Source organism: Cryptomeria japonica, chromosome 10, assembly GCF_030272615.1.
Source record: "Cryptomeria japonica chromosome 10, Sugi_1.0, whole genome shotgun sequence".
NCBI lineage: Eukaryota > Viridiplantae > Streptophyta > Pinopsida > Cupressales > Cupressaceae > Cryptomeria > Cryptomeria japonica.
In genome coordinates this window covers 722,853,612-722,925,700 of record NC_081414.1, presented here as the reverse complement: position 1 = coordinate 722,925,700, position 72,089 = coordinate 722,853,612, and the positions used below count along the sequence as shown (strand labels likewise).

The following is a 72,089-nucleotide window of genomic DNA, read 5'->3' as shown; positions in this document are numbered from 1 at the left end:
TTCCCATTTTATTAGGACAATCATTGGAGGTGTGCCCATCCCTGCAAGAGGCAAAGAAGGTGGATGAAGATTTGAAGTCTGTCCTTCTAATCCCATACTTTTCCACAGATAGTTTTGATCCCTCTAGCAGCATCAAAGATCTAGTGGAAGAAGACACAAGAACAAGTTACAATTGGAAGACCATTTCATGAATGCTCAAGATAATCTAGACATAAGGAAAATAATGTGTTCAAGGCTACTGATTGACATTGTCAGAGAAAGCAAGGTATTCACCATTCCCGATCAAGCACAAGACAATGGAAGACACATCCTACCAATATATGAGCAAGAGAAAGACAAAGAAGTGAAAGTCAATTGGATTGAGATGGAGATCACCAACTTGAAGGATCTAATGAAGCTAGGTTTATCATATACAAGACGATGGGCAAATGTGCAAATCCATAAACTGAAGAGTCAAGGCACCCAAATAACATTCAAATTGATGGGAGTGGTAGAGTCTTCTGATGATGATACTGAAAATGAAAGCTCGAGTGGAAGTGCTACCCAGTTGGCTCATTCCAAAGGATCTAAGAGGAAAGAATTCAACAAAGAAGAGCCTCCCAAGAAAACCATAAGTCAAGTTCCGACCGCCCTTCTACCACTGCCTCTTCCGTGCATGAGATAGAGATGAATCAAGCAGCTGCTTGATATGATCGCCTGCCTAGAGAGAGCATTGATCATGGAGTGAATGAGTCCCCAGAGTCTACAATTTAGAACATTAGGTGTGAAAGGATAGACAAGGGAAAGCAACCATTGGGCCAAGACAAGATAATACCACCTAAGCTAGTCCATGATAAGGCAAGAAATGGTGCATATGTGAGTATTGAGGATGAAGACTAGGAAGTTACATTTCCACCCCAAGAAGATAAGCAATCCCTGCATGGCTTAGGGAGAGATTAGAAAAAGAAGTGAGGGTAGAAGAGGAAGATCCTATTGATTTGGACAACTTCATAGATAGAACTCAAGACACTAAAAAGAACAAAGTAGTGAAGATGTCAAAGATGACAAGAGACAATGAAGAATCTCGAATCATACAGATTGCCACTCCAAGAGTAGATAAGCCTGAGGATGAGATCACAACAGAAGAGTATGACTTGGAGACTATTGATTTAGGTCCTCCCACCACTGATCAAGCATTGGAAGACATGAATGACACAATGAAGACAATCCATGACATGCTAAAGTTGGAAGTAGAGAAGAATAAGAAGTTGGAGAAAGAAAACAATGTACTAAGAAGTCACCTCTAGCAATTCAAGTAACCGTTGAGGCAACATGATCCTTTAGCTCCACCACCACCATTGCTTCCTCCAAACTCAGTTGATAATTTTGAATAGATGAAAGCCTCGACACAACTAATGGATACTTGGACAAGTAGGACTTTCAAAAGGGCGAATGCATTCATAAGGGAGTTAGTGAGGATATCTGAGAGCTATAAGAATTATTGAAAGAACTCAGGCTCTCATGACAACATATGATACTTTCGTCTACACCAAAGACTTTACCATACCGATATTGCAAGTACTAAGGAAGATGGCAAAGTAGACTTCGGTGAACGAAGGAGTATTGAGAGATGGGCAATCGCCTGATTTTCAGTAGTGGTGTAATTTGCTTCGCATGAGAAAAGTCATATTTGAAGATATCAGTGGTGGATGCACCCAAGTTGATCAAGCAATTAGCTTGATACATGACAAGATCTTGGAAGTAGCCGAGATCATTCTTATGAATGAAAAGAATGAAGGAATTGATATTGATGTCGATCAGCTAGCTGAGTGAGTGAGGATCATATTCTTTGGAATAGACGGATCACCTTCTGAGTGATAGTTGGATGATATTCACTCATTCATAGTACTTGCTAGTAAGACGAGAGATTTTGGGCCAAGATGGGAACCAACTTTTTCCTCAAGCTTCGATGAAGTCTTCTACTTGGAAGAACAGTTGAAGAACCTACCTGTAGTTCCAATAACTAAGATTGAATTCATGATGTCCAAATTCATTGAATTTGCAAAAAGAGAAAAGGATAAAGGAAACAAGGTTATAGAAGATAGTTTGTTAGGATCCCATGTGGCATCATTTTTCCTATTGAAGGATTTTCCCTTATATTTTGTGCCAAATGGATATCATATTCGCATTGGCTGATATTTAATAATTTGTAATAATTAGGTATTTTGGTTGTAACAAACCCTAATTAGGGTTTAAGTGGCAAGATCTTGGCCCTTGATTTTGATTTAATCTTGGCCATTCATTGTAATTGAGAGCTCTATATAAGCTCAACTCATTTTGTTTGTAAAGGATCAATTAGATGAGTTTTGAAGAATTGTTGCTTAGATGCTATAGAAATTAATAAAATCATTAAAGTGTTGGTGACTTATTGAGTTTTAAAGCATTTGCTTGTTTCTTCATTCCTTTTATGAGAGAAGTTAAAATTGAAAAGAAAAAAATTAGAGTAGAATTTGCTTAAAGTGTTGTAGACGAATGAAAGATGCACGTGTATGATTGATAGTGAAGCTCATTGTTCATACTACTAGTAATCCATCGATGGTGAAGTATCCCACGTAGTCAACTGAATTTATCTTAACCAAAGCTTAACTTCAATTGCTATTCTATCATTGATATGCTTCAACTTGAAGGTGTCTATGTTTGTGGTAGTGATTTGAAAATCATCAAGCTATCCTTAAAAGACTGCACTAGCATTGTGGAGATGTTCATAGCATGTCAAAGCAAAGCTTAGTGGAGCTCACTTGAAGTTGTCCATTGTCTTGCATTCCTAGTAGTAGCATAGCATCCCTAAACCTTGCTCCTTTTCATTTTTTTTATCAAAGATTATTAGTAGTAGGAAAGAGCGATATTGCAACATCATTCAAAGAACATCATTCCATTGAGCTTGAATCGATCAAAGAATAACTATGTAACTCCCCTCGCAGGTACAACAAATACATCATACCATTTGTTGTCCTCATTTTTGAATTTTCAAAAATGAGACAACCCTTACAAAATTTTGGTTTATGTTGTTTTTATCTCCAAGGCATGTTTTACAAGGTATGAAACACATTTGTTAAAATGTCAAATCATTGGGGGGTGTATTTTCCATCATTGTCCAAGTTTTGGTGAGTTTTGGTCTTCTTTTTCCTAGCTTTTTGTGCAATTTCGGGTTTTAGAGTAGTCACTGCAGGTTGAAGATTTTTCTCTTAAGGCACACTTCCAAAGGTAAATGTTTTGCTTCTTGTTGACCTAGACTAATCTTTGGTCCATCCTCAGTCCACGTTTCAAATTCTATTGCGTTCCAAGTTCGTTTGATGTCTTTCCTTCAATTTCGAGTTTTTTTCTTTCTGACTATAGGTGGGAAATCTTCCCTTTATTGGAGGTTAGGAGTTTTCTTCTATTTTTGTGTTGTAGGGAAATTTTAAAACAATTACAAGTGCACTTTATTGTAAACTTGTAACTTGTAACTTACTTTTTATTTCCCCCTTGCTTTTCATTTCTTTTAAATTGTTGTAGGAACTTTTTGGACAAATTGCAAGTGAATTTAAAATTACAAGTTTAATGAGAACTTGTAAGTTCTCATAAAAGTTCCTACTTTGTGCTTTTAAGTTGTAATAGGGGTTTATTTCCCTACTACAAGTCTTTTTGAGTTTTTAAAGTCTTTTAAGTTGTAAATGGGAATTTTATTTCCCTATTACAAGTTTTTAAGTTTTTATTTCTTTAGTTGTTGTAGGGGTTTTATTTCCCCATTGCAAGTCAAAATGCTCTTTATTTTTATGCTCTTCTCCCTTAAAAACCCGAATTTGCCTAATTAAGAGAAAAGTGAATTTTTTAAAACTTGTAAAGGGGTTTCTAAAACCCGATTACATCTTTTTTTGCAAGCATTCACTACTTGTATTGGCAAGTGAAGAACCCACCTTGCACATTTGTTCTCACAAATCTGTTTTTGGTGGTATTTCTTCCCCAAAATCCATCCAACGTGCATGCAAAATCATTGGAAATCAATGATTCTTGCCACATTTTTCACTTAAATCGGATTGGGCAAACATGTTTTGCATTTTTGAAGGCATTTTTATAGACGTTTTTGAAACACGTCTTTGCTGGTTGTTACCACGTCTTGGATCTTGAAGTTCACTTTCTTTTCACATTGCCAAACATGTTTGTGTGTCCTCCATTAATGAATGTTTGAAGACAAGTATAGCTCTCTTTGTAAGCCGTTTTTGGTGGAAGGGTTTAAAGATAAAACCAATTTGTTTTGTTGGTTGCAATCATAGCGTGGGAGTTTCCTTTCCTATTTAAAGAGCATTTTGGTTTCTTGCAAGTTCATTTGTTTTGGTTTAGGACATTATTCAAGCAAGGTTCATTGAATGCAAGTTGTAAATGTGGAAGATTTTCCCCTCTTTCATTTTTCCTATTTACTTGTATTCGGGTTTTCAAAACCCGATTACAAGTAACTGTGGTAATGTTGACCCTCTCCCTTTGGTAAAAAGAGTTAATCTTCTTTTTACAAAATTTACAAATGTTGAAGAATTTCCATGAGATTCATTCATTTGATTTCGGGTTTTACAAACCTGATTGCAAACAAGAGTTTTTCCCATTTTCCAAGTTTGCCATTACCGGTTGGTATCATTCTTTCCATTTTCTCCTCATGTCAAAACCCCATTTCATCCATTCATTTCACTTTCATCCATTTTTCCTATTTAAAGTCTACTTGTAGTCAGAATTTTAAAACCCAATTGCAGTTGTGTCTTCACTTGCAGTAAGCCTTCTAGAACCCGAAATTGGTCTAAAATGCACTAAAAAACCACCCGAAAATGAGTTTTAAAGGTCCAACTACAAGTGCAAACTTGTAGTTACCCATTACACATATGAAGTTGCATGTTTGTTCTCCACAATTGCAACTTAATGCTCTTGTTTATCCACACATTTAATGCAATTTTCAGAACCCGAAATTCACTTGTGAGCCCATTTTTGCATCAATTTGTCCCTTCCCTTGTCAATCTTGTTTGCACACACAACCTACCAAATCAATAAATTAAGGCATGGGCCTTATTTTGCAAACAAATTCCAAGATTGGAGGATGATATAAGGAGAAACAACAACAACATGACGGAGCCACACAAGAAGATGGATACGTGATATGAATGATTGAGAGCATAGAATGCTTTCAAAACAGAGATAGGCTTCTTAATTCAACCTTGCAAAGAACTTCTCTCTTGAAAAGTCAGTGTATATGGTGAAAATGGATAGCAATAAACAACAATATTGAAAGACTAAAATGGATTCAACCACCAAACCCTAGCCTAACAATGAACAAAGATCCACCATAACATATGAAGATAACCTAAGACAATGCAAAATAACTCAAAAAATCACAAAGATTATACCATCACATGTCCACTAGGGTTTTTGATCTCCATTCTTCCTATCTCCATTGATCTTGTTTGATATGCTTGCTCTCAGATTTTTGTATGCACAAGAGCTCAACAAAGAACGGAATGTGGTTGCAAGTAGGATCGTAGTGTAGCCAAGTCCTCCAAAATTAGTCATTAGGGTTCTGGTAATGAAGAAAGCATCTCCTTAAATAGAAGACACAATAGAAAATGGAGGGTTAAGATTGAGAGGTGTAAAAAGAGAGGTCGGCTAGGATTAGAGGGTAGGTATAAGAAATACCAAAATAATGAAAGGGGTAGGTAGTGTAGGAAATAAGAGATGAATGACATGTGTCATGTGTAGAAAAGGTTAATGAATTAATTAAATAAATAAAGATTTATTTAATTAATAGAAGAAGTAGGGCAATTAAATAAATAAAATATTTATTTAATTTAGGAAAGGGATAATTTAAATAAATAACTGTATTTATTTAAATGAGAAATAAGGCTAGAAGAGGATAAATGAATTAATTAAATAAATAAAGATTTATTTAATTAATAGAAGAATTAAGCTAAAGTAATTAAATAAATAAAATATTTATTTAATTAGACATGACAATTTTAGGTGTCTACAGTCAGTACTACCCCAAGCATGTGAAAGGTTAGAGTTTGTTGGTTAAAGACACAAAGACTATCAAAGGTGCAAGTTCTTGTTCCAGTTCAAGATATCATTTACCTCAACCACAGAGTGTCTTGTAGCAACATGAAGATTTTCAAAATAGAGGATGATATAATTAGAGTCGTGTCTTCAAACACATAAAATAGTTTCAGAATTGTAGTTTTCCTTTCGATAAAGTTTACTTGTAAAAAAAACAATTTTTAAATTGCAAGTTGATCACTTGCACTTCTGTAAATACAAGTAAGCTAATTACAAGTCAATTTAGAATAGGACTTGTAATCTTGAATAAGTCATGGTGGTTGAAAGAATTTCTCAAGTTAGTTGGGATCCTCCCACCATTTTCTCAAGGCCCCTCTCCTATAAATACTTGAGGAAAATCTATTGTAATTTTTATATTTTGGCAATGCAACAAAATTCTACCAGTTTGAATATGCACTCTAAGACTTTGAGCTTAGATGTAAATCGAATTGCTTTCAATAAAAGAGGCAAGTTGTGTTGAGACTTTGTGCCAATTCAAGTTGTTATGTGATGACATTTTCTAGAGTTGATTGTGAGTTTTATTCTATTGTTCAAGAGGGATTTAAATTCAATCTTGTAGACTTTGAGTTGCTAATTGTATTTAGAGTTATATATTCGGTTTTCAGATTTGCTCTTGCAGAATTTGAGCTCCTTATCATATTTGAAGCTAGTGTGGAAAGCTCAAGTGGGAAGATAGCTTGTAGACTTTGTGTTGCTTCTATTTTTAAGACATGTGCATATAAGGTGAAGTGCATCATGTAGTTAGACTTTGAGCCGCTACATATTGTGCTTACTTAGCAGGAAATCATCTAAAAAGGTTGATAGGAGAATATATATTTGAAGACTTTGAACTTTCTTTCTGTTTCCCATCCCAAGGAAGTGACATAGGTCTTTGTGCTTTCATGGAAACTTTGCTTCCCTTTATGTTCCAAAAATCCTACAAAAAAGTCTCATTCCTGTATTTACTATTATTTATTTCTAATTGCTATTACTTTTCTGTGAAGAAAAAAGAGTATAGTTTTTCTTGAAAGAAGAAGAAAGACTGATGTCCTACCCATATTAGATTAGTTTAGTTTGTAGATAGGGGGAGCCTTCCCTAAATTAGGAGAGTACCATACTCATACACTGTGGCTGAAACCACAATTTTTCACATCCCCCAGGTGTACAAAATTTTCAACCAACACTATTGAAGCTATCCAACATGTCAAGACTTGAAATCAAGAATCTTCGAGTCATCTCAAGTGATCTTTTTTGCTAATCTTCAACATTTGAGAAGTCTTTGTTCAAGAGAGGATAGAGTATTCAATACTTTATCCTGTGTTCAATTGTGCATAAAAACACCATCAACACCATCCAATGCTTGAAAACTCCACGATTTTTTTTTTAAGCTTCAAGTTTAAACTTTATACATGTTGTGACCTAATTCACACATCGCCCCATCATAGATGGAGACCCCTTGTTTTTGCGTTTTAGGGTCTTGTCTTAGCTTTGTATTTTCATAAATCTTCATTTTGAGAGTTAAGTTTTTGAAGTCATCCCGAGCCAAGTTGAGAATTCTTGCTCAGAATTGCATTTGAATATTGCCAAAGTGCTCATGAAGTCCAAAGGACGAGGATCACAATTGCTTTGGGTAATTTTTGACAACCTGCTATTTATAGAAATTTTTGTTTTTTCTGCTTTTTTGAAAGTGGCACATGGGTTTTGTTCCTCAAGTCATTTCAGTACTACCCATTTTGTCGTAATTTGAAAATCTTGTCTCTAGGTATAAAAAGTAGGGCTTCAAAATTTTTGCTTTTTTTGAGATTAGGGTTTTGTTCTTTAGGTCATTTTGATCCAACCCATGTCTTCAAATTTAAATGTTTTTGCTTCTAAGTGTAAAAAGCAAGAGTTTAATTTTTTTTTCTTTTTTATGAGATTAGGGTTTCAATCCTCATGCCAAATTATTCCTACCCATGTTCTCAGATTTTGAAAATTATGTCTTTAAGGGGAAAAAGTAAAATGCAAACCCTAATTAGGGTTTTGTTCTAGAAGATCAACCATATTATTAGTACCCATGTTCTTATATTTCAAAAATGAGGTTCCCAAGTGCAAAAAGCAGAGTGGGAATCCTAATTAGGGTTCCTATTCCAGATGAACCAACAAGGTATGAAAATGGCATGAATACTGTTGATCAAGTCTAAAGGAAGGAATTGGAAATGACACATTGAAAATTTCGCCAAAGTTGAAGAAGTAAAAATGGCAGATAAGTTCGATAAGGCTCAAAGTTAGGCAAGTGGAATGGTAGATTATCAGTCAAAATCGTCCAAGGATGTCAAGCATGGAAGATGTTTAAGCAAGATCAATGTTTGCCAAGGCATAGGAGGATTTTCCAAGTAAAATTGTCTCACAAATGTTAAATTCCTACCAAGGGTTAACTGACCCATGGCAAGAGTTACTCAAACTCCTGCCTAGGGTTAAGCTTATTCATACACAAGAATGTCTGACAATCTTCTAAGTGCACCTCATGTCCAAACTAAAATTGTCCGACAGATGGTAAACTCCTACCAAGGGTCAACCAACTCATGGTGAAAGTCAAGCAAACTCCTACATGTGGTCAAGTTCAAGCTAGAATGACATGCCTAAACACTTTGCCAAGTTCGCCTAAGAAAGTGTACAAATATCCTAAGGTTGATCCAAGTCCACGTTGATAAAACATTGTACAAGGAATATAAATTTCGCTTAGAAGATATGCCAAAGCATATATGACTCAAACTCCACCTTGTCACAATAACTTCTAAGTTGGCCCTACCTTGGCATGAAATAAAGAGGGCAAAGACTCATCCAAGTCCGCCAAGGCATAAACAAGGGTGTCCAAAGCATTTCAAAGTCCTCCCTTGGTTTGAGGTCTTCAAAATCTGCCTAGGCAAGGTTGCACTTGGCAAACATGAACAAAGTTCGCCAAAGCTTGAGAAAGAATGTCTAAGGTGATGTAGGGCCCACTGAAGATGGCATAAAATGAAGATGATATGAATTGCCAAGTTGACAAGTATGATGACTTGGCACTTAAAATAATTAAAGCTAATAAAAAAAATGTGACATGTCAAGATCATATTCTAGAAAGAAAATAAACTTCAAGAATAAAGCAAATAAAACTTTCTAAAACATGATGGAAGCTTCTAAGGATGAAGTTCAAATTTCTTAGGGGAAGAATATAACAATAAACTTTCTAAATTTGTAAACTCCCTTCTAGAAGAAAGCAGTGAAGAGTTCGAACTTCCTAAAGGAGGAGTAAAGCAATACAACTTTCTTAAAATTACTTTCTTGTGTGTCAAGCAATGAAGTTCAAATTTATAGAAGATAGAATAAAGCTTGTAGAAGCCATCTAAGAAGCTATAAAAGAAGGTTTCATCTCATTAACACTTCTTTCTTCAAAGCAAGATTGAATTCTTCCTAAAATTTGCCAAAGGAGAAACTCCAAAGTTTGATTAGGTTAGCAATAGAGTTAGCAAAATTCACCTTAAGGGATAAAAGCAAGACCAAGGGTTTGAAAGAAGCATTTAAGAAGTGCAACGTATCCTCCAAATTCACCATTAACAATAGATTGAAGGTTTGATGATAAGACAATAAAGCTCTACATATCTTATCATATTCAGAAAAATTCACCATTGCTCATCCTTGAATCTTCCTAAGGAGAGAAAGATCAATCAAATCTGCACATAATCTCCTTAGAAATCTTCCAAATTTGTACTTCACCTTGTTCAAAAGACTATCAAATCTGCCCTTGATGAGAAAGCAAGGCAAATTTGGAGGAAGATACATACCTAAGACTCATCCATGATCATCATAGACAACAAATTGAAGGTTTGTTGAAGATAATTTCTTTGACAGGCCTCTTGATGATCTTTCAAGTATAAGTCAAACTTGTGTAAACCCTGCCCTGCCAAGAAGAAAGTAATCTAAATTCACATGTCCAAGGATTTGGAAGCCAAACAAAATTGTCCAATTGCTGCAATTATGATCAGTAAGGTTGAAGATAATAGACTAAGGGTTTGCTAAATATCATAAGTTCTTAATCATATCCAAACCCACCTTGGAAGAAGAAAGATTGTCCAAGTTTGATACACATGTGATCATTTTCCAAGTATGATACAAACATGTCCAAAGCTTATAAATACCGCCAAGAAAGAAAGCACCCAAGGTTGAAATTTGTCTCACAAAACATGGCCTGACATGATCCAAGTCCGCCTAAGGTTGGACAAATAAAGCATCACATGAAGATAAAATAAACTTTGCCAAAAAGGATATGACAGAAAGAAAGACAAACTGTATGACCAATTTTGAAATTCACCATGGGCAACAAGAAATATCTTGATATTTATAAGCTTTGGATATGTTTGCATCATACTTGGAAAATGATCACATTTGTATCAAACTTGAACAATCTTTCTTCTTCCAAAGTGTGTTTGGAGCCTTTAATGATTATTAAGAACTTAAAGGGATAACCATGGTCAACCACTTTCAAATCTTCATGTCATCCATGATAAACTCTTGTACAAGAGTTAAAGGAATAACCATGGTCAAAGCAATGAATGCTTGAATAGACCCATGAGTTAAAGGATGGTTGAGTTAGAGAGAAAGTCTCTAACCAAGGGTTGGGTTTGAGCTAACCATTTATGGTCATGTAAGAGCCTTTAATGGTTATTGAAGACTTTGGAGGGTAAATTGTTGGAGACACAAAGCCTTTAATGGTTTGTGAAGACTTTGCATGTTTTGAGAAGTGACATTTTTCTTAAAGGAATGTGCAAATGATTAGGAGGGGGGTTAGGCTAATTATAAAGGGGTTAGAAGAATCAACAAGGAAGTTAGTGGGTAAGTGGGTTTGGTGGGTGAGAGAAAATAGGATTTTATTTAGAAATAAAATCTATTTATTTGTGCAACTTGCATTTGTAGGAAAATGCAAGTGGGGTGGGATTTTAAATAAATATTGATTTATTTAAAAGGGGAATTTGATTTGTATTTTTAAAGAAATGTTGATTTATTTAAATGAGAGAAATGAGGGAAATTAAATAAATTAGATTTATTTAATAACTGGGTTATAGATAGGGATTTTAATTTAAATAAATTTATGTAATTTATTTAATTAAAATAGCAGAATGGGGGTTGAATGAATTGATTAATAGAGGAATATTAGTGTATCAAATAAATATTAAATATTTATTTAATTTAGTGGACAGATTTATGTGTCTACATTTTCTCCTCTTTGAGACAGTGCGGTTTATCGTGTCGTTTCAAAGAAAGAAAGATAGGTATGAGAAATATGCCCCAAAAATGTTAATTTAGTGGGCGGTATGCCCCCTTGAGAGATGGGCTGAATTTTTTTGAAAAATCGAGCGATATCTCAAAAAAAAGAAAGAAGTTGGGGGGAGGTAGAATAGAAGAAATTATAAATAATGGCGAAAGAATGGGAGAAGATAGAGTGAATACGGAGAAATGAGAGGCTTTCAAAGTTCACAGGGACCACGACAGTGAGCGGGGCGAAGTAGGGTTAGGGTTGGGGGGTATAATTGGAGGGGAAGGGGTAAAACTGTCTCATTTGTACCTATCTCCCTGGCAGTTTGGAGGCGAAGGAATGAGCAACAGTCATCATGGTCGTGCCTATAGAAAATCACCAACTAGAGCGAATCCGCCCATACCAGGGACCAGAGGACTACAAACCGCCGATACGCAAATGTTTAATTTTTCTTTTGATGCATTTTTAGCATATTTTTCCAAGTGTCAAAGTTCAAAGAAGACAATAGCGTTAGACCTGTGTTTTAGCGCTTTTGTCCCCTAAAGTAGTGCTATTGTACCGCAATGGTGCTTTTGTATAATTGGTTTAGCGCTTTTGTTAGTGTAGCGCAATTGCATCGTAGGTATAGCGCTTTCATAGTTCTAACGCTATTGTGTGATTGTTGTGGCGCGTTTGTTATGGTATAGTGCAATTGTATAGTTTTGGTAGCGCCATTGTTTTTTAGCGCTTTTGTGCATCAGTTGTAGCGCTGTTGAGAGACGATGAAGCGCTAAAGTTTTATTAGCACTTTTGTGTTGTATGTGAAATAGCGCTATTGTCAGCAGAGTGGTGCGATTGTGATAGATGCCCCAGTGTTTGATAAAATATCAGTTGATGCCTGTGTTGATTGATTGATTTGTTGTTTTGGTGAATCATAGTAGCCTCGTTGAGACTAGGTCATTGTGATAAATGCCTATTGTAGTCTAGGATTGCCATAATTGATTACCTGTTGAGACCAGATATACTTGATCAAAAAGTATCTGTTGATAGTCTAGGTTGAAACTTAAGAAAGTTTGTAGCAAAATAACTGATATTTGTTAATATATGTAGGAGGATCTACCTATCTTGCAGATGCAAGAGCGACATCCAGTGACATAGCAGTTGTCTGAATTGGAGATTGATTATGTGAGTGCGACTAGATTATACTGGATGATGTATGTGCCCATGATTCAGACGAATCGCATATTACAGACAACACTAGCCGAGTGGTGGCATAGCGAGACATGCTTATTTCATAGGCAATGGGAGAGATGTTGGTTACCTTGGAGGATGTGTGGAAGATACTACAGATTCTGATCATAGGGGAGCTTGTGACATATGATCTCCACCTAGAGACAACAACCTTATGGAGGATATTTGTCGAGGATGGCTCCGTGGCTTGGGAGGACATAGCAATGCTCTATGAGCCACTAATGGAATAGTGCTAGTAGGTATTGTCGAGGGTTTGCTTTGCCCCGATCGATGTTCTCATGGATTGGTCGTTGGTTGGGGCCAAGTGCTAGAGCAGATGGTCACAGAGGGGACCCATTATGGATGGGGTCCATGTGTGTTGGTGCACCTCTACAAGGATTTGCACGAGGCAGTGTATCGGGAGAGTAGTTCATTGGGTGTAGCGATCACTTTCTTACACATCTAGGCTTGGGAGCACCTTCCAGTCACACGACCGGTGTGTATGAGGTTTAGGGTGATAGATCAACCCTATGTATTTATGTATGGAGGTTTGATGACCCAACCCCATTTGGGGAAGTTGGAGTTTTGGCATTGTGCATTAGATGACTTAGATAGGGTCATATGGAGGCTGTACACTGATTGTGAGCCTTGGGAGGATGATGGAGAGGCCTTACCATATGTATATGTGACTCGATGTTTAATTGGTCGCACATCCCATATTGTGGAGAGACAATTGCTAGGGAGAGTGATGAGACAGTTTGGGTGGAGGCAGGGTATGCCAAGGGGTTCGGGGGAGTATGCATGAGTAGTGCGGGAGAGATTTCAGTGGGGGTCGATTTTGCCCTATGATCATGCCCTTGCAGAGTTTTAGACATTACAGGCAAGAACATGGCAGATGAGGCCAGAGATTATTGACGTGGGGATGACTGAGGAGTATGCCCAGTTTTTTGCAACACATCCCTTTCCACGGATTTCAGACCCTGGAGAGCCCATTCCCGCATTTGAGGATGAGAGGAGACTACGACAAGGATATCAGAGGAGGATATGAGATGGAGGATGGGGTGGAGGTGATGGCGGTGGAGGAGGTGGTCCAATAGGTGGAGGTGGTGGACAGGGGATGAGGAGAGGGAGGGGTGGTCGACCGGTGAGATTGATACAAGGGCCATTGGCACATGTACCCATTGGACAGGCACCACAGGGACAACGAGGTGAGCAGATGGAGGGTATTGAGATAGGCGGAGATGGTGGATAGATGGGAGGAGAGGATGTGGGAGGGGCTTAGGTGGGTGAACAAATGGGAGGAGAGGGGGATATCCAAGATATGATGTTGATACATCTATAGTCTCAGGTAGATACCTTGACAACATAGTTGGGTGAGTGGGATGCATAGATTGGTGCCTTGGAGGGAGAGTTGGAGGAGCGAGAGGAGGGGATAGCTACACAAGATATGCAGTTGTTTGCTCGATAGGTGGAGTTGGGGACAATGTTGAGAGAGAGATACAACTGTGGAGAGGTATGAGCAGGCGCCACAACAGATATGAGTATTAGAGCAGACCCATGGATCTATAGAGGAGGCCTTTCAAGAGATGCAATAGGCTCAGGAGGAGATAGATTATTGGAGGGGTTTATATGAGATGGTAGTGTTGGTGAGCCAGCGAGCAATGAGCTTCTTGCAGATGTGAGTAGTGAGATCAGAGAGGTCATAATGACAGACCAACAGTGGGGGTATGATGGTCCTCCTAGGCATCGAGGATTAGTAGGGGGAGAGTCGTCTAGAGCAGGTGCGGGCACATCATCTGCAGCGGTGGGTACCCCTACTTCAGGAGCAGGTTCTTCTGCCTCGGGGTCGGATACCCCATGAGTTTTATGCATTTGCATTGATATATATTTATATACATTGTATTTGTATGGCTCTTTGGTAGCCGGTATTTTTGGACATCATTGTACTCTGAGTATGCATTTTTGTATGATGGCGACGATTATGATATGCAGGGTTTGTTGTGTATGATACTTTCTATGATGATTCTTTTATGGATGTGTGATGGGTGATGTGCATGATGTATGATGATGATGTACTTTATGTTTTTATTGATGCTGTGAGATTTTGCCAAGATCAAGAGCTCAATGAAAAGTACAAAATAGAGACAAAATATAGGATAAGAATAAACTATATTCTCATCAATAGATAAATGATCAATAGTTGTTGTTACATACAATGTAGATGAACTTGCTTATATAGGCAAGGCAATATGGATATGTGAGCATAAAAACATGACATGTGGCTCAATAAGAAACAAGGGTAGGTAGGAAATAGGTGTTGTAGGTAGGAGAAACAATAAAATATTCCACATGAGGTGGATCACCCACCGAAGGTGGAATTATCACTCCACAATAAGTGGATATGATAGAGTAGTAACAAGATCAACACGACAAAAGGTGGAAATTCTCCTACACACACTATCCCAATGTGGCACAAACACCCAAGTGTCTCATACCCAAACTACTATGAGATGCATTTCCTAAGTAAAGTTAAGTATAGTGTAATAATGTCCAACATGAATATTTATTTACACCAACATATGCAGTATTATAAATGGATGGTTTATGATGTATGTATGATATGATGATGATGATGTACTTTATTTTCTTATGGATGCAAGATTATAGATAGATGTTTTTATGATGTATGGATGATATGATGATGATGAGAGTCTTTATGATTTTATGGATGCAGGATTATTGATAGATGTTTTTATGATGTATGGATGATATGATGATGATGAGAGTCTTTATGATTTTATGGATGCAGGATTATTGATAGATGTTTTTATGATGCATGGATGATATGATGATGATGATGAGAGTCTTTGTGATTTTATGGATGCAAGATTATAGATGGATGTTTTTATGATGCATGGATGATATGATGATGAGATTCTTTATGATTTTATGGATGCAGGATTATAGATGGATGTGTTTTTATGATGCATGGATGATATGATGATGATGAGATTCTTTATGATTTTATGGATGCAAGATTATAGATGGATGTGTTTTATGATGTATGGATGATATGATGATGATGAGAGTCTTTATGATTTTATGGATGCAGGATTATAGATGGATGTGTTTTATGATGCATGGATGATATGATGATGATGATATTCTTTATGATTTGCAGGATTATAGATAGATGATATTCTTTATGATTTGTAGGATTATAGATAGATGATTTTATGATGTATGGATGATACGATGATGATCATGATGATGTGTGTTGGTGAAATGTGCAACTAATGATGGTAATGAACCTATTTAAGATGTAAATGAATTGATTGATTGATTGATGAAAAAAAGGGTCACGAATGAAATGAGATGTAACTAATGATAAAATGATATTGATATGCGTATGTAATGCAAGATGAAATGATATGCAACTTAATGCAAGATTAAAAAATGAGAATGCATTCGAATGTGATGATAACAATACTACTAATAATGATATGAAAATGTTAATGCACCTAAAAATGCAATGAAAATGTAATGATGAAAAACAATGTTAATCTGATTTTATATGTTAAGGCATAAGGCAACCTAAGTGTGTATAAATATGAGATGCAAAACTATATGAGTGAAAGATGTGAAATGCATATAAATGAGGTGTGATAGATGTCAGAGTACTCCATCATGATTTTAGGGATAGTATTTTACATGTAGATTTCTCATAGCAACCCTATTCCTTGCGTATGCATGTATACAAAATATTGAAATGAATGGGTGGAATGCAACAAAATGCAATATAAACATATGAGATGGAACAATCCATGGTTTAAATATTGACAAGTTCTATGTTTTCATCATTGAGAATGGTAGTACCAAGCTTGGCCGAGGTATCCAAGGACCAAGGTCAAAAAGTGTCACCTATAAACAAACATCGCAAACAAGGAAAGTGACCCTCCGTTTTGATTAATATGCAAATGGTCAAGGTATACACTGTTTTAAATCAAGTCAACAAGGATCCCTTTTTGCAATTTTTTTTTATGCATAAGAATTTGTTAACTCAGTAAGCGTAGAAACCATTAGCACATGTATCAAAACTTATTTTGATCCGATCCATAAACATAAAACAAAAAGATATTAAGAATCATCACAGCCGCTCTAACCGCTTGTGGGTATCTTGGAGTAGTATAGGAACTTAATAGAAAAATTATATATCAAAACGACCAAATGCCAATTATCCAAACAATTTTTTTTTGCCAAAAGAGATATGCGATCATGTCTTGTTTTAAAAGGAAAGATGTATCCTTGTTTAAGATGGTTGATTTTATTTGTTGTCGCTTAGGTGTATGTTTTCTGTTTGATTGATAGTTGAGCTTCCTGGTGTTTGTTTTCAAGTCAGTGCGATGTTATATGTTTAAGAAAATAAATGTTTATCTACAATGTTTTGGATTGATTTTGAAGATTTTTCAAATGTTTTTGATTTTATGAATGTTTTTGGGATTTTGTTGGTTTTATGAATGTTTTGTGAATTTGTTGGTTTTATGAATGTTTTTGGTTTATTTCAGAATATTTGAATGAAAGACTTGGTAAATTCAAGATCTACTTCCATCATATAAACAAGAATGGGTTGCCCCCAGCTAAGTGATGTTACAGATGAATGATATGTGAGGTGACAACCCTAATGGTGATCAGTAACAAGCCATGATGTGAACAACTTTTTCAGATAACCAAGCATAGTGACTATGCTAAGTGTGTCCAGGATTTTGATTTTTTTTTGCTGTTCCGATGGCTAAGATGGATGAGTGCAAAAAGGATATGGTGGGATCACAATGAATCTGATAGACAATGGAGCCAAGCTCTTTACAAATGACACCTATTTGCTAGGTTTTTACCACTGTACTTATTCAAGGTGCTAAGAAGTGGTTTTCACCCATTTGGATTTTTAATTTTATTTTATTTTGATATTTGATGAGCCTGATGCTCTGTACAACTTATGTATGAAACTTTTTGAGATGCATGTTGTTGATTGGATCTATCAGTGGTTCTCCTTCTGAAGTTGCTAACTGATATGCCCATGACCCGAAGACTACAGTGATGACATATGGACCCGGCCAATTGGATTCAAATTTGCCTTGGTGTTCTCAATTTGGTTGATTGTGTGGATTCTCTTTGAGAACATGATCACCTACCTCAAATGTGTGAGGCTTGACCCTATGATTGTAGCTTCTTCTCATACGTTGTTGATATGCTTTGAGGTGGTTGTAGGCAGCTTGTCGCTTCTCATCAAGTAATTCCAAGTCCTAAAGACGTGAAACTCTGTACTCTTCATCATTGATCAGGTTGTGCAAGGATACTTGTAGGGATGGTAATTCAACCTCAATAGGTAGAATAGCTTATGCTCCATAGACCAAAGAGTAAGGGGTTGTTCCTGTAGGGGTTCGAATGCTAGTTCAATATGCCCATAGTGCGGGATTCAGACGAATGCGCCAATCACGACCAGCATCATTGACTTTTTTCTTTAGGATCCTGAGGATATTCTTGTTGGAAGCTTCTTCTTGACCATTGCCTTGTGGGTAATATGGCGTGGAAAAGCGGTGTTGGATATGAAATTTCTCATAGAGCTCTCGGACATCCTAATTTTTGAAAGGAAGCTCGTTATTTGTGATGATGGACATGGGCACAACATACCGACAGATGATGTAATTGAGGATGAATGAAGCGATCTGCTTGTTGGTGACTAGGGTGAGTGGAACGACTTCGATCCACTTGGTAAAGTACTCTGTGGCAGTGATGATGAATTTATGGCCACTAGATGAGGATGGATGAATCTTACTCTCAAGATCAAGGCCCCTTTGACAAAAGGGCCATGGTGTTGCTATGGGTTGAAGTTCTTGTGCTGGTGCATGTATCAAATCCCTGTGCACTTGGCATTTCTTGCACTTTTTGACAAAATAATAGGAGTCCTTCTCCATGGAGGGCCAATAGTATCTGACTCGCACGATTTTATTTACTAGTGAAGGACCGCTTGAGTGAGCCCCACAAATTCCTTCATGTACCTCTTCCAAGGCTTTTATTATCTCATCTTGTTCCAAACATCGAAGGAGAGTACCATCAAGACTTTGTTTGTATAGGGTTTCAACAATGATGGTGTATATAGTGGTTGGTGGATAAAGGTTTTTCATTGGTTGTTTGATTGGTTAGGGGGAAGTGTGTGGTAACGTAGTTAAGTAAAAAACTCACCGTACCATGGGGAGTTGGAATTGATAAGGCGACATATCATTTCAGATTCAAGGATATCATAAGTGGGGATCCAAAGTTGTTCCACCAAGAACTCATAGCGTGTTGAATTTTGTGGAAGATCCAGGAGAGATGCGATTGTAGTCATTGCGTCGGCAGCTCGATTCTGATCTCTTGGTATTTTCTCAAATGTGATAGTTGTAAATGATTCTTTGAAACTATCCACCATCCTTTTATATGACATGAGCTTATCATCCTTTGTTTGGTATTCATCGATGACTTGTCGAATGACCAGCTGGGAATCTCCATATACTGGTAGCTTTTTTAGATTCCATTGCGTGGCCAATCTAAATCCTATGATCAAGGCCTCATATTCTGTTATATTATTTGTGCATGGGAAAGTGAGTCTCTATGACTTTGGGATACTATCACCTTGAGGTGTGATAAAAAAAATACTTGCCCCTGAGCCATGTCTGGTGTATGATCCATCAAAATATAGCTTCTAGGTTTGTGTACCTGTAATCATGAAAATTTCCTCATCGGGAAAGTTGGAAATAAGAGGATGGTCGGCTTTGAGTGGTGCATCAGCTAACTGATCTGCAATAACCTCTCTCTTGATAGCTTTGCAGTCCACATACTCAATATCAAATTCACTTAGGATCATAACCCATTTGGCCAAGCGGCCTATCAATGCTGCCTTGCTGAGTAGGTACTTGAGTGGATCTATCTTGGCAATAAGTTGTATTTTGTGTGTTAAAAGATAGTGTCTTAATTTAGTTGCCGCCAAGATAACTGCTAGGCAAGTTCGCTCAATAGGTGTGTAATTGAGTTCATAACCTACCAGTGTTCGAGAGATGTAGTAGACAACACATTATTTTCCTTCCACATTATGTTGTGCAAGCAATACTCCTAATGTTGTGGTTGTAGCTGAAATGTATATCAATAGAGGTTTGCTTGGACCTGGTGGAATCAACAATGGTGTATTCATTAGGTAGTCTTTAAGAATTTGGAATGCTTGCTGGCATTTTGCATCCCATTGAAAGCGAACATTTTTATGTAACAGATGGGTGAAGGGATGACATTTATCAGCCAATTGTGCAATGAACCGCTGGATGGATTGTAATTGCCCTTGTAATGTCCTCAACTGACTGATATTCTTTGGAGGTGGCATTTCCATGATTGCCTTGACTTTCGCAGGATCTACCTCAATGCCTTTACTTGAGGCAATGTATCCTAAGAGCTTCCTAGAAGTTACTCCAAAGACACATTTTTTTGGATTGAGACGAACGTGGTATTGTTCCAATCTATTGAAGATTTTATCCAGTACTGCAAGATGACCCTCTCTTGTTAATGATTTAGCTAGTAAATCATCCACATAATCTTCCATTATTGTGTGCATCATGTCATGGAAGATGGTAGTCATGGCTCTTTGATATGTTGCCCTTGCATTCTTTAGACCAAATGGCATTACATTCCAATAGTATGTTCCCCATGGACATGCAAAAGCGGATTTGTGTTAATCCTTTGGAGAAATTTTAATCATGTCGTGAAAGATGGTAGTCATGACTCTTTGATATGTTTCCCCTGCATTCTTTAGACCAAATGGCATTAAATTCCAATAGTATGTTCCCCATGGACATGTGAAAGCAATTTTGTGTTGATCCTCTAGAGCAATTTTAATCTGGTTATATCCTGAAAAGCCATCCATGAGAGAAAGCATTGCGTGACCTGTTGTTAGATCAACAATCATATCGATGTTTGGTAAAGGAAATTAATCTTTAGGACATGCTTTGTTTAAATCTCTAAAACACGTACAGATACGAATGCCCCCATTAGGTTTACCAATAGGGACAATATTGGAGATCCATTTTGAACAATCAATTGGTCTGATGAAACCAGCATCCAAGAGACTTTTAAGTTTAGCCTTGACAAGACCGACAATCTATGGGTGCATCTTTCTGAGCTTTTGTTTGACAAGTTTAGCTCCTTCTGCTACAATTAAGTGATGCATGATTAAATTTGGATCTAAGCCAGGCATGTCTACATAAGACCATGCAAAGTTGATTTGGCACTTTTGGAAGAATTCCACAAATTTTGACTCTTCTTCAAGAGTTAATAGAGATGCCAAATGTATTTTGTGAGGAGTCTTAGGGGTCCCCACATTGAATTCTTTTGTTTCTTCTATTAGGATGGTTGATCTCTCCCGATTTGTACTAAAGGGGAGGATGTCAAACCTTTCATCCTCAGGTGCCTCGGAATGGTTTTCACCTTTGGATACGCTCTTTTTTTTACTCTTTTGGGATCTAAAAGTTCCACCATGTGGTTTTCACTAGAAGATCCACACTTTATTGTAATATTTTTGTAGTTGAAAGGTTTGGCATTTGCCCCAAAGTATGTTGCGCTGTTAAGTTCAATGGAAAACCCAACTTTATGATCTCCACTTGGTATGTTATCCCATAATTCTAGAAAGTCTATGAGTGCCTCATTGTTTTGGAAATGGTTAAGGCATGGGGGATTTTTCTGACCTTCCATTCAATGAGTTTGGGATGAATGATATGCATTAATTCATCAATTAAGTTGAGTTCGTGGGAGACATCAGTGAGGTTTAATATGGAGGCGTGAAGTTCATCAATGGTACTCTCCTTGTCAGATTCAGGCGTAGGATTTGACATAGGGCATGTGGAAGTTTCTTCTAGCTCAGAATCCCAATTTTTTTTAATCCATGCTTCTCCATAAACTGGTATATCCTTACGAGGTGGTGGAGGTGATGTTTCCTCCTCTTCCAAATCATTTAAATGCACTGAATCCCATTCCCACTCATGTGAGTTTGTCTCAGAATCACTCTCTAGCATTCGATTAACGTACCAAACTGGGATGTCGTTTGAATTGAATAGTGCATTAGTTACTGGTGTTGCTAGGGTTTCAGATATAGTCAAGGATTGCATCCTTGGGGTAATTGGTCGATACATAGATTTGCTAGGTTTTCCTTTGAATCGAAGCTTAGGAGAAGACTCTCTTTGAAAACCTAGTCCAGTTTTATCTCTTGGTTTCAACTCAGGTTGTAAGGGCTCTTGTCATCCTTGCTTGTAAGGTCCCAAAGCACTATGGCCATCATAGCCCATTTTTTGCATTATAGTGAAGCCTTTGCCATATTTGTCAGTGGGGAGCTTAGTCTTTGGGCTTTCTTTGTTGAGAGGGTTTGTGTAGATCCATCCTGCCAGGTCTTCATCCATGGTTTCCTCCTCTTGACTTTTACCAGGGGTGAATTGTGCCAAAGTGCAAGTTCTTTTGGCTAGCGGTGATTGAAGTAAACCTTGGGGTTTGCCATGAGTCTTAGGGGATGTGAGTAACTGCCCAACACAAAAGAGTTGGCTAAGACCATATTCACTGAGACCTTCCTCAGCCATTTTCATTTTTAATTTCTCCTGTTTTGGTGTAGGGGTTGTTAAGATGGAAAGAGAGGTTGGATTAACATACGATGAGAAAGCGACAACTTTCTTGTTGCTAGGTATGATGATGTCTGGATGATGGTGAATATTATTATAATATGCAAATGGATTAGCATTAGTGAGGATTCTAATTTCTACCCCATTATGTGAAAACTTGATACATTGGTGATAGGTGGATGGGATGGCTTGCATGGCATGTAACCAAGGTCTCCCTAACAAGAGATTGTATGGCAAAGAAAGGTCTAGAACTTGGTAAACTACATGCTTCACCACTGGCCCAACCCTGATGGGTAATGTAACAACTCCTCTGGAAGAACATTCTGCATCATCATATGCTTTTATGGTTATCTTCTTGCTGGCATCCACTGATTCTGCTGCATAACCCAATGCTGTGACTAATTGTAAGGTGTAGTGGTGATTAAAATTGCTCCAGAGGATCAACACAAAATTGCTTTCACATGTCCATGGGGAACATATTGTCAATCAAATTAAAAAACTGAACAAGAGAAGAAAAAACCAATGAATTAGGTCTTCTAACACGACTTTACTATTAACCTAAATACTATGAGTTATTGAACATTGATAGACAAGCAATTTTTTTTAATAATTTTGCTCGTTAATGTGACTTTACTACTAACCTAAAGATCAAGTCATTGAACATCAATAGGCAAGAAAAATAAATAAATTGGATCTAAATTTTCTAGTAATCCAAATACTATGAGTCATTGAAAATTGACAAGCAAAATAAAAATTAATAAATGAGATATGTCAATATGACTTTATTACTAATCTAAATACTACACATCATTGAATATTGATAGGATTTTTTATTTATTTTTAATATACTAGATCCATGTGTACTACTTTACTACTAAGTAATCTAAACATTGTGGATTACTAAAAAACATGCATGCTAACGTGACTTTTCTACTAATCCAAATACAATGGGTTATTGAGCATTGACAAGCAAGTTAAAAATTAATAAATGAGACTTGTCAATATGACTTTGTTACTAATCTAAATACTATATGAATCATTGAATATTAATAGAAAACTGAGTTTACCACTAATCTAAATACTACAAATAATTGTCTATTGATAGAAAGCTAACTCTACTACTATTCTAAATACTACGAATCATTGACTATTGATAGAAAACTTTTTATTTTTAATAAAATAGATCCACAACTTGTTACTTTACTACTAAGTGAAATAATCTAAATGTCATGAATCATTAAAAAATGAAAAAAATAGATCCACTAATATAACTTTATTAAAAGCCTAAATACTACGAATCATTAATAAATGACATCTGTCAATATGATTTGAAATGAGATTACCATTATTAATTTTACTATGAATCATTGATTTTGATAGAAAACTGAGTTTACTACTAACCTAAATACTAAGAATCATTAATAAACGACATCTGTCAATATGTTTTAAAATGAGATTACCATTATTAATTTTACTATGAATCATTGATTTTGATAGAAAACTGAGTTTACTACTAGCCTAAATACTATGAATCATTGAATATTTGTTAAAAACTTTTTACTTTTAATAAACTAGATTTACTACCTATTACTTTACTACTAAACAAAGTAATCTAAACACTGTAAATTATTAAATATTGAAAAAAATAGATTCACTAATTTAACTTTATTAAAAACCTAAATACTATCATTAAACATTGACAGCAGGAACTATTTTGGCTAGTTCCGCTGGCATGACTTTCTTACCAATCTATTTCAATATTGATGGGCAAGAAAAACAAATAATAAATCAGGTCCATTAAAGATTGATAGTGACTTTATTAATCATTGAACATTAGCCGACAGGATAATAAAATTAAAAGCAAGCACCTTCGTCGTAACGTGTACTCCTAAATCTAAATCTTCCCAGTCGTTATAGAGGGACGTGGCAGGTTAACATCAGGTATACAATTATTTCTTGAGATATCCAATTCTAATTGAATACTATTTTTTCCTGAGATATTTCTAATTGAATTGGAAATGTCGTGGAATTTACAAATAAAGAGAACAGACAAACCTGTAAAGCCTAGATAAAGAAAACACAATGTAAATAGAGAATTTCTACAGGTAGCACTAGATTGTATATAAGGAGTTTTAACTTCTGTATTATTGGGTTCTATCCTTTCTGCCATTCTTTTCTGTTGCAGTTCTTAACATGGAAGAATACAACTCTCCCACAACTAAAATTCTGTTCCAAAGCGATAAGAGATATCATGTGTTTCTGAGTTTCAGGGGAGAAGATGTGAGAAAAACTCTGGTTGATCATCTGTATGAAGCTCTCTCCACAGCAGGACTGAATGTCTTCTTAGACAGTGAGAAGTTGGAGAAGGGGGAAATTATTGGGTTGGGCTTAGAAGCAGCAATCAAGAGCAGTGCCATAAGAATTCCTATATTTTCTAAAGGCTATGCAGATTCAGCATGGTGTCTCAAAGAGGCTGCAGTCATGGTGAACAGCCCGGGATTGATCATTCCTCTGTTTTATGATGTGGAACCAACTCATGTAAGATATCCTGAAAATGATAACAGTCCGTATAAGATGTCATTTTTGAAATATTATGGTCTTTCAGATCGATACCCACGAGAAGAGATTGATGGGTGGAAGCATGCCCTTCAACAGATATGTTCTTGCTCAGGCTGGTCCATGAATATAACTGATGGGTAAGTAATTGATCAACTCACTTTCTGCGAGTTTTTCTTTATATATTATTTGGTATGCCAACATTCATCTCAGCCATTTGAAAATATAATAGCTGGAAAAATGTTAGAGGATGAATTTTGTTATTTGTTTTGGATTTGGTTGTAAAAATATTTCATCATCACTACGAGGAAACAAAATGAATTGGATTGCAGAACAGGCTTTTAAAAAGAGAGATCTAAAATTTCGAAATGAGAACTGTTAAATTGAAAAGAAGGGTGAAAAACAAGACAACTCTAACAGAAGACTAAAAATTTATAATTCTAAATAGGTCAGATTTTTAATAGCAATTGTAAGCTATAAGTTCGCCAGCCTGTGCCTTTTGCTATTGTGAGAGGAGCGAAATGTTCTATGACAGTGCTGAAGTGCTCTATTCTGTTATTGAAATGGAAATCTAGATTTTTTTTATCTATGATATAAGGCAGTGTATTTTTGGATTTATAAATGATTTATATAGCCTATGAACTATCCCGTACTCTCAGTATGTGTTTACAAATGAGTCATTGCATATGAATTATTCCATATTTCTAGTTTGTAGAAGCACGGTGTAATTTTATTTCAAATATTAGACATACATACCGTATTTCTTTATTTCTGATTTAAAAAATACAAAATTTTCACCACTAAAAGAACTCAATTGGATTGCTTGGAGGTAACGTTGACCGCTGCATCACGTAGGGGTTTTGATGTGCTTATTGTCATTTGAATAATTTTCTCCTCCAATTGATCACATACATGATTTGTCAATTAATCCACATCGCTATTTGCTTCCCTATAGCAGAGCCAGATAGAATTGTTGTCCATGCTATGTAAAATCTCCCAGATTACATCTAAAATGTTTCTAACCTTCCAATTTGCTATATTCCAATGTCCTTCTACAGATTGCATTGATACTGAACTATGAACTAGGCATTTTAGTTCCAAGTCCAATAGAGGCAGCTGGCTGATCGTTAATTTTGCTCCAGCAAGATTTGTAGCTTATATCCCATTTTTATCGAATATCTCTTAGATTGGTCTCTGGTCCAAATTAGTTTATCTTCTTAGATATAAACATTTTTCTGTTTGCTAGATCTGCTTTTAGAACTTTTGTTGATCTAATTAGAGACGGGTGTTGTCTAATCCTTTCCACACTGCAAATTCGCCTCCCTCCGCCTTTTGTCTAATCCTTTCCAACGAATATCTTCTATGACATGCTAGCCCTGGATGTTGGAGAGAATCTCCACGCATCCAGTCAGATTGGAATATTTGCCAATGGGGTACAAAGCCGTTACATGAGTACTTCTGGAATAGGTACCACTTCTAGAATAGAGATGTTTTCTTATCAAATTTGAGATTGTAATGTAAAATTTTAGATGTAAGTTGAAGGGATAGTATAGTTGGTTAAGGCTTTGGGTCTGTCTCATGTAAGTCTCGAGATCAATTTTCTCCACCTCGATTTAATCGACTATAGATTTGTTCAAGTCCGAACTATAATTTGAGAGGTTTATAAGGGGTGGGGGTGGCTCGCCTTCTCTTGAGTGATGATGCGAGGTAATTGCAAGTGAAGCTCCAAATCGCTGGGCTGCCCCTACTTAACTATTGTCAAAAATTTTGCTTTCTTTATAAATTTTGGCTCCAAGTGGCCTTCATGCTTCTAATATTTCTCATGTAAACATTTTCCATATAAGCTTCACCTCATTAAGCCTTCCTATAAAATTTGTTTATAATTCCTTCCATATTATTGCTGATTTTATTTGTTAACTAGATGTTTGACATCAAATAAATTGGAATCATTGAAAGAATCATTTTGATCCTCAAATTTTCCTTGATAAACAATCTTCCATTCCATGAAATTGTATTGGATTTGCAATTGGAGATAGAACATTTCTTCCCTTAGATTTGTTCTTATAGCACAATTGAATAACAACAATTCAAGATACTTGCTATGTAAGCCCTTAATTTTGAAACCAAGAACAACAATGATTTATCTTCAAATATTGTGCTTGGTATTAAAAAAACAATGCTTGATTTTCTCTTATTGATTGCTTGACCAAAAGCCACAACATATCTATCAAGCTTCCCCATAAAGTATTATATCGTCAATGAACTATCAATGCACAATAGTTGGTATGCCATGAGCTACGTGTTTACACACCCAATTTATACAATGACTAAGAGGAAGGGAGAGATGGGATCTCCCTACTAAAGGCCCCATGTGGGCTTGAAGAAACTGCATGGACTATCAATAACCAAAAAATGTAGGGAAGAGATATACAACTACGAATCTAACTCGACTACTTTGAATTGAGGTAAAATCTATCGCTCATTCAAGCACTTTTGCCATGGTGACAAAGAGGAATGGAGAGATGGGATCTGCCTACTAAAGGCCCCTTATGGTCTTGAAGAAACCACATGAACTACCATTAACCAAAAGAAAAAGTGAGGAAAAGATACAACTATAAATCTAGCTTATCTACTTTCAACTCGTGGCCAAATCTACAAAGGACACCTATTAAAAAATGTCAATTCACTCAATCATAAGCTTTACTAGCATCTAATTTAGTTTCCATGTTAATCTAGTTAGGTGAGATGATTGAGCGTATGACTTTGTGAGCTATCATGATTCTGTCAATGGTATTTCTACCTAGGGTGAAGCCACTTTGAACTTCAAAAATTATATTGGGCAAAATGATTTTGAGCTAGTTTGCGGTAGCTAAATGGATATTTCTTTGTAGGTGTTAAATAAAGATCAATTGAAAGTCTAAAAAGGTTTCTAGAGTGAACTTCTTAGGAACTAAAGCAAATAAACATGTAGTAGTGGCGTACTTCAAAATTTTCTTAGTTTTTCATGAATCCTCAACTTCCTTTGAAAGTTCGTCATCCATGATATGCCAATATTTCCAATAAAAGTATGTTAGGAATTCATTAGGCCTAGGTTCCTTATCCAAGTGCATTTGATATACTATAGATCTCACCTCTTCCATTTTGATGGGTCCCATCAACATTTGCTTGTCCTTTATAGAGATGATACTAGGAACACGGTCCAAGAAGAAAGTCTTATTGTGCAAATTTAAGGCATTTGTATTTATAAAAATATTATTGAAATGTTTCACAACTTCTAGTTGGATATCTTCTTGCTAGGAAATAATGAAGTCACATATTCTTTTGTAATTGAATCAATATGCTTCTAGGATCTATGGACCTTGGTAACATTGTGGAAAAATTTGTTGTCAAGACCACCCTCTTTAGCTAGAGTACTCTTGATTTAGACTTTCAATAGATTTCTTCATGGGCTAGTAGTTCATTAAAAAAGGTCCCATCAACTCCATTTCCTTTAGGGAGTCTTCTTGGAACATGCCTTGTGTTAGGACTTGCTAATTAAAAGTTTTAAGCTCCACCTCACTCCTCCCCTTTTTCCTTGAAGATATTTTAAAAAGAATTCTTATTCCACACTTCAAGCTATTTCTTCATTATTATTTGTTTGTTTGCTATAACGAACACTTTAGAGTCATTTTGAATGTGAACATTTGCCCTCCATTCCTTGATGAGCTCTAGAAGAGAATCAACGTGAAACTATATTCATTCAAATTTGAATGGGCATTTGAGGAGGGTAGTCCTCCACAATTATGAAGAGAACCTAAAATGAATTTTTTCTTGATATTGGAAGGATTGAATATTCAATTAAAAGAGGATATTGAAGCCAAATGGGGGAGCAAAGGAATCCAACAAGCTTTTATGTTATATTTGTATAACCTGTCCAACAATTTTTCTATATAAATTCATCATTCTTCAAAGATGCATCCACGAATCCATTAATTCTAACAAAGTTTTTGAAATCAATTTGAACTTCACTATCCCTTGATAAACTCTTGCACTTTTCCAAAGATGAAAGAATGACATTGGATCCCCCTGGAATGAGAAAATCCTTAAAAATAGGAGAAATGAAAATTGAAATTTGACTCCATTTTGTTGATTCATCCTCTATTTTGATAACTTATAAACATTAAGCAATGTGAAGGAAAGCTCCAAGTGAAAGCTTTGAACCTTAATCACCATCCAATTTGTGAATTCTTGAATAACCTCAATTGAAGCTTTGTTTGGATCCCACATCACACCAATCTAGCCAGAGACATGTAAGGATTGAACAAATGAGCCATTCCAACCTTAATAGTGTGTAGAGAAGGATTTTGCTTCATCAAAATTGAGTTAGTTTCTTCGAACAAAATAATATCAACTTTCAAATACCTGATAAGTCTTTTTATTAATAAGAGTGTCATGTTTATTGCGAGTGTTTAAACCCCCCCAAAAGTAATCTATATTGCTTTGTGAAGGAAGAATTGCCTCCCTTAAGTCAAGGTCCCATGGAGGGGGGCTTTCTAAGTTTTTTAGTGGGTGTTGTTGAGACATTTTAATAAGAATATTTTAAAGATGATGGTCCCATGAATTTAATAGTACATTTTAGCTTAAAAGTTTAAGCTCTAAAATTTAGGAAAGTTGGTAGTCTCATGAAGAATGCCGTGAATAAAAAATTAATAAATAAACATCATGCCAAAGAAATTTGATCAATTGGCCAAATAATTTGGATCTTTACATCATTTTTATTCATCAAAGAATCAAAATGCTAGTTGTAGACGTATAAAAATGACCACTTTCCTAAGTGAATATTTAATATTCATTTTAACCTCATTTCTCTATTTAATTAAATTCTTTGCATTCATCTATTTAATTAAATTCTTTGCATTCATCTATTTAATTAAATGTGTTATTTAATTTATTTAATTAAGTTCACCTAAGCCTTTCATAGCCTTTAATTAAATAAATTACTTTATTTAATTAATTCCCCTTTCTCCCTTTTTAATTAAATTTACATTTAATTAAATTGATCCTTGCAAGTAAATAAATCTAATTTATTTATTTTAATCCCCCACTTGTATTTATGCAAGTTGCATCTATTTTTGTTGAAATAAAGTAATTTATTTTAATTAAAATTCCCTTCCATCCACTTGCAAAATCCTACATCTCCCACTTGCCTTTCTAAACCCCTTCTAGATTCTTCTAATCACTTCTAATTTAGCTTAATCCATCTTCTAAATATTGCCACATCCCTAAGCAAAGGGAAGTCACTTCTCAAACCCTCAAAGTCTTTGAAAACCATTAAAGGCTTTATGTCTTCAACAAGCTAACCTTCAAAGCCTTCATAACCATTAATGGTTAACTCAACCTTCTTACATGATTAGAGACTTTCTCTCTAACTCATCCTTTATCTTACCCAAGGGTCTCATCAAGCATTCATTGCTTTGATCATGGTTATCCCTTTAACCCTTGCACAAGAGTTTATCATTTGGGTAAAAGCTTTATCCAATGGGTAACCCTAACCTAACCTTAACCCTTACCTCCTAAGGTAACCATCATGTCTTCTCAAGCATTTAATGCTTCTTATATCTCCTCTCAAGCAATCTCTTGTTGACAATTTTCACCATTTCATTGGTAAGAATTGTAAACATGGATTGATAACTTTCAATCCTGACCCTTGTTAAGATTATCCAATCTTGACCACCCATTGCCCTATTTTTCCTATAAATAGAGCTCTCATTCCTCATTTTCAATATCCAAGTCTTTAAGTATCAAACATATAGACATTTTGCTAAATATATCCAAGTTTCATGCATCTAATCTACAATCATTTTAAATCAAGCATTTAGCCTCTCTTTGAATAGAAATCATCTTAATAAGCATTTTAAGAAGCATTTCCATTATCATAGCACACTCATATTAGACTAGTATATCATGTTAGGATAGGCTTTTCTAATCCTTTATCTTATCATCATATCCATGCTATTTTAAATCATATTAGATTTAATATCATGCATAACTAGGAATGCATTCATATTAAGTTGATCAAATATCACTCATTCTTGGAGTTGTCATTCCTAAGTCACTTTGATCAGTGATCTGAGAGCAAAGGAATTGACTTGAGGCATCCTGTGAGATAGAACAATGGAACATCCCTTGGGGAGTTGAGCTATTCAATATTGCTCCATAACTTGCACCAAGAGTCCCATTGGTGTGTGGACCTTTTTGAAACTGAATTTTCCGTTTCTTTGCACCACTTTTCCCGCACACACTAGTTATCATCAACCTCCATATTTGTGTAAACGATTTCTATTTCTTTTCTAGTAGAAATCTAATATATTAGCTAATTTACAAGTGGTAGATTCTTTTTTTAAAAGTTGGTGGGACAATTTCTAGCCCCCTTAAACATGCAAACCTAAAAAGTAAGGGTTGCTTAGAAAAGAATCCAAATAATCTTGTAGCAATTTTTTTTTTTGTTTCATGAGACCCCTGCTCCATCAAAATAGACCCTGAAGTCCTCATGGAATCTTACCCTTAAGTTGGGATCCCTCATCACACTAATCTAGCCAAAGACACGTAAGGGGGCTTCCTAATTTTTTTTTTGTGGTTGGTGTTGAGATTTTTTAGGACCATTTTAAAGAAAGCGGTCCCATGAATTTTGTAGTGCAATTTAAGCTTTGAAAATTTTGGATTTTGGTGGTCCCATGGATCATATTATTTAGCATATTCAGAGTAGTAAATATAAAATAAAGAAAATTAACTAGTAAAAATTGAAAAACTTGACATGATTGATAAGTGATAGGAAAAAAGTCTAAGTTGGTGGGGCAATTTCTAGCTCCCCACCTTTTCCACTCACTTAAATCTATAGTCCTAAAAAAGTAGGGACTGCTAGGGAAAGAACACTAGATCCAACACTAGATCCAATAACCATTCGCTCCTTGCATATTCAACCCCATAATTACTAACTTTAAAGAAACCAAAAAAAAAGTAAAAGCCTATTAATAAATTTCATATGCACCAATAGCCGCCCCTTTTTAGCATTTTTGGACCATAATTGGCCCATTTGTGCACCATTATTGGTACTCATAATGCACGACTACTGGAGCATTTGTGCATAAGAATTGGCAATTTTAAGTGTATGGTTATTGGAGCATCTTTAAATAGCTATCAAGTGACACTTTGAAATGAGTACCTTTATACCCTTGCGTGCACAATGGATCCCACAACGTGCATCGTTACTACCCAGATGCCAAAACAACAACTATTAGCAATTAAGTCACATGCGACGACAACCCATAAAAGAATCAAAATTCAATGTTATATTTAGAATCTATGAATACACGAAATTAGCTATAACGACTACTGATACGCTTCCCTCTTTAAAAAAATAAATTAAATTGATCATATGATACTTTTTTTTTGGTTCCTCTATATCCTAGTGTAAATAATACATCACTCAATCCCTCCATATACCACCAACCTTAGATGAGAAGATTTGTATAAATTCTTCACTTTTTTTTTAGTCTTTTTCCCTCTATTTTCATTCCATTGCACTTATTTGGCTCCAAAAAGGTCAAAACATACACCATGATATAACACCAACATTAGATGAGAAGATTTGTATGAATTCTTCACTTTTTTTTTTGTTGTCTTTTTTCTTCTATTTTCTAGTGCAGTTATTTGACTCCAAAAAGGTCAAAACATATACCATGATATTGACAACTGAAAAATGACAACAGTAAATGGCCAAATCAATGGTCAATAACGTGCCTATAACATTAGTGTTATATGACAATCGTGATTTTTTTTTGGAACCAGAATAAGGGAAGAGCACCAGTAGTTGAGCACCCTAACTTCACGCTTCTCAAAATCCTAGGTGGAAATTCCAAATCACTCCCAATTTTTTACAGTAGCTTACTTGGCAAGTTCCTTGCTTATAACTAAGCTTTCAACACCACATCATCAAGTATGGTGCCACATCAGCATGCTTTTTGCCAAGGTGTCCAAAACAACCCAAAAAAAGAGAGAGACCAATAGGCATGCAAAAGAGGCCCCAATAGTTGTGCAAGTGATATGGCATCCCCTGATTGATTACTTTTTACATTATTAGTACATTTCCTAACAACTGCTGGTACATTTCCTAACAAAAATGATATTTTATGTTTCAAACAATAGATTTTATTTGTTCAATTTTTGAAACAAAAGATATCAACAACCCTCACAACAATTGATACATGCTCAACTACTTGTGCTCTTTCCCTATCTGCTTTTCTTCCCTACTTTCATATTTGACTTTGAAATTTTCGAGTTGGGTTGGTGGAACATTCGAGCCTCCAGAATCCCAATATCGTCTTCAGCAAACTCAGCTTCTTACCAAGAGTCTGAGTCATCCAACTCGTAGCGTCTAGCAGTTCCTTTACTTCGAATAGAATAATTGCCAGGGTATCCTTGGCTTGAGAGCAGTGCTTCCTGGTTTTGGTGGCGTGCTTGAGGTGTTTTCGTCCGTCACCTCCGGATGGGGATTAGGGGAATAGGGCAAGATTCATGTAGATTTTTGGAATCCATTTCTTAGCCCAAGCTTTGTTCTTAGGGCAGTCCTTAACCTAATGTGGGACACTTCTGCATTTAGGGCAACAGGTTTTCTCAAAATTCGATCTCAACCGATTGGGACCATTACCCAGTTGTTGAATCAACAGTTACAAGTTTAGGAATATCTTCGAAAGTTAAAATTGCGTAAATTTTTGAGTCGCCTTCAAGTATTCCTTCGTCGCATTAGATGAAATTGGCCAGACCATTACTAAGGTTTGATAAACTGTTCTTCGAACAGTATTCTTCGGGAAGATTGTATAGTCAAACCCAGACAGGGGAATCAGATAAGCTGATCGTGAGCGGATTAAAATTGGCCTTTTGAGTCTAGAGACATGCAGTGTCCATTCACCAGGGTTCATGATTGAGGATATCATCATACTCTGTTTCAAGGGCAAGGTGCTGACAAAAAATCCCTCTGTTTTACTGTTCTAGTTGTTTTCCAAATATAATTATTTAATGTTGAGATGCTTTCTTCGATTGTTGAGACAATAAATACTTCCATTTTCAACGCGGACTGGCCAGGCTAACATTTGAACGTAAGATCTCCCATTAAATGTTAGAAGATTTTACTATCGAATTGGCAACCCTCAACCTTTAGTATTATAGTGAATCTTTATAAATTAATTAAGAGTCGATCCTAAGACCTGAACTGCTTTACTATTATTTGGTTCTAAATTATTTTTCAGCATTCACAAATTTCCCTTAGATGCTCCTTCATTTTTTTGAAACAATGCTACCGGTTTTTCTGTCGATGTTTTATTTTCCAACTGTTTCTTAAATCTTTGCAGAGAAGTAAATTGAATAGTATTTTTATAATTCCATTGCTATACTCTGGTTAGTTATGAATTTTGATTTGCATTTCTTTTTAGTTGGTTGTAACTAAATTAGCAATGTGCAGATTTGAAGCTCGGCTATTAAAAAGAGTGGTGAATGACGTGATTAAAACATTCGACAGAGTACCGTTAGAAGTTGCCAAGCACCCTGTGGGACTGGAAAGCGTGACCGAGGATATAATTCAGAAATTGAATCTCAATTCTGTGGAAGGTGTGGTTAAAGTTGGAATATGGGGTATAGGTGGTATCGGAAAGACCACAGTTGCGAAGGCCGTGTACAATATAGGTTATGGTGGTTTTAATGCTGCTTCCTTTCTATTTAATGTCCGTGCCACTGCTGCAGATGGCTCAGGCCTTACAAAATTGCAGCGAAAAATTCTTAAAGATGTAACCAAATATGGCGAAGAAGTGGATAGTGTTGATGAAGGCAAAGCTTTATTGAGAGATCGTTTGGGAGGAAAACGCCTGCTTCTCATTCTGGATGATGTGGATGATGTCGTGCAATTGAATGCTTTGGCTGGGGATTGGCTGGCCCCTGGTAGCAGGGTTATTATTACTTCCAGAGACAAACACATTCTTAATGTTGCTCGGGTTTCATCTGAATGCATCCACGAGATGGGCGGATTGGAGATAAATGAAGGTCTCCAGTTATTTAGTTGGCACACGTTTTTGAGAGCATCTCCAAGTCCAGGTTACGAAGATCTGTCCAAAAGAATAGTGGAAGCTTGTAAGGGGCATCCTCTTTCACTGGAAGTGATTGGATCCTTCTTGTATGATAAGCAAAATGACACAGGTTGCTGGACAGAAGCTCTTCACAACATTACTCTCAACCCAGACATTCACAAGACGCTCTACATTAGTTATAGTGATCTTAGTGACGAAGAAAAAGAAATATTTCTTGACATTGCTTGCTTCTTCATTAGAGAAGACAAAACATGCCCCATGGTTTTCTGGAAATCTCAGTACAAGATGGTAGACACAGCTATATCTAATCTTTTGATGAAGTTACTGATAAAGATTGATGATAAAGGTATATTTGATATGCACGACCATTTGCGAGATATGGGGAGAACCATTGCTGAAAAAGAAAAAGAGGGTACACGTCTATGGGAGGCTGCCCATTTAAGCAGCATATCCAACAACATCAATTTCTCTCGCCTTCGACTCAATGGAGATAATTCACAAAGGCTTGAAATGTTGTACAAACCTGGTCTTCGCTATCTTCACTTACAGAAGCTGCATATTGAAAACACAATAGAAGATATGATAGGCATGCTTCCGCCAGGTTTGATATGGTTAAGATTGGAAAACTGTTTCTTTGCAACTGGGATGAAGAAAACAAAAAAGAAGCCACATGGTGCCAGATTTGTTGGTAGCATTTGGCAATTAAAGATTATGCTACTAGATTATAATTGTTGCTTTGATGGCCTTTCTACCTTCTCTCTACTCGGTAACCTATCACAGCTGCAGCACTTGGACTTATCTGGTTGTCACATGTTAAATAATCTCCCTGATACCATTGGCGACCTGTCACAGGTGGAGCACATGGACTTATCTGTCTGTAAAAAGTTAAATAAGCTCCCTGATACTATTGGCAGCCTGTCACAGCTGCAGCATTTGAACTTGTCTGATTGTCAAAAGTTAAATAACCTCCCCAATACCATTGGCAATCTGTCACAGCTACGCTTCTTGAACTTGAATTTCTGTTACAGTTTAAATAACCTGCCTCCTACAATTGGTTACCTGTCACAGCTACAACATTTGGGCTTGAGAAAGTGTGAAAGCTTAAATAATCTCCCTGATACTATTGGCAACCTGTCACAGCTGAAGTATTTGGATATGGGAGGATGTTCAAACTTAAATAATCTACCAGACAGCATTGGCAACCTGTCACGGCTGCAGCATTTGGATTTGTCTGGTTGTCGAAAGTTAAATTTAATTCCTAATACCATTGGCAACCAATCACAATTACAACACTTGAATTTGAATTTTTGTTACAATCTAAATAAGCTTCCAGATGCCATTGGCAATCTGTTCCGGTTGCAGCACTTGGACTTGTTTGGTTGTCAAAAATTAAACAATCTCCCTGATCATATTGGCAAACTGTCGGAGCTGAGGCATTTGGGTTTGAGAGACTGTGCAAGCTTAAATAAGCTCCCTGACACCGTTGGCAACCTTTTGCAACTGCAACACTTGGATTTGGGAGGGTGTGAAAGCTTAAATAACCTCACTGCTACTATTGGCAACCTGTCACAGCTGCAGCACTTGGACTTGGGAAAGTGTATAAACTTATTTAACCTCCCGGATAGTATTGGCAATCTATCACAGCTGCAGCTCTTGGACTTGAGCTTTTGTTATGTCTTAAATAAGCTCCCTGATACCATTGGCAGCCTGTCACAGCTGCATCACTTGGACTTGTCTGTTTGTCAAAAGTTAGATAACCTCCCTAATACCATTGGTAACTTGTCACATCTGCAGCACTTGGATTTGGGAAAGTGTATAAATTTAATTAACCTCCCTGATACTATTGGCAACTTGTCACAGCTGCAGAACTTGGACTTGTCTGGCTGCAAGAAGTTAAATAACCTTCCCATTAACGTTGGCAACCTGCCACACCTGCAGTATTTGAGGTTGTATGAATGTGAAAACTTAAAGAACATCTCTGATACAATTGGCAGTGGTCATGGCTGGATTCTTCGAGATTGAAAATTTATAAACTTAAATAATTTCTCTGACACCAGTGGTAACCTGTGACAGCTGCAGTAATACTTGGATTTGGAAGGGTACACCAGCTGAAAAAAAATTGGAAACTTTTGGGTTGCCAGAGCTTTCATGACACCTTTGTAAACCACCCAAAACTCTGATTGGGACTGAAACTTTTTCATGGAACAGTTGGAGTAAAATTGAGGACCCTTTGGGCATGCTCTGCTACTGAACTACCAGCCTACTTGGTGAGCAATCCATGTATGGTTCGACATGATTCATTTTCCAAGAGGGACTACCTCCGCAGCTATATCATCAAAGAATTTGATGGAGCTTCTAGTTTTGCCAGGGCAGAACTTGAGACAATCTTGATCCTTTTATGTGGTAGGTAAATGTTAAATTTTCAGTGTCTAAAATTGAATGCTGAAAGTAATTAATGGAATGTAATTTATGCCTTGCTCTATTTGTGCAGAAATGTAAAACAATGCATTCTTTGCAAAATTTACGATTCAGAATATCTTGGATTCTTCCTTGTTAATCTATAATAATATGATTCTTATAAATGTTTTAGTACAGCATTGGGCATTACTAGAGTTCAGTTGTTCTTTGACTCACAGTAGTAATTATTTGTTACCTCAACTTTTAAATTGTAATCTTATATGGTAGAACTTAATAGGGAGTTGCTGCCTTTTTCTCAACAAACCAATCACTTTTCTCGTTGTTCTTTTTCCAATATTAAAGTTGCAACTTACTTTTTGTGTTACGCTGTATCTTACATTTTTATCGATTCTGTTGTATACGAACCAACCTCTGTTATTTTGGTGTGCATATTTATAGATTTTGTGAGCAATTTTATAATAGTAGTTTACAAAATGGGTAACCTTCAAATGATTTAAATGTCTGAGGCTCGAGACTGTCCATCTCAATGCCTCCGTCAGTGTAAAAGTCGTCAAAGCAAATTTATGTATGCCTGAATATATCTGGTTGGGAAGATCTTGTGCTTGATTCGGAGAAGGCTATGATTATTCAAATATGGATTAACAGGGCCTCTTCTCAAGGAGAAGCTAAAGAAAAGTTTGAGTTTAAATGTTTCTCTATTTGACTTCAAATTTGGGGAAGAAAATTGAATAACATCAATTAATTTTTCAGATCGCATTTCTTTTATTTGATTTCAATTTGGGTTAGAAAATTCAATAACATCAATTGATTTTTCATCTTAAATTAAATAAAGGAAAATTAATTATTTAATTCTTTCTTATGATATATGAAGTACTGTTTCTGACTAGATATTTATTTGAAGTTCACATTTACTTGTCCTCTCAGGTTTATCTATAATGTTGAAATAATGAGAATTAATACATGCACCTTCTATCTTTTTGAATTTGAGACAACTGCAAATGATGATAAATGACTTTGCAGAGGATGCCTTTTCGCTGGGTTGCTAGAGTTTTGGAGGATGGGAGATTAAAGTCAACCTCATACCACTACTACAATGATCAATGCTAAACGCTCTCTCTCTCTCTCTATATATATAATTTAGGAAAGAATATATAGGAAGAGTAAATGTTACCAGCTCTCTATCTTTTTAGCCTTTTCTTTTACAATAGATTATTGTAATCACTGTTTTCTATTAACATATATTTTTTATTTCATAATGAAAGGTTTATGAGAAGGTCACATTTACTTGTCCTCTTAAGTTTGTCAATAAAATTCAAATTATGATAATTAATTTATGCACTTTTTATTTTCTAAATTTGAATCAATTGTAGATAAATGACTTTACAGGGGGTGTCTATTCACTGGAGTTCTAAATTTTAGAGAGTGAGATTAAAGTCCACCTCATACCACCAGTATTACAATGATCAATGTTAAACTCTACTATTGCATAAACTTATATGCATAAAATGAAAAAAAAATAAAAAATTACAAAGAGTAAATGTTACCATCTCTGTATATTTTTAATTTCTTCCTTTAACAATAGACTATATTTATCTGTATTGAAATCCATGCAAACACATTTTTTTATTTTTCTAGTTTTGGTAATTTCATTTTATTTTATGGTTACTGGAATTGAGTTCTCAAATTTTTTTTAATTGGATGGGAGATCATTTTCCTGCATACATTTATGAATTTTTTTTGAAAAAATTAAAAAAAGATCAGGCCAGCCTTTCAGTTACTGCAAGAAGACTACTCTGAGACAGGTGTCATGTATGTCTACAAGAACATTCGCATTTGTCCATCTTTCAGACAAACTGGTAATCTCCGGTAACAAAGAAATTGTCTTGTTTGTCATTCACGTGCATTGTTAAGTTTTTGTTATTGCTAGACTCCATTTGTCTTTCAACAGCAGCCATAGTCTTTATACAATCATCACTATCAGGCTATAAATCACCAAAGCACTGAACAATCCTTCATTCAGCACCTGGCCATTTCTCGATCCATCCCAAGCTGCACACCAGCCTTATTCATTTAGGTTTTTAGTTGATGATTAAGAAACAACAAAATCTGTGGTAGAGTGTTTCAAACAGACTAAAACACAGCAAGTATCTACCATGCCTAGAAGTTGGAAATCAGCAGAGGCTAAGATATTTGAAATTTTCTAATGGAGGTAAGCACTTCTAATTCAAACATATTTTTGAAATGAAGTTCTTTGTAGCATTTAACTGTATCTGTGTCTAGGATGCAGGGTATTGATCGATGTAATTTATAGGTCTGAAAAATAGTTGAGGCCACTGCTATTCAAAATGTTTGAATGAGAGACTAAATTACTGCCTTTCTGAAAGTCCATGTCAGCAACCTCGGAAATGGGAGATGGATATCTTAAAGGTATTTTCTTTCTGCATTATTAAATGCTACTTTTTTTCTTGTTTATTCTTGAGAAATGAGTTATTTTTAGTCGATGGGCACAATTAAGCCTCTAAGTATTCTTAATAAGCATTGTATTGATCCTATTGTGCTTTGTTGCCTGAACTGTAAAAGCATCCAGTTCCATAATATATTGATTTATCTTTCATTATTAAGCACAATTTTTTCAGGATGAAGTAAGAAGGTATTCAGTAGAGTACTTTGTAAAACTGATTTGTCGTTTCTTCACATGCAGAATGTATTTTATAATGGTTATCATTAAAGATCCATTTGCAAAAGAATTTGGACTCAAGCAACAAACTTGCTTTAGTAGAGCCCGGAAACTAATACACCTTTGGTATTGATTCTGCTTGCAACTTTCGTTTTCTTCTCTATTTATTTTAAATTAGTTTATTTTGTAAAATAACAGTGTTTAAAATCTGTTTATGGGACAGGAGATAGGGGACCTGGGGATGGGATTTTGGGGATGGTAGGGGACGGTTAGTAGTATTTATATCTAAAATTTAAATTAGATTAAAGTAAGGGAAAAGAAAATATCCAATAAACCATGATGATACGCTGGGAAGATCATAATTATCTGATGTGGTAAGAGCAGATTATATGTCAATTGCTAGAAAATTGATGGCTACCCATAGTTCTGTTGAAAACTCGAACAATGTTCAATGGACCTGAAATCAGAAAAATGTGGATTAGATCATCTGGATTCTGTTATAGTCTTACATATTAATATACCTGTGTAGAATACATTTTGAATTCTTCTATCATGCTGTTTTTAGTCATTCATCTGATTGATTGGAAGACCCTGGTGCCGAAAAACTGTTTTCTATCATCAACAATAATCTTTTCAAGTATCTTACACATAAGCTGGAAATAGCTGGAAATTTTCTAGAAGTATCCAAGCTGCTTCTCAGCCTGACAGATCTCATTTTGGCCGCAATCCAAGTATGAGCAAAGAGGTTTTCTTACTTTTTATGATATTTCAGATTTATAACTATACACATACCCATAGTTGGAAAACTCGGATTCGGCAAAAACTCGCGAGACTCAAAAAACTTGACTGTACAAAAACTTGGCAACTTAAATTGTTTAATTTTAATTAGAAAAACATTGTTTTTGCAAAATTCAATGATAAGATGTATCCAGTGAGTCCATAAATGAGTACACAAGTGTTTCTATTAAATCTGATTGATTTGAATGCAAATTGAGTACAAAATCACATCCTCATGTGGAATCATGATACAATAGCTAGTTGACAACTATTATGAATTTATGATTATTGCCTTTGAACATCATCATGATTCAAATAATTCATAAATTGCATATTACAACATTTCCATCTTCCTCTTCCCTTGTCTAGTGAAAACTTGGGGAGAGGTTCTAAATTCTAATAATCACATTTGAATTTTTGATACTGATAATATGATACTTCATCATTGATCAATGATATTATAATAGTGATAAAAGTAGTTGTCTAAGTTCCCGATTCTGATCTCCACTCCCAGACTCCCTCATTGTAATTAAAATTTTTGTATGACAAGAGATCCCGATAACTAGTTTCTAAGCGGCCAAGTCTTTTTGTTGCCAAAATTCACAAGTTTTTGGCTGAAAAACTTGGCGAGTACTCGCTGACTCGTCAAGTAGTCCTATGCACATACCATTGAAGTAAAGTTTTTCTTTAGATTTATAAGAAAATCTTGTTCCAAACTTCCATGGACCTTGACCCACTTACCATCTATCCATCTTGACTTTGTAGTCTACTATTGCCCGGTTGTAGATATTAGTTACTATGTACTCGACCATACCATTGATTACAACCCCGTGTGGCTCCAAGTTATGGTAGATTGCATGATATCCAAGTAGACATCTTTAATAAGAAAATGATAAGTAAAGGATAAAGAAGTAGAAAATGAGGTCAAAGAGATTTTTTAACAACCATCTTTCGTCTTCACCAAGACTATAGAAGAAGCAAAGGGATTTGAGTTGGGCCTAGTATGCCCCATTTCTAGCAATTCCTTAATTGCCATTTCAATTTCCTCCTTATATCCCTAGGGTGGTAGTGATGATAGGTTTAGTGCCCTCCACTATTTCAATGACATGCTCAAAGCTTTCTCTAGTGGTCTTTGTTGATGTGTTTTTTATGACACCTTACAACACAGAATAAAGTACCGATTACTCTATCCTCTCTTGAATAAAATCTCCTCAAATGCTAAACTTCATGATCATACAAGGTGACTCCAAGGTTCCTATAGTCATGTCTTGACTTTATATGTGGATAGACTCAGTGTGTAGATATCCAATGGGACTTATGTTTATGAACTACTACTGGAACATGAACATCGGATGTATCAATCATGTGATGCTTCTTCTCCTAAACTAAATCAAATTCAAATGGAAAAATGGACAAAAGGGGAAGGGTTTAGAGAATCTATGTTAACTCCTAATTCCTAAGGACAATGACAATAACAAATGATGTTTTGTTAGACAAATTGTTCATGAAACTACTTTCTACTTAACCAGAGATAGCTCACAACACCATAGAAAGAGTGCGATCTCCTAAGGTAGTTTCATATCGTAAACAATCCATTCAAATACCCAATAATAGCACAATCCAAATGAAGTATCCACAATCGAACTTAGCCATAATAATAATTATGTTCAGACTAACCATGCACTACAACTTGCGATCAATCAGATGTAAATGGTATGAACTGAAGGATTCATCAAATATCATCACACTTGTCTATCATAATCAATGAACTTTATCTAATTTGAGGATATCACAAGAAACCATGCAATATGTAGAAGAAACATCACTATCCACTATAGATTCAATGAAATGTATGTTTATTTACATGCCTTGGCAACAATTTCTGCCTTCTCCTCCTAATCTACTCTACTTCTAACTGTTGACTCTTGTCTATTGATCAACTATTAACCTTTACAAATGAGAGGATTGAGCCTTACATAGAGAGCTCATTATTTTCAATGGTTCAGATTGATTATCAAATCAATGGTCAAGATTTTACAATAAAACCCTAATTAGGGTTTGTTACAACAAACTAGTTGTTTGTAATTAGGGCTGGCAGATTCCAATTGCCTTGGGCAACATTGGAATCTGCCTAAGGGGGCCAGCCCCTTCTCCAACATATAGGGCCAGGCCCCATACCTCTCGGCTCCACCTAAAAGGTCCCCACGCTACACCCAAACCCAACACGCCACCATGATAGGGCCGACCCTATCCATTTCGCTTAAAAGGAATTAAATAAATTAATATGTTTAATTTGCAAAGAAGGCCGACATGATTAGAAGTATTGCTACTCCTATAAATAAAGCATATACTTCACATAACAATCACCCATTCAGTTTTGCAAGTAGATGCGAAATATATCCTAAGGAAGCGAAATATATATTCAAGGCAGTTGATAACAGCGAACTACATTAAAGGGCAGCAGATCATTAATAGGAGACAGCGAACTTCATCAAAGGCAGCAGATCACCACCAAGAGATAGAGAACTCCATTGAAGGCTCAAACAAACCCTATAGAAGGACTGCGAACTAGTTGAAAGGTGCAGCTACCCTTGTTATGCACAACAAGTCAGATTAGAAGGACTGCAAATCATGATCTCCATCAGCAAACTAATTGTGTAGACTTCTATGTCATCTTCCTTGTGACTGCAACATCTATACCAAAGTTCCCAGGCTCGGACTCGGCTCGGACTCGGCAAGGCCGACTCGACTCGTGACTCGGCTATGACTCGGCAACGACTCGGCAATGACTCGGCAAAATAAAAAAAACCTTGAAATTAAGAGATTTTTAACAATTTAAAACTTGTTTCATGCACCCATTATTGATTAAAGCTCAATTATAATGTGTGCTAGCTTGTAATGCCATGAAAGGCATGTTGGTAAAGTATCTACTTGTTTGGGGCTTCTCTTTAGTATTTTCTTTGGCCAAATTGAAATTTTGGGAGCACCAACATGAGACATCAAGAACATCTTCACTTGTAAATTGTAAGGATTGCATGTGTATGGTAGCATTAAATAGTGTGCTTGTTGAACTTAGGTTTTACCTTGGGACTATAGTTGACCTTGGTCTTTCTTGGACCTCTTAGTTTTTAGGCTATATATATGTTGGATGGAAGGAGGAATTGTGAGGCCAGAAGGGTTTGAAAATATGCTCCTCAGAGACATGTCCCTTGCCAAAAATAACCTTGTGCCCCATGGGGGGATTTTTTGGGATGTGGAGACAGGTAGGAAATGTCCCCAACTCACCCCCTTTTTTCAAAATTTTAAGAAACATCCTTGTCGTGAGGTACTCACACATTGTCCCATTGCAAATGAAGACCCCCACTTTTTGCTTTCTAGGGTTAGCTCTTTTAGTTTTGTTGTTGGTTGTTTTAGTGTCTTAGCCTTTGCATTGAAGGGATTGAGTTTCTCAAAGGTCATCAAATCGGGTCGATCTCCTCAAGGTGGAGTGAAGGAGGTTAGGTCAGTTGAGTGATTAGGGGTTATTTAGATCATTCCTAGGGTTTTTGTGTACTATTTGGTCACGCTTCATGTTGCTAAATCAAACCTTGGTTGAATGTATAGTGTCCTCCTAGGTCGCGTCCCTTACATCAAGGTCAGAGTGAACTTGCCTTAAAAGTCTGGAATGTCATCCTGATCCTGAAATGGCCTGAAATTTGACTAAGTCTGGAAATTTGAAGGATCCTCCAAAAACTAGATTTTGCATTATAACTCATGGAGGTCCGAAACCACTCTCAAACATCCTGACAATATATATGGAATATAACTTAAAGTATAAGAAAGAGAAAAGACATAAGGAAATGTCACTTATACTTAAATGTTATATTCCATATATGAATCTTGGCGGAGAGACTGGCCGAGTCTTGGAGCTTGGACTCGGCGAGTTATGGTCAAAACTCGCTGAGTCCGAGTCCCGAGTCAGCAAAACTCGTCGAGCTTGGCTCGACTCGCCAACTCGGCGAACTCGCCTGACTCGCGGCGAGTTTGGGAACTCTGATCTATACTCCAGATAAGTGTGTAATTATCAGTTGAATTCAAAACCATAATCAGATCTGAGGATCTTTTCTGGCTAGGTTTTTCCTCCTAGGAGGTTTTCCCAGGGTAATTGTGCTTTGTCTTTATGCATTCATTTCCTTTACTATGCTTAAATCTGGAAAACAATAAATCTAATTAACCTAGTTAGAAACTAATTCTGATTTTCTGAGTTTTATTCAATCTGAACAATGAAATGTATGTTTATTTACATGCCTTGGCAACAATTTCTGCCTTCTCCTCCTAATCTACTCTACTTCTAACTGTTGACTCTTGTCTATTGATCAACTATTAACCTTTACAAATGAGAGGATTGAGCCTTACATAGAGAGCTCATTCTATTTCAATGGTTCAGATTGATTATCAAATCAATGGTCAAGATTTTACAATAAAACCCTAATTAGGGTTTGTTACAACAAACTCCGTGACCAATGAGATAATTACAATAAATAGGACACATGTCCTTCTTTGAATGCCAACCAATTAGTGATGAGGTTAGGGACATTGAACTTTGTGCCTTCATATATGGTAGTTATCCTCCTCGTTGGATGAGTCAAGTACATTGAATCTGGACGCCTTGACTTGGAATGATGTGATTGGGTTGATAATGGCTAGGTGCCATCTTAGCTTCCTTACCTTGTAGATCATCACAAAGTGTATGTGTTTGAGCAATATCTCTTGATACTCAACATTTCAAATTGCTCAATGTGATGTCGATGGCGATGGGACATATTCCCAAATTGTATCATCTTTGTCTAGTCAACCTTCTAACTTTGATTAATTCTTCTTGATCATTTCACTTTTTATCTTCTTGTTTGGGAATTCCACCTCTGTGTTGCATTTGATGTAGACCTTGTGACATCTATGCTCAATGTACTTGACCTTCTCCTTGCATTGGTAATTGATCTTCCTTGCCTTGCTGAAGTGTTGTGGAGAGCCTTCCCTCTTTGTTGCAATGTTTCCTTGAAATGCTTGCAGCCTGTTCCTTCACCCTCTTTCTTAAGCACTTGCAAAACAAACAAGGATAGGATCAAATACACAAGCTATATCTTGATTTCAGAAACATGTCATCTAATATAGACTCTAAAATGTTCTGATTTCTGACTTTTAGGTGTGCAGGTTCGAATTTTGATTCTGATTTTAAAGCTTACATCCTTTGATCAATTCCTTCATCTCATTTGACGTTCTCACTCAAACCCTCAAGGTCATGGATTCATTGAAGTCATGGAGTCCTTGCTTGCCGGTAGTGCATTTCTTGCACTCAAGGAAAAATGTTGATCTTCCAGCCTAAGGTCGTGGATTCCTTGACTTAAGGAATTTGAGCACTCACCCTCTTCAAGTCATGAATAAAATTAATCACATCGGCTCTGACTTATTTCCATCATTAAACCCACTTTGTTTGCAAATTCCATCATCTCACATAGCCTTCAATACTTCCAAGCCGTGGATTGCTTGGAGTCAAAGAAATTGAACACTCATGACAAATCATTCATCTACCTCAAGATCACTTCAACTCCTCTTGCCTTTCTCATTAAAAATACATTGTTTGCACATTTGGAAATCTTTAAGGACAAACTTGGTAGTGCAATTTTCACTTCACCTCACCCTCAAGTCCATCAAGTTGTGGATTCCTTGAGGTTGTGGAATTTGAGCACTCATGGATAAATAGCTCACTTCCCTCAAGATCACTTCTTGTCTAATTCATTGATTATGCCAAGTAAAGGAAGTTGTTGCAAGATTGATTGAATGTAATCTCTCCTTGATGAAATCATTTTTAGCATCACCAAACTTGTATTTCGCCCAATCCTTGGAAGGTTGATCATCTCACTAAAGTCGTGGATTCCTTGAGGTCAAGAAATTTGAGCACTCAAGGATAAATAGCTTGATTTCCCTCAATATCACCTTTTTTGTTCAACTCATTGATTTTGCCAAGTAAAGGAAGTTGTTGCAAGATTGATTGGAGGTAATCTCTACTTGTTGAAGTCATTTTGAGCCTTAAGTCACCAAACTTAGTATTTCGCCCAACCCTTGTGAGGTTGATCATCTCTCCAAAGTCGTGGATTGTCGTAGATTCCTTGAGGTCAAGGAATTTGAGCACTCAAGGATAAATTCACACACCTTCTCTTAAGTCTTGGATCTTGCATTTGATCATGAAGACATGGAAAAACTTGCTCATTCCAACTCTCACTAATCTTGATGGATCAACCGATAGTGCAACTCATGGATAAAACTAGCCCTCAAGACCCTCAAGCGTGGATTCCTTGAGGTCATGGAATTTGAGCACTTAAGACCCTCAAGTCTTGGATTCCTTGGAGTCAAGGAATTTGAGCACTCAGGTCGTGGATTTCTTGACTTCAAGGAAAAATTCATTTTCATCTATTGCAAGGTGTACACCCTTGGTCTCTTTGTGTTGTGCAGTGGAGCACTCGGGATTCTATAAGTCTAGTGGTTGTATCGGGCATTAATAGGTTGATCTTTTGGTGCAACAACAACCGTACTTCTAACATCATCCACACTTGCAATTTTTGGACATCCATTCTTCATCTATCTCGGCCTTGATCCATTCCTCTCTTCCTCCTCCAGTCTTTGGAGTGCTCTAATTGCTTGAGAGTTGTTCATCATTCATAAAACTTATCTCATGATTTAGCCTATGGATTACATTGTGAATCACCTTTCAATGAAGCTCTTTACTCCTATCCAACACTTAAGCACTAAAGATGAGCGAGCTCTAAACTATCCCCAAGGAAGATCAGATTGATGCTAGACTGCTTGAGACTCCTAAGACTCGCTCCATCTTGGATTAGGAAAACCAAACCGATTCATAAGAAAAGGCTAAAGACTCGAACTATTGCCAAGCTAGACGACTAAGCTAAAACAACTACCTAAAGAGTGAAGCAAAAATTGGGGTTCCCTATTTGGAATGGGGCGATGTGTGAAAACGTTACAATAGTCTCCTTGGAGGAATAATACTAAATAAAATTTCATGACTGTCCAAGATACTTTGCACATCCATATGATATGCCTTCTTTCCTTTGGCAAGTTTTGTGATATTCAACAAACACTAAGCTGCTCATGCTACATTCTTGTGGTAGAAAATCCTGTCCATTTTCTTAGTTGATACAACCCCGAGTGCTTTATTTGTCATTCCTATAGTATCACTTCTTTTCCCTTCGAATGAAAATTTCAATTCCATGGTCTAGAAGTTTAGTGTGATCTCTCTTAATGAGTGTAGCCAAACAACTTTGAATCTTCAACTAAATAATAATGGATTCCATGATTATTGGTTCCTTACACATACCTAAGTATCCTTTTTGTATTTTGTTAATTCCTTTCTATAGGTTCACTCACATACCTTGAAACCAATGACACTATAAACATAACATATGGCTTTGTAGCTATCAAATACATAAGCTCCAAATAATACTTATGTACTTACTTTCATCTACCTTTGGTGACTCATTTTATTTCATCATTTTTTCTCCACATGCAATTGGTGAATCATTTCCTTTAAATATTAAATTTCGTCAACATATATTCCACTTGCTTGGCTTGACAAATAAAGATTTTACCATGGGATTGGGATACCTCCATCCCAAGAGAATATTGCATCAATCCTTAATTAGTCATTTCAAACTTTCTCTTCATTGCCTCTCTGATTTCTTTCTACCTTGTTCGAGCTCATTGTATAGATTATATCAACACCATATAGACAAACATAAAATGTTTCATCACCTCATTGAAATGTGGTGTGGGCTCGTTCTTGCTTTTCACATTTCCATTTGCTAAGAACCATTTACCAATTCTTGAATACATGGTCTTGGTGGTTGTTTCAAACCATAGAGTGCTTTAAACATATCCTTCTTTGCTGTTACTTCAAGTACTTGTGGCTGATCTACATATACACATACTTTTCTTTCAATATAACCATTCAAAAATACACTTTTCACATCTACCTAGTGTGTTTTCCATCCTTTTTGTGCTGCCAATGATAAACATCAATCTTAAAGTGTAATGCCTTGCAACAAGTGCACAGGTCTTTTGTATCTTTCAAATTTTCAACCATTCCATCACTTTTGTACTTATCCTGTAAATTACTTCTTTGCCATTTGGTAGCTTTACAAGCTCTAATGTGTTTTTTCTTTCAATAGCATCAATCTCTTCTTGCATTGTTGAATAGATAGATCCTCTTCCAACTTAGTAGGTTCCACCTCAATATTTGGATAAAATGAATAATTAATTAATTCATCATCTTCATTTATTTCGCTAACTTGTCATCTTGTTGACCTTTCATAATTCTGATTTATTATTGAATTGGAGGATGAGTTTGCACTACCTTCTTAATTTTTGTGACAACATTGCTCAAACTTGATGTAGGTTTTGTACTCTCAGCTTTTTCTTCTCGAGCTCAAATCATTCCACGACTCACTATTTCTTTTTGTTTCTTCAAATGATCTTCATAGATGATTCCTTCAACAAATATTGCTTCCCTAGAAATACTGCTCTTCTTTCCTTGAGGGGAATGAAACTTGTAGACCCTACTTTCTGCATTGTAACCTATAGATATGGATGCTTTACTCTTTGCATCCAATTTCTGCCTTCTGTCATCACCTGTGTGAATATATGCTAATCAACCAAATACTTTCAAATGTGTCACTGTGGGATTTCCTTCATAGCAAGCTTCATGCAGCATCCTATCACCTATTATAATAAGTGGTTTCATATTCATGATATAAAAACCAGTACTAACTGACAAGTAGGAGGTATTTTTAGCATTGTGTCAAATAATGATATTAATATCAAGATTCAACTACATAGTTTTTGAATCAAACTTATTGATCTATATTTCATGAGAAATGGTTAACACAAACCCATCTCTTATGAAAATGAATAATCCACTTAGCACTCATTGTATCAAGATGATACTCACAAAGGTGGGCCATTGGGACTTCTGAGGAGATCACCTATCCTAATAGTATGATTCAAACCCACTTAACTTGCTATCAATTTGCAAAACCTTCAACAAGTGTTGTGCCTTCTAAACCATTCATTATAGAGCCCTTTGGCTCATCCATCGACAAGGACATATTTGTCAAATCATGATACTTCTATAATGATTTAAGCACACTTAAATATGGAGTCAACCCAAAATCAAGCCCACTTAATTTGATAGCCCATTTGGAATACCTTTAGCAAGGGTTCTGCCTTATGACAATTCATTATATTGCAAGGACATGTTTTTGATGGTTAAATAGTTTTAAGTATACCTTAATGGGTAATTGATGCCCTCTTTCTGTTTTAGCCTACAGAATGTCGAGTCAGATTCTAAACCATTCCTCATGGCCAGACAAAATAGAGATATGCGTGAAGACTGTAGGAAAAGAAGCAAGTACGAAACTCAAGAGAAAGGAACTGGAACTTCTTATAGTCGTGTTGTTGACGACAATGGTTCTTTGTATGGTGCGAATAATTTCCTTTTTGATTAATTTAGTAATTTTTATTTGATTTAATACAAGATAATGAAGCGCTCAGGAATTTGTTCACTGGTATTGGATTGTTTTCTAAAACTATTAGAAACTTATTGAAGCTGCCTTGTAACTCTGGAGGCCTGTGCTATGTTAATTATGTTGTTCAGTGATGACTCATTACTGTCTCATGTGTTGCTTCAGGGAACTTGAAGCGAATATTGAAACTGATCTTGGTTTAGTTTCAAAATGCTACCTGACAAAAGACATGTTCAAAATGACCAGGCAGTATATTGCAAATGTTGTTTTTAAAATTAATGTTAAGGTATGTACTTTAAGATGATTTTTTTGCATTCCCAGTATGTCAGCAGGTGTCTATATTTTAGGTTTCTTTCAAGAAATCGGTTCTTAATAAATTTGTTTCTGTATGTTCATAGTCTAGGCTGGTGGAATAAACACTATCCTTGTTGATGCAATTTACTAGGGGATACTTCTGGTCAGTGACGTACCTACAGTTGTCTTTGAAGCAGATGTTACTCACTACAGCTTGGTGAAGATACCAATCCATCAATAGCAGCTGCAGGTTTTCAATGTCAATCTTTGTCTTCTGCTGTCCATGGCTTCCACAATGCCCATATAAAAATTGCTTACCCTGTTTTGTGGGATTTGATGCAACTACTAGGTTGTGGTTTCTCAAGATTGGCCCGAAGCCATCAAATATACAGTTTTAATTCATGCTCAGGCACATTGACAAGAGCTTAAGCAAGATTTCTATAAAGTCGGGCTAGATTCTGTATAAGAAACTGTAAGTGGAGGCATGATATAGAATGGATCTTATCATGTATTGGTTTTAACTCATTTAGTCTCTGGGTTCATCATCTCATGAGTTGTTTTAACACTTGTCATCTGGAAACATGTTTGTGGTGCAATATTATTTAATGTTGTCAAAATTTCTTTAAAATTGTTCAGATTTTCCATCACCATGTGCACACTAACAACTCTTCAGAGTTTGAGTTTCGCTTGTTAAATGTCTCAATTTTTGGTGTCAAATGAAATAGAAGACAAAAAAATAAGGTAGAAGAAAAAGATAGGCTGTATGTTGCAGAGAAGCAAAAAGAATTACAATCATTGAACAGTAGATATAAAAGAGTAAATCAGCAGATAGATTGTAATTATAATAACCATTCCATTGCATAAAACTTGATGATAAAAAGTATGAAATGTGTCCAATCTCCACATTAATGACTAAAAGCATCAGTAAAGAAGAAAGGTGTCACAAATTTGGATACTTGTGAGAAATTAAGATCTTAGGATACTAATCATTATATATAAGATATAAAATTATCACTTGTACCAAAAGGAGGTGCAATGGTTATGCTGATAGTAAATTATATTTTGAATAATAAATTTGAAAATACAAAATATACTTTAAATAGTAAATTGGAAAGTTCAAAACTAAATAATGTAAAACTATATCTATTAGTGACAATTATTTTTGTAATGTAAACAAAGTGATTTTAAAATACAAAAATTTAAATACGAATGAATGAAAATTAATTTGAAACTATAGAATCCACTTTGAAACTCATTTGCAATACCTAGTTAACATTGAATTCACAACAAAACTATAAAGTGAGTTGCTTTTTTACTCCCACAAATACTGAGAGGGGAGGGGAGGGAAGGGGAAGGGTGAGGGGGGGAGAGTTGAATCAGTATTTAACCGGTTGATAGATTTTCTTAACTTAAAACATGTTGAACATATTAATACAGTGTACCGGTAAGCAAAAAGTAATGCAATAATCAGAGATAAAAACAATCACATGAAAAACACACGAGGAAACCCGGTGTGGGAAAAACCTCGGTGGGATTTGTGACCCACAATATTCACTTACTAGCCAATAAGAGAATATTACTGCTACAAGAGGGGCCTGCACATGCCGGAAGGCCAACTACTTAGAGCTCACTGTTCAAATACAAAATAGGAAGTCTCACTGACTTACAAAATGGATTATATAAATCCAGTGTCTTGTACTGCTTCAAGATAGCATCTGTAATGTCAGATCCAATACTGGTTTCTGCTATGTTTCTTACATAAACCCTTAACCTATAATTCGCATAATAGGTCTGCCTTATTTCGCCTAATTACATTCCTCTTACTACATTACAAATGTTCTACAATGATCTCTCTTATATAAGAGTCATTTTACAACTTGCCAAGTCGGCTTACAAAGAATTTACAATAATAAACAAAATATATTAATAACAAAAATCCTATCGGCTTTTGTGCCGGTATGCTTCCTTTCACTGTCGGTGCCGGTGATCTTAGTGCCGGTGTAGACTCTGATCTTGCTAGTGCCGGTGGAGTGCCTTGTCGGTGTCATAGGATTGTAAGGTTGCCATCAATGACAAAACCTTCAATCACCTACAATGTCTCATTGGAGTGTGCATATGCCAACAATCTCCCCCTTTGGCATTGATAGCAACACTCATGAGAAAATTCCAAAACTTGTAATCTAAAAATTGTGTATAAAAAATATTAGCAAAAATATGTGAGCTCCCCCTGAGCAGATAAGTCTTTTGTAGATTATTTTCTCATACTACTACTCCCCCTTTGGCATCAATGACAAAGGTTGTCAAGGTGTCAATAGAGTTGTAGTTTTTTTGTCTCAACCTTGTAACTGGGTGGTTACAATTTGAAAAAGATCCGCCAAAACCAAATTTATGCTTTCCATAAACTTCTTACTGTCTTTTATTGTTACCTCTGTTCTTTGAACTGTACCGGTGAGTTGCTGCATATGCTCTGCCGGTGTTTCCTGTCCTTGTACTAATGCCTCAGATATTTCCTTTCTCAGGGATGTTAGATAGTCTAGTCTTGGACTTAGTCTTAGTCTCAAATTCTTAGCCTTGTTTATTATTCTCTCCTTTTCTCTCTCTAGCTTCAGTAAATCTTCCTCAAAACTTGTTATCTTTTGCTAAAAAACTGATAATGTATTAGGTGAATTAACAAAATTGTCAGCAAGTTTATTAATTTCTTCTTGTGCCTTGCTCATTTTCTTATCTATGTCCACTGTCAAAAAGTTTGTCTTGCAAGTATCTTTGTACAAATTTTTACATTCTTCAATATGTTGCATAGTTCCGATAGAAGTGTGTCAAATTCCCTAGTACACTTCTTTATTAGATCCTCAAAGAATTTTTGTTTTTCAATTTCCAACTTATCTTTGAATGCCTGTTCCTTTATCTGTTCAACTGTCACTGTGTTGTCAGTAATATACTTCGACAAAGTGTCAAGTTGACTCAAAGAATCCTTATTATCTATGTTGCATTTTGGAGCTATCATCCTCAAAATTGGGATTGTGTCATCTATAGCTTTATAAGCTTGTGAACTACAATCAGTTATTTTCTTCAAAGAATCTAAAAGAACTTCAGTTACATTGGTTGATTTGTAATCTGCTGAGGAGGAACCAACATTTTGAATTCCGCTGGTGGAGGAAGTAACCATGCTTGTAGTGACCTCTGGTAGGTCAGTCCATGTTTCCATTTCCTTAAGCAAGGGTTTTTGTTTCTCTCCTGTTGCCGGTGGCACTGTTTCCACATGAACCTATTCCAAAGCCTGTTGCTCTGTTTGTCTCTCTGTCTGTTGATCTGTTCCAGTCTCTGTCTGTTTCCCTGTGCTATCATCTTCAACTTTTCCTTCAGTGTTATCAATGTTGTCAGTTGCCGGTGGCTCACTAGCCATGTCAGTCTTATCGGTTGTGTCTTTATCTACCACAATGTTGACCTTTTGAGTATCAACATCAACTGTGTATAGTATCTCTGAATTAGGATTAGTATCCTCTTGTGATACATCCATACTGTCATCTGCCGGTTGATCTTCTATTGTTGTTACCGGTGGAGTAATCAGAGGCGGTGGGGATAAGTTATCTTTTATTTTGATACTAGGAGGTCCACCAACCTTTCCTTTACCCTTATCTTTGTCCTTTTGATAGACTTTGATAGGCTTGGGGTTCCTGTACTCTTCCTGCTTTTCCTTCTCCACAAGAAATATATCCCATCCATTTTCTGTTTCTTCTGTTACCTCTTTTACTCTTTCTGCCATTAGTGCAATATGCCGGTGTACAGTAGAGAATATTGACCGACTGACCTTTGCAATTAGATTATCTATTTCTTTTGGAGAGTTGACTGGGTAGACAAGAAGTAATTTTTCAATTTTGATTTTCTTGTCAAGTTCTACAACATATTGTCTTCTTGCTTCTAGTCTCTTGAATAATTCATCTGGTAGTTCATCTACAACTTCCATAAAAAACTTCTTATAGATATCCAGGTGTAAAATAACATTGTTTTCAACTTGCTCTTCTCATCTGCTGATAGTGTATCATATATTTTTTCTATGTTTTTGAGTTTTCCTTCTTCTGTGATTTCATCCAACAGTCTGTCAATCGGAGAAATATTCCGTTGAGTCCTTTTCTTCTTAGGTGTTAGCTTTTTCTTTGGGGTTGTCTTCTTTACCAAAGACCTCACTGCCTGTTGTTTTTGTCTAGTTCTTCTAGGCAAGGGTGTGGATACTGGTGAGGGTTGTCTTTTCCTTACAACTCTTTTGAATTCAGCTGGCATGTCACTCTCTGAAGAAGTTGCTACCGGTGAAAGGTGAGTTTTTGGTTGTTGTGCTTGTAACTCATCTTCAGTGATACTGGTTTGTTTTAGTACATCTTCTTTTATAGCCTTAGCCTGCCTTGAACCTCTCCTCACTGTTGCTTCTACTTTCTTTACTCTCTTCTTAGATTGAATTTGGCTTTCAATGGTCTCAGCACTACCAAATATTCCTTCCTTAGGTTCATTTGGTGCTTCCAGAAGTGCTTTAACATATGTTTCAATGATGTGGTCATCAGTCTCATAACCCATCTTAGTAACCCAAATTGTTCTTGGGATAACTGCTTCCATCCAGATCTCATCCTTTTTAATCACAAAACATATATTATCTTTGTATTTGTTTACAATTTTCTATGACAATCTAACTCTTTTGTTCATTCTATCCTTTAGTGCTTGAAAATACTCATCAATATTCTTTTGTTTGCTTTCACCCATGTTGTTGAACAAGTCTGATAACTGTTTTCCTACCGGTATGTCAAATCCAAGGTTCTTGATACCTATACCAGGCACCTGTTTGGTTATGTGTAGCATTAAGCATACAAGTAAGTTACCAAATCTAAATGTTCCTTTCTTATGCTTCTTGATCTTCCCTAAATTGTCAATCAATTCATCCTTTAGCCATTCACATACATCAATTTTTACATTATCCTTAACCATATCATGTGCACTTTTTATGCATAAATTGGAAACTGAGTTAAGTCGGTTTGCATGTGTTGCTTTGTAACCTAAAATCATGCTAACAAATCTCACATTTATATCGGTCACATCATTAACCCTTAGAGACCTTCTGTTGGATGTTGCACTAGTTATGTTCATTACTAGGTCATTTGAGACCTTCTTTGTCTTGTCTGGTCTGTTACCGGTGGAAGGTAACCCTGTTACAACTTTCACAGCTTCCTTGGTAATTTTATGAATTGAATCTAGCCAAAAGAATTCTTTATGTACCCTGCTCAATACTATTCTTATTACTTCCTTGGGGAATTCCGGAATGCAAAGGATCTCAGTGAATCTTAGGGTTTCAACAATTTTGTGTTTAGGTTTTACATTTCCGAAGTCATCACATATGACAGTTTTGTACATGTTTTTGACTTCTTCATCTCCTAATTCTTCTATATGGCAATGGATATAAATTCTAGAGTCTTCTGCAAAAACAACTCCTTTGGGAATTTGGGAAAAAGCACCTACATTGTCATCCTTTTTAGCTATCTTAGGAACTAACTGAAATACGGTCCTAGGGCATTTGATTACCTCGACCACGGTAGGGTTTGCTATGAATTCAAGTACAGAAGAGGATGCCATGATTATAAATACCTTTTTCTGCCTTTGGAAGGATTGATCGTTGAAATGCTTTGCCTCTTTGCTCGAAATGCCTTAACTCTAGAAATTTCGCGCTCTTCGAATGTTTGAATGCTCGGTGAAGTGAAATGGAGCCAAAAACATTAATTTATAATGTTAATCTACCAACTACCACATTTAATGTATGCCAGTTTAGTAATCACTTAACATAACTGCCGGTATAGAAGTAATTTCAACTTCTTACCATCAACCGAGGGAATAATAGCATATGTTTCATTGATTGCCAAACCCTCAAAGAAATTTCTTCAATTTGATGAAGAGACTTTTGTCGATGGAGTGCTACTCTGTCCTGCCAGTGGAGTGTTGCTTGGTTCTACTGGTGGAGGAGTATTCCTATCCACATTCAGTTCTGATTTCTTGATCTATTGTTTTGAAAATTCTTGCTTAACCTATTCAACTTTTTCATTACCTTTCAAACTAGGACCTTTGTTGTCTGCCGGTGAGGAGTTGCTTCTACAAAATTTAGCAATATGCCCAATTTTGTTACATGCATAACAAGTCACATTATTTCTCTGAATAGCCTTTCCATAACCTATGTCGGTCTGTGTTCTGCATTGATTAGATAAATGTCCAAATCTTCCACAAACGTAACATCTCACATTCATTCTGCAATTTTCAAAGTTATGACCAACTTTGTTGCATTTTGAACATTGACCGGTGGGTGCATTGGTATTCTGATAATTTCTAGATCTACATTCATTTGCCCTATGGCCATACTTATTACAGTTAAAGCATTTGCCATTGAATTTATAAGCAATAGGTTGTCTTACCAGTTTGCTATGATCCTGTGTGTTTGCAGTACCGGAGCTTTCACCAACTTCAAAGCCAATTCCAGAAGTGTCACCTTTAGATTTTTGATTCTTCAACAAGTTACCAAGTTACCAAGTTTGTATCATGCAATACCAGAGCTTTTCTTGAATTTTTCTTTATGTTGATTTGCAGTATCTAGTTCTATTTCTAAGACTTCTTTCTGCCTCATCAGTTCATTTGAGTCATTCTGAGTGTGCATCAGATCTGTCTTCAACAAATCATTTTCATAGCTAAGTCTTGTGTTCTCATTTGCAGCATCACTTAGTCTTCTAGTAAGATCTTCTTCATTCTTCTTTCTATCTTCAATTTCTTTACAAAATCTCATAGTCATATCCTGCATCTCATTCTTTGTTGTCATGTTCTCTTGTTTCAGCTTGTTTATCATATCATTAAGAGTTTCTTTTTCATCATTCTCATTTTGCATCTTTTCACAAAGTTCTCTTCTCTTGTTTCTTGAAATAGTAAGATTCTCTTGAAGTGCTTGAATAATATCCTGAGCAGCCTTTAGATCATCTTCAAGTTTGATATTTTTCAATTTTTCTGCATCATAGTCTGAGAGAGCTCCTTCAAGTTGCTTCATTAGATTTTTCATCTCTACCAGTGTCAAGATCTTCCTTAAGCTGTTAGGCTTCTGAAAATAGAGGACCAAGCTTTGATACCAATTGTTAGGATTCCCACAGATACTGAGGGGGGGGGGGGGGATACTGAGGGGGGGGGGGGGGGGTGAATCAGTATCTAACTGGTTGATAGATTTTCTTAACTTAAAACATGTAGAACATATTAATACAATGTACCAGTAAGCAAAAAGTAATGCAATAATTAGAGATAAAAACAACCACATGAAAAACACACCATAACACAAGGATTTAACGAGGAAACCCGGTGTGGGAAAAACCTCAGTGGGATTTGTGACCCACAATATTCACTTACTGGCCAATAAGAGAATATTATTGCTACAAGTGGGGCCTGCACATGCAGGAAGGCCAACTGCCTAGAGCTCACTGCTCAAATATAAAATAGGAAGTCTCATTGACTTACAAAAAGGATTATATAAATCCAGTGTCTTGTACTGTTTCAAGATAGCATCTGTAATGCCAGATCCAGTACCGGTTTCTCTTTACTTCTTATATAAACCCTTAACCTATAATTCGCATAATAGGTCTACCTTATTTCGCCTAATTACATTCCTCTTACTACATTACAAATGTTCTACAATGATCTCTCTTATATAAGAGTCATTTTACAACTTGCCAAGTCGGCTTACAAAGATTTTACAATAGTAAACAAAATATATTAATAACAAAAATCCTGTCGGCTTTTGTGCCGGTATGCTTCCTTTCACTGTCGGTGCCGGTGATTTGAGTGCCGGTGTAGACTCTAATCTTGCTAGTGCTGGTGGAATGCCTTGCCGGTGTCATAGGATTGTAAGGTTGCCATCAATGACAAAACGTTCAATCACCTACAATGTCTCATTGGAGTGTGCATATGCCAACAATTTGCAATACCTAGTTAACATTAAATTCACAACAAAGCTATAAAGTTAGTTGCTTTTTTACTTTATTTATTTTTTAACCCTCAACTTTTATTTGATTGACTTCTAAGATCTTTTTGCCCACTCTCAGAATACATTACAATGTATCTTTCCCTAGAGTCCTCTATGTTAGTGTTTGTAACTTATTTTTTTAGTTTTATGAATTGAAATTATTTAATATGAATCCTATTTTTTTAATTTTATGAATGAATAGAAGATTCCCTATTAATCATTTTAGTTCCACTCTTCCATCAATCTCCTTACTATTTGAACCTCACACTTGACCACTTTTGCATATATGTTTTAGAATAGAACATAAATTGTAGCTTGCAGCATTTTTGTGATCCAATTGAAAATGTAGTGTTGGAAATACTCAATCTATATTCATATATGATCTACAGGCACCAAGAAAACACATCCACACAACCACCACACATCTAACTGGCATCTTCATAGTAAGGTTTAGGGTGTCCTCAAGATAGCCAACACGGGCATGAAGGTCAACCATGGACACCTATCGATCAACTATACACGTAAAGCAATAAGGGTTACTTGTGTGGTTGAAGTATGTACAACCCTCGTCCACATTTTGCTTCAATGTATACCAAAGCATTTCCAACTTTAATATGTTACAAAAATCTCCCTACCATCACGCTTTGATGAATGTCCATATCCTATTCTAAAGCTCCCATGTTGGGCACAGGTAGGGAGCACATGCAAAAAAATTGGCTTTATACACACAAATTACATTTGTTTGAGATTTCCCAAAGCCTTTTCAAGGCCATCCATTTTATACAAATCTCGTGATCATTGCATTACATGACACAACATCTCTTTGAGGCATTTTCTATCAAATGGTTCACGTGCCTTGCTTGTACTTACACATTTTGCATAAATATACATATCTCCCGAAACATTTTCAACAATAATACTTTGACAAAATTCCACTTCATCATGCTTTGATGGATGTACATACCTTGTTTTCAAAGCTTCCATTTTAGCACAAGTAGGGAGGATGTTGGCAAAGGTTGCAAAATTTAGCTTTACTCCCGCCAATTGCATTTTCTTCAAATTTTCTAAAGCCTTTTCAATGAATCCATTATGTGCATATCGTGCAATCATGGCATTCCAGGAGACCACATTTCTTTCAGGTATTTCGTTGAATAGTTTGCGTGCCTTGTTGATGCTTCCACATTTGGCATACATGTCTACAAAGAATTTCCAACCATATTATCTGACAAAAACCCCCCGCACCCCCTTTCATTATGATTGATGTACATTGCCTATTCCAAAGCTCCTATTTTGGTGCAAGTAGGGAGTATGCTAGCGAAAGTTGTGGAATTTGGCTTTACCCTGCCAATTACATTTCCTTGAAAGTCTCTAACCTCTTTCCAACAAATCATTTTTGTGCATATTCTTTGATCATTGCTATCCACGAGAACACATTTCTTTGAGGCATTCTATCAAAAAAGTCATGTGCCTTGTCTATGCTTCCACATTTTGTATAATTGTCTACCATGGCTATTCCATTTACGATATGTGTTTCTCTATATATTTTGTAAGTAGATAATTACTAGTATACTTATATTTTAAAAATATATGTAAAATATGTTGAGAGATATCTTATAATAGAAGAGAATCTGTAAAATAAATGTTCTTCTAAAATACTAAACACCAAGAATACAAATCCATTGAAGTTCTACATGCAAAAAGCTATGAATCTAGTTGTAGACAAGTGACGAGGGTTCTATTTTATTTGGAGTAAGAAACTAACACCTCCACAAAAGCTGAAACATGACATATTTCATGCATTTACCCATCATTTGCATGTCAAATTGTTTCAAAAACGGATTTTTGTTTACGAACATTTTGATGTCATTGTAGATGCCTCTCGGCATAACAAAGAAGGTAAAACACAAAATTAACAAAGCAGAAAAAAACAATAATAATATATTATAGGTAGATGAACATACTGAAGAACATCTTGTTTGAACTTGACTATTTCTTTGATTTGCTAGAAGTAAGGATTCAAATCGTTAGATTTTTGAACAAATAATTCCAGACAGGCCATTACCAATGCTCCTTTTGCATCCCTTGCCATCATCTAGGCTTATAGAGAAGGTTATTTTAGAGAACTCCAAATCCACTCCAAGTCCTTGAAAAATACAATCAAATTTGAATATGTGACTTGTATTTTCACACATTCATTTCAAGAACTAAACAAAGCATACTTACAAGCATACAAACATAAATCTCACACAATTTCCTTTTCTCAAGCAACAACATAAAAATTTACCGGCTAGAGTAATAAAAGAACACACAATGTTTTTTAACCGTTTATTGATTGGTGATGACTTTATGATGTGCACCTTGTTTGTAAACCCTTTTGACTGGTGACGATTTTACGACATGAGACATCACGCTCTCAGTGGGGTTTTCCCCACTTAATAGCCTATCGACTAATAAATGCATTAAGAATCATACAACCATAAGTTGACACATTACACACGATATACATGGGGAAAACCCTTTTCAGGTAAAAAACCCCATATTAAAACACTTACAAATGTAGTCTATCATAAAATAGACTAGAACCTGAGGACACTCCAATATTTTCACATTGCCAATAATACTTCTAGTGATACAACACTCTACAAATCTCCAAATTTACACACCTCTTTAACGAGAGAGAACCTCCTTATTAAATATAGGAGGAAGGGTGACTTCACTAGTCACACCTTTTCAGTAGCCCCTATTCATAAATAATTAATAATATAATAGTTTTTTAGATTATAATTATTTCAAATGAGATATACTTATAAAGCATATAATATATAAGGTTTTATAAAACCTTATATTAGAACATTATATATAAATGTTATAAGGGTATGACCCCTAATAACATTGTGTTCTAACAATACCACTATAAAAAGGAGATTGATTTTTAATCCCGTTCTTCAGATAATCAAACAAAAATGGATCCAAAGGTCAAACATTTTTATATATTGCGCCTTCATGGTTGGACCTATCATGGGATAAATTTTTTTTAATATTCAAGTAGAACGATTTCAATTGTCTCCATAATATATAAATCATCAAGAAATTCTATGACAAATCCCTCCATGTCTTATCTACCATTGTAGTCCTTTTTGTTAGGATTTTTGAACTTAGCTATGATGTATTTCTCAATACCTTTTTCTTTCTCCCACAACTTCCAAATTTGACCATTGATGAAATGATTACCCCGCAAAGCTATTGTGCATTGTAGATGTCTAAAATTAATTAAATTAATATTTAATTAGTTTAAGTATTTCCACATAATTAATCAATTTAACTGTGTTGGTTCCCTTCTTCTTAAAATAATTAAATCAAATATAATTAATTTTATTATTATGGCCTTATAATTAATTAATTAAATATTAATTATTCCCTATTCTCCTAAAATCATTTCAACCTTCATTATTTCTTCTAAACCTTGATTAGTTAATTAATTTCAATTAACTTTCTAATTATCTAATTTCTACAAATCACCCTTCTTAATCCTATCATCTAACCTAATTAATCCTCTTCTAATCACATTATCATTTCCTCCAATTTTAAATTCCTCCACTCATTCTCTCTCCTCCTGTCACATCCTCCTAACATTCCCACTTGCACTCCTAATCCCTCATTAACCCACTTAATCAACCCCCTTGATCATTTGGACATCCCTAATCACCTTGATTAGGGACGAGTCAACTCCTTGCCGTAAATGGCCTTTCTCATCCCACCTTCAAAACCTTAAGCACACCAACTTTGGTCCATTCAAGGAATGTCACATTTCTTGAATCTCCCCATGCCTCCTCTTTCCAAGGAATTTTTAATTTCTTTCTCCACTTAGTCTTCACACACATCCATTATTCTGGAATTTTTAATTCCTCTTGTCCTCTCCCAAGGAATTTTATATTCCTTTTTCTCTTCCCAATGTACTTGGGGAATTCTTCCCCATGTACTTGAGAAGTGTGGAGACAAGAAATGCCTTTATGAAAAATCTCTTGGATCTCCCACTTTGTCCTCTCAATCCTATCCCTTCATTCAAAATCAATCTTGACCCTCCATTTTAGCACTCTCTAATCTATAAATCGGAGTCTCCTCTCCTCACAAATCATGCATTTTCATTGCAATCTTATGTTGCCCATTTGAGCTCTAAAATCCATCACCATATCCTCATAATGCTAAATTCATATCCCCTCTAAGCCACACCTATCCATCACTCAATCATCCAAACCAATCCAGTCTTGTTATGTAGTGGAGAGTAATCCACATATTCCACAATCAAAGGAACAAATCAAGTGAGCAAGTGGGCGCACTTCCATTTCTAGCTCAATCAAAGGAAGAAGAGAAAATTAAGGTATAATGGCTGTTTGCTTTCATTTGAATGCATATTTGTGCTTTTGTATTTAATTTATGCAATTGATCATTGACCTATATTTCCCCCTCTTCATGCACATCTGATATAGATCTCACAATTGTTCATCCTTTGATGATTGCATTGTGTATTCATCTTTCTTTGCATCATTACTCACATGCATTTCAAGTCTTTGGTGTAGTCTCTTGCAATCTTGCCATTTTTTGCATTCTTTGATGGTGCTATCCCATCACATCTATTTGTTTATGGGCTTCTTGGATCTACACAAAGGGACTTCTTGATTGGCAAGAACAATAGTTCTAACTCTGCATTAAATCATTTTGCTTGCTTGCAGGTTACCTATCATATCAATCTTGGTATATGCCTTTGTGAGTTTAGTCACCAAACAACTTTGGAGTTTGATGGCTTTATTCAAATTACTATGTGTTTCTACTTTAATCATCAGTGACACTTAATTATAACCACAAATGTTCTAATGACCACATCATTACAATTAACCACCTTCTTTATAGTTGTCTAAAAGGTCATGCTAGATAGCTTAGCTTCAAGATACTCAACCTTCAAATATTTCACCTTAGATGGATTGGATTGAAATTTTAGTGTGAGTTGAGCAAATCCTACAAAAGTGGGCTTGAGTTGATCCCCTGTTACTATCCCTCTCCCTTTTCTCAAGGCTTAACAAAGGTTAGGAGGAGGTTTATCATGGTGCATCAATGCTCATCTCATCCCTCCTCCCAATCCCATTTATGTTTTTCCACCTAGCTATGTTCCACTTGGTGCTATTAGATTTATGGTTCACTGTATGTTGAATCCTCAGACCATCCTTTTCTCTTTATTTCCTCGTGTCTCATTAAATCCTATTGATTATGGTGGATTTGTGGGCTTACTTGGGATTCTATTTCACCAATTTTGAGATTCTCCATTTGATTTGTATATGTTGTTGATGAACTAACCATCATTGATTTGGTTCTTGCATAATGCCCCCTTAGATGACTGTGATAGTTGGGTTGTGACTTCTTTCCTCCATGTCAACTAGTAGCTTTGGCTTGTTCCTTCATATTCTCTTGAGGTCCTTGCATCTTCTTATTCTCTCATTCCACTATTTATAACATCTAACATGTAATGAATTGGGATGGATGTGGTTCCTGGATTACCAATGTGACATCTATCTTTTAGGTGATTGGGATGAAATTGATGGAAATAATCGATTTGAGGAGTTGCCTGAATCATCAATTTGAGAAATATTAGAAGTTGAACTTGATGATAATCAATTTAGTATACATGTTTGCCTATCAAATCATTTTGCTCTTATGGATGTTTGGACAAAATATGAAATGATTCTCTAGATGAAATGGTGGGACAAGTGAGTGAGATGCATTTGGCTATTGATACCTCATATGCAACAACAACCAAATGTTTTAAAATGTCACCTTCTTATACTTGGATATATTATTTCCATTGGGCAAATTTGCTACTATTATAAGAATTGCTCCTCTATTGGATTATCTCAGAATCACAGTTTCTAATTATACTAGATGCACTTGTTCTTTAGTTATGCCTAGCTATCTTCGTAATACCTTTCTTCTTTTGATTGATGTTGTTGTGATTGAGCAAGTCCATGTTTCCCCCATATTCTTTCGTTTTCCTTCATGTTATGTTATTTGAATCACATCTTCTTCATTCTTCTTTATGCTACTTCTTTATTGCATTTTTCTTCTTCATGCTTTTTCTTCTTTTAGTCATTTATTCTAGTGTGGTTGAGAGCATTGGGGTTATTAATACATATTAATCTAACTTTATTTAGTGTCTGAACCTCCTTGGGATATTTGTTTTAATTTTGTACATTGAGTATAAGCAAAGTAAATAGAATTTGTGGCATCATGTCATCATAGGTTCATTGTAGTGAAGATATTGTCGAGCTTTATCTTATTCTTATCAAACCTTTGAAAAACCTAGGTCATTACAATTGTTATTTATTCAAGGAAAAATGATGTTTGTGAAAAAGGGTTTTTCAGAATAAGTCAGAATCAAGAATGGATGAGTCATGAGATTTAAGTGAGAAGCATCAAATAGGGAATAGGCAGATCTAAGTTGAAGAAAGGCGCCACAAATTTGGATACCACACTTTTATTAGATGACAAGACATGCTTTTACAAATGACAAAGAAGACACTTGGAAATTATTGTGGTAATGCACAACAACAAACTGCCAAGATATTATATTGTATATTTAATATTTTATGTTTCATCTAGTTAATGACATCAAATGAAACTGAAAAATGTTTGGTAGTTAAGGTAGTTGTTGCGTGTGAAGATTGTTTGTAATTTATTGATTCTCAATTATGAATTAAGAAATGATATAAAATGATATATCTTTGTACTTTTAAATTTTTAATTTTAATTTAAGGATATCATAAAAGTTTCAACATTTTTTGCTTATGCTCTCGTCTTGAGTGAGACTGGAATCACTCCCAGCTTCAATTATCACCCACAAATGATGGGGAAATAGAGATTGTCAACAAGTGGGTGTAAGGATATCTCAAAAATTATGTTCAATGAGGAGAAGGACTATGGATAAATTAAATATATTAATTACCTTAAGACTATAGAGGAAAATGTGTTAATTAAATAATAATGTAGTGGAAATGGAGGAAATTTGATCAAATATTAATAATCAATTTTAGGTGTCTACAAGATGCATCTTAATAGACATGTGATAAGTAGAATCATAATAATACTCACCCAAATGTAACTATCTTACCAAGCTTTTTGCTGCCCTTGAACATAATTTTTGAGATAACCTTCCATCCACTTGTGATTTTTAGTGTTTTTCATTATTGTTAACATTCCTTTTGAACTCACATTTCAGTGTATATATTCTAGCACGCCTGGTGGGACTCACGTCATGGGTCTAAATTAATAATTTTGTTGTTTGTTAGCATTTTGACATCTACAAGTTACAGTTTGGCGAGTTTGTGCTTGTTCTAACGGGCTCATATCCGTTCAAGTGAGATTGCTCCTGAATGTTCTAGATTAACTACTTTCTATTATGGTAGGTGCACTCTGAGAAATGATGGGTTTGTTTTGAGGAACAAAGGGTATCCGCTATTATCCAATGGAGCAACATTGTCATTCTATAGGTTTGTGAACTAAGACATCCATAACATTTCAGCGGGTTTGACATCATTAAGGTGGGTAAACAAGTAACTATTTGTTCTATATTTTAGTGAGACACATTGTTGTTTGGTGGGATCTATTGTGCGTTGGTGGGACCAACTAGTTTAGTGGGCTTGATTCATGGTTTAGCAGGTTCTTACTATCATTTGGTGGGATATAACTCTCTTTTGGTGAGGTTGTAAGTTTTAGCGGTTTTGATACATGGTTTAGTGGGTTTATACTATTGTTTAGTGAGTCTGTTATTGTTAAAGTTCTAGATTTATTTTTCTACTAATCAAATAACTTGCTTTTTGTGTGTGATCAAAATAATAAATTTGTGCAACTTTCTTCTTGATCATTGAAGACAAAATCTTGAACTACTAATATATTTGTTGCAGGGCTAAACAAACTCTCGTGTTTGTGATTTATAGTGTAGAATACACCTCAATTTCTTAAAGGAATAATTGTTTTCTATCTCTAGTGTGCTTGCACATCAGTTTGTGTCATCCAAGTTAGAGTGTGCATATTCTCTCCCCTAACCTTCATGGACTTTTTGTGCAAGAGAAAGATACACTAGCTCTCCCTCTAAATTTTTAGTAGGAGACCTACCTAGGGATTTCATCCCCTAGGGTTTGACCTCAAGCATGTATTTCCAGTGGGCTACATAAAGGGTTGAGAGTGAAAGTTGTAGCCCAATTTGAACATGTAGGTAGCGGTCATTTCGTTTGTGTTCCTTGGTGATATAAGGCACAACTAGTGAGGACCTAGGTTTGATTGCGAAAGCATCAAACACATACTAGGTCTCAATGTGCTATTTGTTCAGGCATCAATGATCTTGGGAGTATCTCCACTACAAACCCCTTTTATTTTAGAAGACAACCTTTGTAATTGGTTGATTGGTTCAAGGTGTGTAGATCATACCCTATAGATACTCCACATGTACCCCACTTAGTAAGATATACATTCCTCAGTTTAAGGTTTTCACACCTTTGGGGTAAGAGGAAAGGTGAGCCAGTGCCATGGCTCAAGTGCCTATGCTACTAGACCTCTATCTATAGACTATGGATGGGTATTCTATTGTTGTAGCCTTGATCAAATGTATCTTACCTTTGAGTACTCTAGAGGTTGTGCATAAGTGTCTTCAAACAATGTGTTATACTAATGCAATTATTCAAAAACTTGGGCTAATTTAGGCCCTAATACTAGGTTTGTTTCTGACATGTTTTTTTGTGTTTGCTATGATTGTTTTGGTTATCTTTTTTTAAAACAATCTATCAGTTTGTCCTGTCTATTAAAATCTTGGCTTAGTGGGATTTCCTTGTCCTCTTGTGGGCTTACCATTATTTTGGTAAGTTAGATTATTCAATGGGTTCACTTTTCTAGTCAACTAGTTAGTCCAACGGGGCCACCTTGTCATTTGGTAACATCTCTCCGTCCTTTAGTAGGTCTATGACATCATTTGGTGGGATTTCACTTTGTAACTCAAATCTATACCACACGGTCAACAATCCATAGAACATTGTGTTTGCAGTATTGTTCGATAGGTTTGCCCATACCAATATTTAGTAGGTTTGTGCTGCTTTTTACTAGGTATCCCAACTTGACAATTTTCATCATCTAGTGGGTCTAAGCTGTTGTCCAATGGGTTTGTGTCAAAACAAAGGTTTTTCATCATTTAATGGGTTTTGTGTTGCTTTTTAGTAGGTATCCCAACTTGACAATTTTCATCATCTAGCAAGTCTAAGTTATTGTCCAATGGGTTTGTGTCAAAACAAAGTTTTTTCATCATTTAATGGTTTGACCAGTTGTTTGGTGAGTTTGACTTATTGTTCAATGAGTTTGACCTTTAGAATTGTCTAGTGGGTTTGTATTGGCTTCTAGCGGGTTCGCATTGTTTGTCTAGCAAGCTTTCTCCCCCTACAAAATCTAGAGAGTGAATCCTCTTAGCGCCAAGTTTCTCCGCTAATTCTAAGCCTTCTTATGCAAATGATTTTTTTTTTTCACCCATCCACCATTAAGTTGCATCCATTTTCATTCGATCATCCATCCAAATTTCATCCAAAATGCATCCTCTTTCACCAAGGATTAGATCAAACCCATCAAAATCATAATAAAAACCTTTGGTGCTTCCAATAGGTCAAGAGGAAATGTCCATTATGGCTATTTATATGAAGCTGCCTTCTCCAATAATATTCAAATCATGGGTGCGACTAATTGAGAGGCTACCTTTTCCCACAACTTATTCTCAAATGATAATGAGAAATTGGTGAAACTTTCTATTCCCCCTATAGTGAAGTTGCCAAAGTTTGGTTCCATAGCAAGGATCTTTAACACTAGTGTCATCAACAAAAAACAAATTTCAGAGGAGGCTCAGAATGTGTACATGGAGGGATTAGAGAGTAATAACCTTGGTTCATTTAAGAGTCATATAAGACAGGGATTTGTTTCTCCTACACACAAATAGATAGGATCTATGAATTCACAAATGGTGCATATCTTGTACAATGTACAATAACTCATTCTTTAATGGAAGGAAGCTAGACCCCCTACGACAACACTTATCTATAAAAAAAATATTTGAAAGGATTTGCAAGAATTCATGTCTAAGAACTAATAAAAAATAACACTATACAAATTTCACCATTACAAATTTATGCATCAAAAGAAAACTAGGATCAATCTAAGATCAAATAAGAGAAGGAAAAATTAATAAATTAGGTCTCCTATCATGACTTTACTACTATCCTATATACTATGAATTATTGAATCTTCATAGGCAAGCAAGTTTTAAAGAAATCTTAATAAACTATGTTCAATAATGTGACTTTTCTACTAATATAGATAATATGAATCATTGAACATTGACAAACAAGTAAAGCTAATAAATGAAGATCCACTAATATGACTTTACAAGTAATCTAAATACTATGAATCATTGAACATTAATAGACAATTTTTTTAATAAACTAGATTTGATATCACTTTACTAATTATCTAAACATTATGAATTATATTAACAAAAACAAAACAAAATATCACCTTGGTGTCTAATGGGCATGTTGAAGAGGTGTAAAAGGTGAATTAGGGAAAAAAAATGGTCTAATTTTTGCATACATTTATGCACTACATGAGGTCAATTGGAGGCAGTTTAGCAAATTATATTTGTGCAACAAAGGTCTCAATGGAGAAGTGATAGCTTGAAATTGATTGTACATCCACTTACAAGGATCCAAGCATGGTTGAAACATAACCTTTGAATTAGGAAGTGAATTAAGCTCCATTACCAACAGGCCTATGTTATGTTTGCAATAGAGAGTGTGGAAGAGCAAGAGATTGATATATATATATATATATATATATATATATATATATATATGTGTGTGTGTGTGTGTGTGTGTGTGAGAGAGAGAGAGAGAGAGAGAGAGAGAGAGAGAGAGAGAGAGAAGAGAGAGAGAGAGAGAGAGAGAGAGAGAGAGAGAGAGAGAGAGAGAGAGAGAGAGAGAGAGAGAGAGAGAGAGAGAGAGAGAGAGAGGAGAGAGAGAGAGAGAGATGTATACAGATAAGTAGAGAGAGGGGGATTTATAGGGGGTAGAGAAAGATGAAGAAATAATGAGATAGAGATGGAATAGGAAATATGGAGAGATAGAGATAGAGAAGAAAAGAGATATGGGGTATGGAGGCCTAGAAAAGGGAAAGACAGAGAGAGAGGGGGAGAGGAGGGGAGAGAGAGAGGGAGACATAGAAAAGATATATAGATGGTGAGATAGAGTGATAAAGAGATGGAGATAATAAGGAGATAGAGAGAGGGGGAGGGGGAGAGAGAGAGACAAAGAGATAGATAGAGAGACACACAAATAGAGAGTGGAGATATAAAATTAGAGGTAGAGAGAGGGGAGAGAAAAATCGGGGGAGATAGAGAGACATGGAGAGAAAGAGGGAGAGATAGAGATATATGGGAAGAGAAAGAGAGATAGAGATAAATGGGAAGAGAAAGTGAGAGAGAGGTAGAGATAGATTAATATGGGGGATAAGGAGGGAGAAAGGGAGTAATAGATGAATAAAGGAGGGAGGGAGAGATAAAAGGAGAAATAGAAAGAGGGGGGAGGGAGAGAGATAGGTAGATGAGGGAGAAAGAGATGAGGGGGAAGAGGGGGAAAGAGAGAAGAAGAACGAGGTAAATATGAAGAGATAACTCAATATATAGAGAGGGAGGGGGAGAGCCAAAGAGATATAGATATAGGGTGATATAGAGAGATAAATATGGATAGGGAGAGATATAGAGAGACAGTGAGATATAGGTAGAGAAAGACATGGATATAAAGAGATTGAGAGAAGAGAGAGACTAGGAGAGATGGAAGTAGAGATTGAATTGAATGAGAAAGAGGGGGAGAGAGGGAGATATAACTCAATAAGTAGAGAAAGAAGTGATATGTTAGGAAATAAGGTTTACATTAAATAATAGTATTAGTTTGTAGTTAGGCTAGTTGGGAATTTCTTTCCCATAAGTTTAGTTTTGCATGGGAAAAATAAGGCTTTATAAAGTCAATCTATTGAATGTAATCTGAATTGAATGATATAAAGAAAATCTTCTTTATTTTAATATTTGCAATGGAAATTTATTTTTTTCTTTTCTTCTTTTACTGTTCAATATTGGTATGAGGCATTAAAAGGTTTTGAGCCTATGAAAGAATGGAAGGGAACGAGAACAGTGAATTGAGGGCCATATTTTTCTATGTGTCGAAAGAAGGCAGTCTTATACCAACTGTAGCAAAAGACAATTAGTGTAAGGATAAAACTACAGTCTGTGGCAAGGCCGCTTGTGGAGAAATTTCCATCTTACATTTGAAGGCATGTAAAAAATAGAGGACAATTAATGTTGCAGCATGGAGGCATGGAAAAGAATAGCGTATGGTTTCATTTGATGAAGGAAATTTAGAATCATAATTGATTTTTTTATTTCATCAAATCAAGGTATGTGCTTGTGGCCTCTCTGTTATTAGGAAACTTATTATTAGTTTCTATTAAATAAAATGGAGTGATAAATGATTAGATTGTTTTATTTAATATGGAAAAATCATATGTCATTCCAAATTTTGAAGGTCATGAATTTCATACATGACAAGTTAAAGTGCAATTGGTTTTGATAGGAAAAGGATCTTTGGAATATTGTTAATGAAACTATAAAAAAACCACAAGATGTAGATGAAGCATTAAAATAGGCACGTAAAAGATCGTAAAGCTACAACAATGATTGGTCTTGGGTTATTAGATGCATACTTACATCATATTGATTTAACAAAAACCTCAAACAAATATGGCAAAGCCTTAATCCTTTCTTTGGTTCCTAGGCTTCAAGTGCTAAAAACAAGAATGAAGCGAAAACTATTTGGTTTGAAAATAAAAGAGGGTGAAAGTATTGTTCAATGTAATAGTACATTTCATTCTCTTCTTAATCAACTCGCTAGAATAAAATGTATAATTGATGATGATGATGATGATGCCAAAGCCATTTTATTAAATAGTGTGCCTTCAAGTTTTGACAATATTGTGTTTACTTTAAACAAATTGAATCCGAGTCCAAGCTTAGAAAAATTTTATATCTTACTTAATTGATGGAGATAAAAGGGTCACTAAAACTCACTCAATTACTAAGGAAATTGCTTTATTTGCAAAAAGGAAGACTAGTATTTCAAAGGGAAGTATAATAAATCAAAAAGCTTCTATTGTAATAAAAAGGAAGACATTTTAATGAATTGCATTCAAGGTGCTTGAGCTCGAGATCTTATTGATGGAAAGATAAAAATATATAATGCTTTAATTTCTAGTTAAACTAAGGGAGAAAATTATAATTTTGCAAT

The 72,089-nt window shown here is 35.7% G+C and overlaps 1 protein-coding gene across 13 annotated transcripts; it reads left to right on the top strand.

Annotated features, from left to right (window-relative positions):
• Window positions 1-24,276: 24,276 nt before the first annotated feature.
• Window positions 24,277-51,292, top strand: LOC131040038 (disease resistance protein RPV1). 13 transcript variants are annotated; one of them, XM_059212171.1, is made up of 7 exons: window positions 24,277-24,944; window positions 34,301-37,322; window positions 38,358-39,764; window positions 40,039-40,140; window positions 50,207-50,319; window positions 50,529-50,649; window positions 50,762-51,292. In XM_059212171.1, exons 1-2 carry the CDS (start codon window positions 24,442-24,444, stop codon window positions 36,939-36,941), a joined length of 3,144 nt encoding a protein of 1,047 aa, XP_059068154.1. In that variant the 5' UTR covers window positions 24,277-24,441; the 3' UTR covers window positions 36,942-37,322; window positions 38,358-39,764; window positions 40,039-40,140; window positions 50,207-50,319; window positions 50,529-50,649; window positions 50,762-51,292. The 13 variants fall into 13 exon arrangements, with proteins under 13 accessions (XP_059068154.1, XP_059068153.1, XP_059068155.1 ...); XM_059212170.1 differs by having other exon boundaries at window positions 50,169-50,319; XM_059212172.1 differs by having other exon boundaries at window positions 50,162-50,314.
• The last annotated feature ends 20,797 nt before the right edge of the window (window positions 51,293-72,089 follow it).

Bases quoted from the DNA above. Each gene is read 5' to 3' on its own strand.
- LOC131040038 (XM_059212177.1), top strand. From the start codon at position 24,442: ATGGAAGAATACAACTCTCCCACAACTAAAATTCTGTTCCAAAGCGAT. The intron at 24,945-34,300 runs GTAAGTAATTGA...AGCAATGTGCAG, and splicing joins TCCATGAATATAACTGATGG to ATTTGAAGCTCGGCTATTAA.